This window comes from Anomaloglossus baeobatrachus, chromosome 5 (genome assembly GCF_048569485.1).
Source record: "Anomaloglossus baeobatrachus isolate aAnoBae1 chromosome 5, aAnoBae1.hap1, whole genome shotgun sequence".
Lineage (NCBI taxonomy): Eukaryota > Metazoa > Chordata > Amphibia > Anura > Aromobatidae > Anomaloglossus > Anomaloglossus baeobatrachus.
This window is the reverse complement of record NC_134357.1, coordinates 335,131,248-335,203,336: the sequence shown is the minus strand read 5'-3', so window position 1 is coordinate 335,203,336 and position 72,089 is coordinate 335,131,248. Positions and strand designations below refer to the sequence as shown.

The 72,089-nt window shown below is 48.0% G+C and overlaps 1 protein-coding gene across 1 annotated transcript; it reads right to left on the bottom strand.

Moving 5' to 3' along the window:
* Positions 1 to 16,912: 16,912 nt before the first annotated feature.
* Positions 16,913 to 44,190, bottom strand: SRSF6 (serine and arginine rich splicing factor 6). Its single transcript, XM_075349834.1, has 6 exons — positions 44,023 to 44,190; positions 32,930 to 33,078; positions 29,901 to 30,013; positions 27,090 to 27,292; positions 26,704 to 26,991; positions 16,913 to 18,129 (listed from the first exon to the last, which is right to left on the bottom strand). The coding sequence occupies exons 1-6, from the start codon at positions 44,127 to 44,129 to the stop codon at positions 17,406 to 17,408; spliced, it is 1,584 nt and encodes a 527-aa protein (XP_075205949.1). The 5' UTR covers positions 44,130 to 44,190; the 3' UTR covers positions 16,913 to 17,405.
* Positions 44,191 to 72,089: the final 27,899 nt, after the last annotated feature.

The following is a 72,089-nucleotide window of genomic DNA, read 5'->3' as shown; positions in this document are numbered from 1 at the left end:
GAAGTTAAGCCCTGTTGTTTTGTAGCTTCCTTCCAACTCTTGTGTTTCCTCCTGAATCTCTTATTGCCTTTACTTATGGGTGTGCGCATTGTGTGAGTTTTGAATTTTCCCTTTTCTGTCTAGATCTGTGATTTTCATTACACTCCTGTCCAATCCCTCCCTGGGGGGAGGGGGAAATCAGATCAGGAGTGGTCAGGAGCAGTGCCAGGAAGGAGAGTCCAGCATCCCCACCATTAGTGGTATACCTGAGAATAGGGATAACATAGGGACCCCTAACCTTGAGGGACAGCTTAAGGGACCCGCTTCCCCACTATCCCAGTCATCGTGACAACGTCCCTCCGAACAGCACCACAGTAACAATACCAAAGAAGGACCAAAGTCCCAGGCAAGAACTAAATTAGACATATTAATCAATCTGTAAGATCATAAAATATTGACAGTAGGATCAATTTACAAGCATTTGAAACCCTATGCAGTGCATCTCTAGATTCCCCATTGAGGAATAATATGCCTGGTTTTAGATCCATAACGCCCAGGAACAGCAAAGACCTGATGAAACATTAGAAGGACCAAATCTTTGATGAATATATATTGTCTACTATAAAACTGCAAACAAATGTAAAATAGTGAGTGTCTGATATATTATCTATACTGCTAAATACTCAGTATAAATGTAGTAGACAAATTATACAGCAGAAATCAGATATACTGAGATACCTAAAGGTCCAGTCACACTAAGCAACTTACCAGCGATCCCAACAACGATAGGGATCGCTGGTAAGTTGCTAGGAGGTTGCTGGTGAGATGTCACACTGCGACGCTCCAGCGATCCCACCAGCAACCTGACCTGGCAGGGATCGCTGGAGCGTCGCTACACGAGTTGCTGGTGAGCTCACCAGCAACCAGTGACCAGCCCCCAGGGCCGCGTGGAAGATGCTGTGCTTGGTAACTAAGGTAAATATCGGGTAACCAACCCGATATTTACCTTGGTTACCAGCGCACGGAGCTACACGTAAAGAGAGCAGGGAGCAGCGCACACTGAGCGCTGGCTCCCTGCTCTCCTAGTTACAGCACACATCAGGTTAATTACCCGATGTGTGCTGCAGCTAAATGTGCACAGAGCAGGGAGCAGCGCACAATGCTTAGCGCTGGCTCCCTGCTCTCCTAGCTATAGCACACATCGGGTTAATTAACCCGATGTGTCCTGCAGCTACATGTACACAGAGCAGGAGCCGGCACTGACAGTGAGAGCGGCGGAGGCTGGTAACAAAGGTAAATATCGGGTAACCAAGGACAGGGCTTCTTGGTTACCCGATGTTTACTGTGGTTACCAGCCTCCGCAGAAGTCGGCTCCTGCTGCCTGCACATTTAGTTGTTGCTGTCTCGCTGTCACACACAGCGATCTGTGCTTCACAGCGGGACAGCAACAACTAAACAATGGCCCAGGACATTCAGCAACAACCAACGACCTCACAGCAGGGGCCAGGTTGTTGCTGGATGTCACACACAGCAACATCGCTAGCAACATCGCTGCTACGTCACAAAAGTTGTTCGTTAGCAGCGATGTTGCTAGCGATGTTGCTTAGTGTGACGGGGCCTTTAGTGTTGTACGACACCCACAAGGAAAAGCAGAAACTGTGTTAGATTAAATATTCTAACCACCGTAGCCACAGAATAGATGTTAAACTTCTCTTATTGCCCATCAAAAAGATGAAGAAATCCAAGACCATGCGGTAATGACGACTGTTGTAGACCAATAATAAACTCATCTGTGCTTACAGGGAAGATGCTGTGATAGTAAATTTCTATTAATTACTGGCTATGGAATAAATTATTTCATAAAAACTACAAAATTAAATTTTGTATTTAATTCTATTTTTACTCAAACGCAGGGGGCTGCCATCTTGGATTTGCAGTGTGTAACAACAGCCCTCTGTGCATAGAGAATAGCCAGCATCCAACCCTATCTCCTGCACTGGCTGCTTCCTACCCCTTGGCTGTCCCATCACAGCTCTGGGAGATCAGCACCATCTCTGTGGAGCGCTCAGCATCTACTATGCGTTTCACGCTTCCAGAGCATGGTGGACGCGACGGCGGTGATCTACAGCCTGATCCCGGTATTGTACTAACAACATCAGACTGCGATCATCACACCCCATCACATGTACTCACCTTGGACCTGCACTCCCAGCAGCTCTTCCTGTCACCGCTCTGTGCTCTGACAGCAGGAGCTGCCGAGACAACAGGTTGACAGGAAAACTGCTCGGATAGGAGGTCTGAGGCGAGTACATGCAGCGGGGAGCGGTGATCTGCAGTCTACCATCATTAGTACAATATCAGGCTCCCCTTTAACCCCTTCAGCCCCGGGGCACTTTCCGTTTTTTGCTCCCCTTCTTCCGAGAGCTGTAACTTTTTTATTTTTCCGTCAATCTTGCCATATGAGGGCTTGTTTTTTGCGGGACAAGTTGTACTTTTAAATGAAACCATAAGATTTACCATATGGTGTACTGGAAAACAGCAAAAAAATTCCAAATGCGGAAAAATTGCAAAAAAAAGTGTGATGGCACAATAGTTTTTGGGATGTTTTATTCACGGTGTTCACTATATGGTAAAACTGATGTGTGGGTATGATGCCTGAGGTCGGTGCGAGTTTGTAGACACCAAACATGTATAGGTTTACTTGTATCTAAGGGGTTAAAAAAAAATCACAAGTTTGTCCAATAAAACTGGCGCACGTTTTGCGCCATTTTCCGAAACACGTAGTGTTCTTATTTTTTGGGATCTATGGCTCAGTGACGGCTTATTTTTTGCGTCTCGAGCTGACGTTTCTAATGGTACCATTATTGCGCAGATGCTACGTTTTGATCGCCTGTTTTTGCATTTTGCGTAAAACTTGCGGCGACCAAAAAACGTAATTTTGGCGTTTGGAATTTTTTTGCCACTACGCCGTTTACCAATCAGATTAATTGATTTTATATTTTGATAGATCGGGCATTTCTGAACGCGGCGATACCAAATATGTGTGTATTTATTTTTTAACCCTTTAATTTTCAATGGGGGGAAAGGGGGGTGATTTGAACTTTTAGGTTTTTTGTTTTTTTTATTTTTTAAAACTTTTTTATTTTACTAGTTCCCCTAGGGGGCTATAGTGATCAGCAACCGATCGCTCTTATCTGCTGATCACAGCTATACAGCTGTAAACAGCAGATTCAGTCACTTTCTGTTTCTCTCTGCTCGCAGCCGAGGGAAAACGAAAGTGAAACTTGATAGCTGCAGGCGTGATCACATGACCCTGTGCTACGATGGCAACCACCGATAGTCACGTGATCACGCACGTGACTTCCGGTGGGGGCGGCGGTAAGTAAAAAACATGGCCACGCGCATATAGATCTTGCTGCCAGACTTTGGCAGCAAGATTAAAGGGGTTAATAGCCGCGGGTGGAAGCGTTTCCACCCGCGGCTAGCAAGCACACTTCAGCTGTTGAAAACAGCTGATATGTGTGCCGACCACCGCCGCCTGCCCGCGGCAGGGGGTGGGGCTTAACAGGACACGCTCCATGACGGATATATCAGTCCATGGTCGTGAAGGGGTTAATAGAACAGTACTATTCTTTCATCAGCTTCCCTGGGCTTAAATAGGACTACACCCTGGTTACAGACCAGCTTACCGTACCACCAGAGGTCATATTCTGGCCCCAGGAGCCCAAAGACTTCTACACTAAATCCATAAATCCCCAAGCCTCGAGTAACGCATTGGACCCTCATTGAAAATTTAAGACACATACAATTGTAGTCTGGTAGGCACATCTGGCATTTCTAAGTCAGGTTTATCATCAGACCACCTGATAAAGAAGCAAGGTTCTTCATTCCTATGGTGCTGGTGCTCTGGATTTGATTAAAGTAGCCTGGATAAATTCAGGTGGCCATACATTATATACTTACAGACATACAGGAAGAAATTAACTGACTTGTTTTATCTGATGCTTCTCATACAGGACCTCAGTCCAACCCAAAGCTGGTGTAAACAACCACTTATCACCAGGGACAGCCTGCATAACAAGGGTTGGACTATACTCTTCAAGGTAACTGAAATTGCCTCTATACAAATCACTAGTGCGGACATGCCACCTAGTCTGCAATGGTGACAAAGGAACATTCTTTAGTGCACTGTTCTCCAACTCCAGTCTTCAAGAGTCACCAACAGCACATGTTTTCAGGATTTCCTTAGTATTGCACAGGTGATAATTGAATCACTTGCCCAATACTAAGGACATTCTGAAAACATGCACTGTTGGTGGCTCCTGACGACTGGAGTTTGGAAACACTGCTCTAGGGAAAGAGGGTCTCTTCCAGCAGAAATAATTCACCTGAGAGCAGGAAGACCATGGATTTCTTTTTTTTTTTACTGTGAGAGCAGTGAACCTATGGAACTCTCTGCCACAAGATGTTGCAGAATTTGATTAATGACAAAACCCCACAGGTTATCTACACTAGTCCATTAATGGGGCATTGGTCAGAACTAGTCTGATTGCCGTACATGGAATCAGAAAGGAACCTTTCAAAATAATATGAGGCTATTACTATTATCTACTTTATTTAGTTCTTCCCTTTCTGGATTGATAGTATATCATACTATAGATTGAACTCGATAGACTTACATCCCTCTTTAACCATAAGCTATAAATGAGAGACCGGAACTTAGCAAATAGGCACAATCTGAATACTCCCAACTAGGCAGAGGCATGGACCATAGCGGAATTCACTCATGTTCTGAAGCCGTAGTGAGAAGAATTACTAGGCCAGAGTATGGCTCCTTATTAGGCTAAGCCAAGTACAGAAGTACAAGGCCGTTCTAAATGCAGTTGAGCCTAAAGATAAGATGTAAGGAGTGCAGCCAGAGGAGCAAAGCCAGGAGGGCACAGGCCTGTGAGGCAGAGCCAGGGGCATATGAGTGGGAAAGATCAAAGCTGAGTAGCCATGGAGACTGTAGCCACAAAGCTGTGATGCACAAGGCTTAGAGCCATGTCCCAAGACACACAGCCCGAGGTGATGAGCGAGGCTGAAGCTGCAAATCTGAACTTCGTGATATATCTCAAAATGTCAGACTAGTCCCACCTGAACCAATTAATTCACTCTAAGGTTTAGCTGGAGGGCAGTTTCCATATACGAGGTACTGTGCTACATCCACATTTAACACCCTATTATAGATTGGTCTCTCCAGACCAGGTTCTGACTACTCATAGTGGAAACCTATGAGCCTTATTCAACCACAAAATGGAGGACCAACACTAGGACCACCCAGGTTCTGCATAAAGATGTGCAGCTTGTATCAGCTCAGTAGTCTAACACATTGTGACGGAGTGCACTTACCTGTACAGCCTCCACCGTGCCATAGCTTCATCCCTTCCTTCCACCTCATAACTCTTGCCTACGAATACATTAGAGGAACAGGGGGAGCTGGTAATGCCAAAAGCCCTCCATGGAGAGAAGCTGCATCACAGCCAGTAATACTGTATCATTGCAGATGGTACACTGATGGCTTAGGCTAGGTTCACATTTCCGTTATTTTGCATCAGTCACATGCGTTGCTTGACGCTTGTGACTGATGCGTTGTATAACGGATGACAATTGTAATTAGAAAGCGGATTCAGTTCTAAAACTAGAGCGAGAGAACGATCAGCTGATCGTTCACAATAGCCGACCGCCGGCTTTTGAGAGCGATCAGCTGATCTCCCGGCCGCCGGCTATTGTGAACGATCAGATGATCACTCATTAGCCGGCTGCTGGGAAATCAGCTGATCGCTCACAGAAGCCAGCTGCCGGGCAATCAGCTGATCGTTCGGCCGCCGAGAGCATGCGCAGCGAAATCCTAAGGATTCCGTTGCTCAAAAAACTTTACACTCTGCGTTCCTGCTGCCCGATGGTCAGTCGTTCCACGACTGATCAGCCGGGCAGAGGATGCAACGCAAGGGCATCAGTCACAATCCGCCGCTCATATAAGTCTATGGGAAACAACTGAATCCGCCAAATGGATTGCGTTATCAGAGCGGCGGCTTGTGACTGATGCAAAACAACGGAAATGTGAACCTAGCCTTACAGACCCCTCTTCAAGAGATGTTAGCCCTAGACCGCTTCACAGGGAGAAGGTAAGGCAGAGACACCCACTGAACATAGCCTCCATAATCTAGACACTTTTTTCTTATATTTCCTTAAGCAGTAATGCAAGACTATATTCTTACATTCATGATTTGCATTCTTTAGCATTTTAGAGTGCAACTGTCTTGTCATTGTATGTCATGTTGAGTTAAGCACCAGTTCACACTGCACCTCCCCCATTACCACAGGTGATTTTATTCTCTAAAGCAGGTTCCTACTCTCTGATACACATGAAGGTTTGTTGAATCCAGAGGCTTCAGTTCAGTGTAGGAACCCAGTAAAAATATGCCGCAATGTAGCTACTCGACAGTTATAGAAATGGCCATTTTTTTTATGCTAAATCTCTCAATTTTTTCTTCTATTTCCTTAAGCAGTAATGGATATCTATACTCTTACATACATGATGTGCATATTTTAGCATTTCAGAATGCAACTGCCTTTTTGTCATATGTCAAGTTCAGTTATCCACCTGTTCACACTGGATGTTAGTGAATGCAATCAATCCTTTTCTTATGTACTGGAAGGCATAAAAAAAATTCCAAGTGCAATTATGGAAAAAAAATGAAAGCAGTTTTGCTGCATTTTTTACAATCTTTATTTGGTAAAAATTACTTTACAATAGGATTCTCCAAGTCAGTACAATTACACTATTTGCAACCCACATTTGAGGATGAGGAAACAAGTGTCCATGACAACTTTTGGGACTGTAGTGCCATTATTTGTTTAAGTATTGCAGAGGGACGTTTTCCTGGTCAGTATACAATCTTAGCGTATTTTCAGAATATACCTAATTACTGTTATAGACTAATATTAAAATTTTTACTTTTATTAATATACATTAAAAAGATTTTTTTCAAAAAACAGACAAAAACACAACAATGATTCTCCACAAGGTAAAAATTACCAGGGTATCAGTTTCTTTATCACACTAATTGAGTCACTTAGGAGGTAAAGAGTAGGTGACTTAGTCAAAAAAAGTCTCAGTTTATACTGAAAGGGGAACGGAGAAAAATACCTTTCCTTATCCTCACCCTATCAGAGTATATTCCTGCCTACCAATGGAGCACATCCTTAGTTAACCGATGCCCCCATTCCTCGGCGGCTCTCCCTTTTTCTACCCCTAACTCTCCCTCTCAGACTATAGTTTAAAGGACTCTCCAGTGATAACAGTAACACCCTAACGTTTCTTGGCACAAAAATTAACATATAAGGGAATACAAAAGAAGGGAATTTTGTTACTTACCGTAAATTCCTTTTCTTCTAGCTCCTATTGGGAGACCCAGACGATTGGGTGTATAGCACTGCCTCCGGAGGCCACACAAAGCATTACACTAAAAAGTGTAAGGCCCCTCCCCTTCTGGCTATACACCCCCAGTGGGATCACTGGCTCACCAGTTTTAGTGCAAAAGCAAGAAGGAGGAAAGCCAAGAACTGGTTTAAACAAATTCACTCCGAAGTAACGTCGGAGAACTGAAAACCGTTCAACATGAACAACATGTGTACCCGAAAAACAACCAAAAATCCCGAAGGACAACAGGGCGGGTGCTGGGTCTCCCAATAGGAGCTAGAAGAAAAGGAATTTACGGTAAGTAACAAAATTCCCTTCTTCTTCGGCGCTCCATTGGGAGACCCAGACGATTGGGACGTCCAAAAGCTGTCCCTGGGTGGGTAAAGAATACCTCATGTTAGAGCTGCGAAGACAGCCCTCCCCTACGGGGAGGCAACTGCCGCCTGCAGGACTCTTCTACCTAGGCTGGCGTCCGCCGAAGCATAGGTATGCACCTGATAATGTTTGGTGAAAGTGTGCAGACTCGACCAGGTAGCTGCCTGGCACACCTGTTGAGCCGTAGCCTGGTGACGCAATGCCCAGGACGCACCCACGGCTCTGGTAGAATGGGCCTTCAGCCCTGATGGAACCGGAAGCCCAGCAGAACGGTAGGCCTCAAGAATTGGTTCTTTGATCCATCGAGCCAGGGTGGACTTAGAAGCCTGCGACCCCTTGCGCTTACCAGCGACAAGGACAAAGAGTGCATCCGAACGGCGCAGGGGCGCCGTGCGGGAAATGTAGATTCTGAGTGCTCGCACCAGATCTAACAAATGTAAATCCTTCTCATACCGATGAACTGCATGAGGACAAAAAGAAGGCAAAGAGATATCCTGATTAAGATGAAAAGAGGATACCACCTTCGGGAGAAACTCCTGAATGGGGCGCAGCACTACCTTGTCCTGGTGGAAGACCAGGAAGGGAGCCTTGGATGACAGCGCTGCTAGCTCAGACACTCTCCGAAGAGATGTGATCGCTACCAGAAAAGCCACTTTCTGTGACAGTCTAGAAAGTGAAACCTCCCTCAGAGGCTCGAAGGGCGGCTTCTGGAGGGCAACTAGCACCCTGTTCAAGTCCCATGGATCTAACGGTCGCTTGTACGGGGGTACGATATGACAAACCCCCTGCAGGAACGTGCGCACCTTAGAGAGTCGTGCTAGACGCTTCTGAAAAAAGACGGATAGTACCGAGACTTGCCCCTTAAGGGAGCCGAGCGACAAACCTTTTTCTAACCCAGATTGCAGGAAAGAAAGAAAGGTAGGCAAGGCAAATGGCCAGGGAGACACTCCCTGAGCAGAGCACCAGGATAAGAATATCCTCCACGTTCTGTGGTAGATCTTAGCGGACGTGGGCTTCCTAGCCTGTCTCATGGTGGCAACGACCCCTTGGGATAATCCTGAAGACGCTAGGATCCAGGACTCAATGGCCACACAGTCAGGTTCAGGGCCGCGGAATTCCGATGGAAAAACGGCCCTTGGGACAGTAAGTCTGGTCGGTCTGGTAGTGCCCACGGTTGGCCGACCGTGAGACGCCACAGATCCGGATACCACGCCCTCCTTGGCCAGTCTGGGGCGACGAGTATGACGCGGCTGCAGTCGGATCTGATCTTGCGTAGCACTCTGGGCAAGAGTGCCAGAGGTGGAAACACATAAGGGAGCCGGAACTGCGACCAATCTTGCACTAAGGCGTCTGCCGCCAGAGCTCTGTGATCGCAAGACCGTGCCATGAAGGTTGGGACCTTGTTGTTGTGCCGGGACGCCATTAGGTCGACGTCCGGCCTTCCCCAGCGGCGACAGATTTCCTGAAACACGTCCGGGTGAAGGGACCATTCCCCTGCGTCCATGCCCTGGCGACTGAGGAAGTCTGCTTCCCAGTTTTCTACGCCGGGGATGTGAACTGCGGATATGGTGGAGGCCGTGGCTTCCACCCACATCAGAATCCGCCGGACTTCCTGGAAGGCTTGTCGACTGCGTGTCCCCCCTTGGTGGTTGATGTATGCCACCGCTGTGGAGTTGTCCGACTGAATTCGGATCTGCTTTCCTTCCAGCCACTGCTGGAAGGCTAGTAGGGCAAGATACACTGCTCTGATCTCCAGAACATTGATCTGAAGGGTGGACTCCTGCTGAGTCCACGTACCCTGAGCCCTGTGGTGGAGAAAAACTGCTCCCCACCCTGACAGACTCGCGTCTGTCGTGACCACCGCCCAGGACGGTGGTAGGAAGGATCTTCCCTGTGATAATGAGGTGGGAAGAAGCCACCACTGCAGAGAGTCTTTGGCCGTCTGGGAAAGGGAGACTTTCCTGTCCAGGGATGTTGACTTCCCGTCCCATTGGCGGAGAATGTCCCATTGAAGTGGGCGCAGATGAAACTGCGCAAACGGAACCGCCTCCATTGCCGCCACCATCTTCCCGAGGAAGTGCATGAGGCGTCTTAAGGAGTGCGACTGACTTTGAAGGAGAGCCTGCACCCCAGTCTGTAGTGACCTCTGCTTGTCCAGCGGAAGCTTCACTATCGCTGAGAGAGTATGAAACTCCATGCCAAGATACGTTAGTGATTGGGTCGGTGACAGATTTGACTTTGAGAAGTTGATGATCCACCCGAACGTCTGGAGAGTCTCCAGTGCAACATTCAGGCTGAGTTGGCATGCCTCCTGAGAGGGTGCCTTGACAAGTAGATCGTCCAAGTAAGGGATCACAGAGTGTCCCTGAGAATGCAAGACTGCTACCACTGCCGCCATGACCTTGGTGAACACCCGTGGGGCTGTCGCCAGACCAAATGGCAGAGCTACGAACTGAAGATGGTCGTCTCCTATCACGAAGCGTAGAAAGCGTTGGTGCTCTGTAGCAATCGGCACGTGGAGATAAGCATCTTTGATGTCTATTGATGCTAGGAAATCTCCTTGAGACATTGAGGCAATGACTGAGCGGAGGGATTCCATCCGGAACCGCCTGGCGTTCACATGCTTGTTGAGCAGTTTTAGGTCCAGAACAGGACGGAATGAGCCGTCCTTTTTTGGCACCACAAAGAGATTGGAGTAAAAACCTTGTCCTTGTTCCTGAAGAGGAACAGGGACCACCACTCCTTCTGCTCTTAGAGAATTCACCGCCTGCAGAAGGGCATCTGCTCGGTCGGGATGTGGGGAAGTTCTGAAGAACCGAGGCGGAGGACGAGAACTGAACTCTATCCTGTACCCGTGAGACAAAATGTCTGTTACCCACCGGTCTTTGACCTGTGGCAGCCAAATGTCGCAAAAGCGGGAGAGCCTGCCACCGACCGAGGATGCGGAGGGAGGCGGCCGAAAGTCATGAGGCAGCCGCCTTGGAAGCGGTACCTCCAGTTGCTTTCTTGGGGCGTGAGTGAGCCCGCCAGGAATCAGAGCTCCTTTGCTCTTTCTGAGTCCCTTTGGACGAGGAGAATTGGGGCTTGCCCGAGCCTCGAAAGGACCGAAACTTTGACTGCCACTTCCTCTGTTGAGGTTTGCTTGATCTGGGCTGGGGTAAGGAAGAGTCCTTACCTTTGGACTGTTTAATGATTTCCGCCAATTGCTCACCAAACAGTCTGTCTCCAGATAATGGCAAGCTGGTTAAACATTTTTTAGAAGCAGAATCTGCTTTCCATTCTTTTAACCACAAGGCTCTGCGCAAAACTACAGAGTTGGCGGATGCCATTGCGGTACGGCTCGTAGAGTCCAGTACCGCATTAATAGCGTAGGTCGCAAACGCAGTCATTTGCGTAGTTAAGGACGCCACTTGCGGCACTGCTGGACGTATGAAAGAGTCCACCTGTGCCAAACCAGCTGAAATAGCTTGGAGCGCCCACACGGCCGCGAATGCTGGAGCAAACGACGCGCCAATAGCTTCATAGACAGATTTCAACCAAAGGTCCATCTGTCTGTCATTGGCATCTTTAAGTGAAGCCCCATCCTCCACTGCAACTATGGATCTAGCTGCAAGCCTGGATATTGGAGGGTCCACTTTTGGACACTGGGTCCAGCGTTTGACCACGTCAGGGGGAAAGGGATAACGTGTATCCTTAAGACGTTTGGAAAAACGCTTGTCCGGATAAGCATGGTGTTTCTGGATTGATGCTCTGAAGTCAGAGTGGTCCAGAAAAGTGCTCAATTTACGCTTGGGATACAGGAAATGGAATTTCTCCTGCTGGGCAGCTGCCTCCTCTGCTGAAGGGGCTGGGGGAGAAATATCCAACAGCCTATTGATGGCCGCTATAAGGTCATTTACCATGGCGTCACCATCTGGCGTATCCAAATTGAGTGCGGTGTCAGGACTAGACTCCTGATCACCCACCTCTGTCTCATCATATAGAGACCCTTCTCGCTGAGACCCTGACCCGCGTGATGACGTGGAGGGTCTCTCCCAGCGAGCTCGCTTAGGCGGCCTGGGACTGTCATCGGAGTCAGAGCCCTCAGCCTGTGATGCCTGGGACCCCCTTGAAGTACGGATTAGTTCCAACTGAGGGGGACCGGGGAACATAGGCACAGCAGTGTCCATGGTCTGAGCAACTGGCCTGGACTGCAAGGTCTCCAGGATTTTTGTCATAGTCACAGACATTTTATCAGCAAAGACTGCAAATTCTGTCCCCGTCACCGGGGCAGGGTTCACAGGCGTCTCTGCCTGGGCTACCACCACCATAGGCTCTGGCTGACGAAGTGCCACTGGGACTGAACATTGCACACAATGAGAGTCGTTGGAGCCTGCTGGTAGATTAGCCCCACATGCTGTACAAGCAGTGTATACAGCCCGTGCCTTGGCACCCTTGCGTTTTGTGGATGACATGTTGTTGTCTTCCCAGAGCAATATAGGGTATACAGCCAAGAAGCGACCGTACAGTGCAGTATATATATATATATATATCTGGTACAGGAAAAAGTACACCAATACACACTGTGGCACTAGTGGGGCCAGCACTAATGTGCTGCTTACCGCCCGCTAAACGCGGGTGTGTGGTCGCCAGAAATCCCTAGTCTGGGTCTCCCAGAGCCTGTGTCCGTCCTCCAGCCAGACTGCATGCAGGAATGGCTGCCGGCGTCCTGTGGAGGGGGGGGGGCGGGCCCTGGGCGTGCCAGACCAAAAGCGGGAAACCTGCGTCCCACTGTGCCAAGTGAGAGGGCTGGAGCATGTAAATAAGGCTCCAGCCCTCGGCGCTGAGTAATCGTACAGCGTCTCTCCCCTTCCCTGATTGACAGGGAGGGGGCGGGAACGAAGCGGAGCTAGGCCGCAAAAGCCGGGGACTAAATTTATAAGCGCCGCCGCCGTAAAAGTGCGGTCGGCGCTAAGTCCCCGGCGCACTACAAGTCCCAGCCGCGCCGCCGCTCCGAGAGTGGCCGGCGCGGTAGTTCCCAGCACATGAAGTCACACAGCTAAGCTGCTGTGACTCAAACCCCAGCGTACAGCGCTACTGTCCCCGGCGCACTAACACACCCAGCAAGTCTGGTGTGTGCGTGCCCGCCTGTACGGGGACACAGAGTACCTGAAAGTTGCAGGGCCTTGTCCCTGAACGGTACACAGCTCCGTATCCATCAGGTTCACTGGGTCTGTGGATGGAGCCCGGCCTCAGGGCTTGGGGGCCGGTAAGATCCCACTTCCACAGAGCCCCTCAGGGGGATGGGGAAGGAAAGCAGCATGTGGGCTCCAGCCTCCGTACCCGCAATGGGTACCTCAACCTTACAAACCACAAGTGGGGTAAGAAGGGAGCATGCTGGGGGCCGTATATGGGCCCTCTTTTCTTCCATCCGACATAGTCAGCAGCTACTGCTGACTAAACAGTGGAGCTATGCGTGGATGTCTGACCTCCTTCGCACAAAGCAGAAAACTGGTGAGCCAGTGATCCCACTGGGGGTGTATAGCCAGAAGGGGAGGGGCCTTACACTTTTTAGTGTAATGCTTTGTGTGGCCTCCGGAGGCAGTGCTATACACCCAATCGTCTGGGTCTCCCAATGGAGCGCCGAAGAAATATGTAGGATCATTCAGAATGTAATCATTTGTAATAACGTTCCACTAGACTATCCCTCAGTTCTCTTTCACCTACCTAGCAATGGAGTAGTGCCCCCATTCCTCGGCGGCTAGCCCTAAAAATGTCTTAATTCCCTATTGTTAGTCACAGGGCATTAGTCACAAATGACCTTTCAACATATATGATCAATAGGACTTTAACGTAATTTAGCACTTATCTGTCATTTCTTTAAAGCAGGGTGTCTAGAAACAACCAATATTTCAAATCAAAAGATCGACACGTTTCACTCCATCTAAATAGTGAACAGAGTTCATCAGGAGATTTTTTTCTTTATTCATTTTTCATAGTGGCATAATGGCCTCCTTAGATGTAGCCTCCAGAGATCAGAGCGGTATGATTTGAAATACTGGATGTTTCTAGGCACCCTGCTTTAAAGAAATGACAGATAAGTGCTAAATTACATTAACACTAGAACTACTGGACTCGTGACACCTATATAGAAATACATGGTGTAAAGTAGTCAAAATGACTACCTCAGTAGTTCTAGTGTTAAAGTCCTATTGATCATAAATATTGAAAGGTCATTTGTGACTAATGCCCTGTGACTAACAATAGACAATTAGGACTTTTTAGGGCTAGCCGCCGAGGAATGGGGGCAACGGAAAAATAAGGGTGTACTCCATTGCTAGGTAGGTCAAGGAGAACTGAGGGATAGTCAGTGTAGTCAGTGGATTACTACAAATTATTACATTCTGAATGAGCCTACATATTTTTGTATTCCCTTATATGTTAATTGGGTGCCAAGAAAGATTAGGGTGTTTCTGTTATCACTGGAGAGGCCTTTAAACTATAGTCTGAGAGGGAGAGTTAGGCTGGGGCCACACGGGGACTACTGCGATCCCCTTGCATGAGACTCGGCTCGTGCTGGCAGTACAGCAGAGCCGAGTCTCATGCTTGTGTCCTTGCAACTGAGGTCCGTTCGTGCGAGCAGACCTCAGCTGCGGGGGGCGGGCCGGCACTCAGGAGGGGAGGGAGGGATTTCTCTCCCTCTCGCCTGTGTAGCCGGCTATAGACATTCTCGCTCTGCACGCACGGTACACCGGTGTACCGCGAGTGCAGTGCGATTTTTCTCTCGCCCCATTCACTTGAATGGGTGCGAGAGAAAGTCTCGGATTACAATCGCAGCATGCTGCGATTGTTTTCTCGGTCCGATTAGGGCTGAGAAAATAATCGCTCATGTGTGCTGTCACACAGGCTAGAATTGGTCCGAGGGGAATGCGATGTTTTATCGCACTCCACTCGCACCGATTTTCTCGCCGTGTGGCTTAGGCCTTAGGTGTAGAAAAAGGGAGAGCCGCCAAGGAATGGGGGCATCGGTTAAGTAAGGATGTGCTCCATTGGTAGGCAGGAATACACCCTGATAGGGTGAAAATAAGGACTACACGGCGAGAAAATCGGTGCGAGTGGAGTGCGATAAAACATCGCATTCCACTCAGACCAAATCTAGCCTGTGTATCAGCACACATGAGCGATTATTTTCTCAGCCCTAATCTGACTGACAAAACAATCGCAGCATGCTGCGATTGTAATGCGAGACTCTTCTCTCGCACCCATTCAAGTGAATGGGGCGAGAGAAAAATCGCACTGCACTCACAGTACACAGGTGTACCGCGCGTGCAGAGCGAGAATCACAATAGCCGGCTACGGAGGAGGGAGATAAATCCTTCCCTACCCTCCTCCGTGTCAGCCCGCCCCTCCGCAGCGCTGGCCTGCCCCTTTTGAGAGCCAGGCCGCCCCCTGCAGCTGAGGTCCGCTCGCACAGTCGGACCGCAGTAGCAGGGATACAAGCATGATACTCTGCTCCTGCTGTGCTGCCAGCGCAAGCCGAGTGTCATGCGAGCATCGCACTAGTGCCCCGTGTGGCCCCAGCCTAAGGAAAGGTATTTTTCTCCCTGTTCCCCTTTCAGTATAAACTGAGACATTTTTTGACTTAAAAAAGTCACCTACTCTTTACCTCCTAAGTGCCTCAATTAGCGTGATAAAGAAACAGATACCCTGGTCATTTTTACCTTGTTGAGAATAATTGTTGTTTTTGCCTTTGTTTTTTGAAAAAATCTTTTTAATGTATTTTAATAAAAGTAACAGTAATTAGGTATATTCTGAAACATTATTTGTTTAAGTCACTTATCTAATATGGCTAATTTTGTAATCTTCGTGCTAAATGTTTATGTTGAGTCCCCTACATATTAACGATTATATATTTTATCAATATTTGGTCCTTAGTTGACCTATGTAGATCTTTTTAGTAATGAATTTTTGTGATACCAATGTGATATGACTGAAAGAATGTGTGATTAGATAGGCATGATCATAATCATAAAAGATAGGAGTGATCCCAGATATTATTTGACCTATCAATAATTCAGTATCAAAAAGATGTCCTTTGGATGGCCAATAATGATGACCAAGGAATACATGTCAACCAGGTTTTGACATTTTTTAGATAATAAGGAAGTAACATTTACAGTTCCACTTACCGGAAACTTGTGGTTAGCTTAAAGACAGGTTTAAGGAAGCTTGCATATGAAATTTACGGCTCATTGCAATATTTCACTAACACTATGGTCAAACTGTGGTCAGCCAGTTGTCAACTGGCAGGATGTGCAGGAAATGTGCAGGAAGCTGCCGGTGCCCACAACAGTTTGTGGTCAAGTTACATGAACATGACTCAGCTGTCACATGCTGGTGACCATGTAAACCCAACCTACAAAGTTTTCCTATAAAAAATACACCGAACTCGCTTAATGTTAGGGAAATACCTTCCAGGACATTGAAGTGTACGTACGCACTGTTCCTGTGATGCCATGCCAAGATGCCATGTTGATTCCTTATCATTAACTCGAGTTCCCTCCGATGTGAAAGGATTGCTACAACATAACGGTAATGTTGATGCATATTTCTGTTATTGTATAAGTTTCTATGACTATAGTTCTTATGCCTATGTACCATTGACTATATATATTCATGTGCTATTAAAATAAATAGTATCTTGCTATAAAGAATATTAGTATTCGTGCCTGATTAGGATATCAGTGAGCGCTTCGTAAGTACGGGCTTTCAGCCCCCTTCTTAGTAGAATTTAGCAAGACAATTTTGTATGTGTTTTTCCTCCAGAGTACATTAATTTAAGAGTAAAATGTTTTGTTTTTGTTTTTTTAAATTTCAACAAAAAAAATTTAAGAGATTCAAAACGTGCTCCTTTGATTGCATAAATACACTACATATGTATTGCAGTGTATCACGTTATCTCAGCCTATTATAAAGCTTTGCCCCTCCTGCATTTGCTGGGAGCTGCTGGCAAATTACTTGCCATCAGGACCCACATGTACATGGTTTTACAGTAAATGGCTAAATGCAACTCAAATATTTGTAGATAAACACCACATGAACTACAGAAACAGCTTGCACAGCAGAAGAAAACTTTATTTGCTCTGCAAAAGTGATCTTACAGAACTATTCTACAAAACTAAAATAAAAAAATAACGCCCCACGTACACAGTACAAACCTTTATTTACACGGTCAGTAACTAGACTGAAATGGGATGAACAATCAGCCCCCATCAAGCACTGTAGAGTTTAATACTTTATATTAAAGAAAAACTGCAATGCATTTCATATTGTGTGTATTCTGAACCCATCATGGTCATTTGAAAGCATTGTCTACTATCACTGTACTAAACTGAACAGGAAAAGATCTCTGTGCCAACACCTTAGCACTAAGAAAATTTCATGCACAAAAAAAAAAGTTAAGTCCTATTTACACAGCTGGAATCTTTTTGTTGCTTGGGTATCACAAAGTGAGGACATGCCTGCATTGAAACATTTAAGAGGGTGATTATGGGAATCAACTTGTGGGTCTCAGTCCTAATGCTAGGCGAATAAATCTACTTAAAAACTACTCTGGGGAACTAGAACGAGACCTAGAACTGGCAGCAGAGGCTGGGCGTGGAGGTGACTCTTCCATGCTAGCAGAAGGTGGGACAGGTGATTTAGACTGGGATCTGGCATCACTTTTACCATTTTCCCTGGGGGAAGGTGATCTGGAACGACTATGGGGAGATCTTTCCCGTTTAGGATTTGATCGACTCCTGGAACGATCCCTACTTCTTGATAGACTACGAGACCTGTCATGTTCTCCCTTGGACTGACTTCGGGACCGCTCTCTGGAAACGTCCCTATTTTCTTTTGAAGGACTGTGAGATCTCTCTCTAGATCTCTCCCTATTACCTTTAGACTGACTGCGTGATCTCTCACGAGATCTATCCCTCCTTCCCTTGGATTGGCTACGCGATCGCTCCCTAGACTCATCTCTTCTGCCTTTAGATTCTCGCTCATCTTTGGAATTACTGCGAGAACGCTCCCTTTTGCTCTTAGAACGGCTGCTAGATCTATCACGTTTTGATTTACTATGGCTGCGAGACCTCTCCCGTTTGGATCTGGGACGGCTGTTTGAACGATCACGTTTTCCTTTAGAATGACTACGAGACCTCTTGCGCTTTCCCTTTGATCGACTGCGGGATCGAGATCCATGTTCTGATTTGGGTTTACTTTTTGAACGGGATTTTCTCTGCTTTGATGGTGATCGAGAGGTTTCCTTACTTCTGGACCGAGATTTGGACCTAAAAACAAAAGATAGGCACATGAAACTCATTGTTATGTGCAGTGTGAAACTCTTAGTAAACAAAAACATGCTCTGAATTTTACAACATTTACAGCAGAAGTCAGTTTAGTTACAAGAGAGTCTTAGGGTATGTGCGCACTAGGCGTTTTTTTCACGCTGCGTTTTTATGTGCGTTTTTGTCTAAAAAACGCACCCGCGGCTAAAAAAACGCGGCAAAAACGCATGCGTTTTTGCCGCGATTTGGTGCGTTTTTTGCTGCGTTTTTGCTCACTGCGTTTTTAATCAGTGCACAATGCCATTAAAGATTGTTGATGAAAAAAAAAAAAAAAAGGTCTGATGTCATTTCCTTCTTCAAAATGTTCATTGTATGCAGGAGAGCAGACAGCTGCAGAACTACAAGTCTCAGCATCCTCCATTCACTAGTGTATGGAGGAGAGCAGACAGCAGCTGCAGAACTACAAGTCTCAGCATCCTCCATTCACTAGTGTATGCAGGAGAGCAGACAGCAGCTGCAGAACTACAAGTCTCAGCATCCTCCATTCACTAGTGTATGGAGGAGAGCAGACAGCAGCTGCAGAACTACAAGTCTCAGCATCCTCCATTCACTAGTGTATGCAGGAGAGCAGACAGCAGCTGCAGAACTACAAGTCTCAGCATCCTCCATTCACTAGTGTATGGAGGAGAGCAGACAGCAGCTGCAGAACTACAAGTCTCAGCATCCTCCATTCACTAGTGTATGCAGGAGAGCAGACAGCAGCTGCAGAACTACAAGTCTCAGCATCCTCCATTCACTAGTGTATGCAGGAGAGCAGACAGCAGCTGCAGAACTACAAGGCTCAGCATCCTCCATCCAGGACTGTATGCAGTTTTTTGCCCAAAAAGAAAAAAAAATGACGTAGGCTTCGCCATATTTTTGTATGCTAGCCGGGTACAGCAGGCAGGTACGGGCTGCCCCCAACCCCCAGCTGCCTATTTGTACCCGGCTGGGAACCAAAAATATAGAGAAGCCCTTTTTTTTTTAATTATTTCATGAAATAATTAAAAAAAAAAATGACGTGGGCTTCGCCTAATTTTTGAGTCCAGCCGGGTACAACTAGGCAGCTGGGGATTGGAATCCACAGTGCAGGGTGCCCATGCTTTCTGGGCACCCCCACTGCGAATTGCAGTCCGCAGCCACCCCAGAAAGAAGGGAATTTTGTTACTTACCGTAAATTCCTTTTCTTCTAGCTCCTATTGGGAGACCCAGACGATTGGTGTATAGCACTGCCTCCGGAGGCCACACAAAGCAATTACACTAAAAAGTGTAAGGCCCCTCCCCTTCTGGCTATACACCCCCAGTGGGATCACTGGCTCACCAGTTTTAGTGCAAAAGCAAGAAGGAGGAAAGCCAATAACTGGTTTAAACAAATTCACTCCGAAGTAACATCGGAGAACTGAAAACCATTCAACATGAACAACATGTGTACCCGAAAAACAACCAAAAATCCCGAAGGACAACAGGGCGGGTGCTGGGTCTCCCAATAGGAGCTAGAAGAAAAGGAATTTACGGTAAGTAACAAAATTCCCTTCTTCTTCGGCGCTCCATTGGGAGACCCAGACGATTGGGACGTCCAAAAGCTGTCCCTGGGTGGGTAAAGAAATACCTCATGTTAGAGCTGCAAAGACAGCCCTCCCCTACGGGGAGGCAACTGCCGCCTGCAGGACTCTTCTACCTAGGCTGGCGTCCGCCGAAGCATAGGTATGCACCTGATAATGTTTGGTGAAAGTGTGCAGACTCGACCAGGTAGCTGCCTGGCACACCTGTTGAGCCGTAGCCTGGTGTCGTAATGCCCAGGACGCACCCACGGCTCTGGTAGAATGGGCCTTCAGCCCTGATGGAACCGGAAGCCCAGCAGAACGGTAGGCTTCAAGAATTGGTTCTTTGATCCATCGAGCCAGGGTGGCTTTGGAAGCCTGCGACCCTTTGCGCTTACCAGCGACAAGGACAAAGAGTGCATCCGAGCGGCGCAGGGGCGCCGTGCGGGAAATGTAGATTCTGAGTGCTCTCACCAGATCCAACAAATGTAAATCCTTTTCATACCGATGAACTGCATGCGGATAAAAGGAAGGCAAGGAGATATCCTGATTAAGATGAAAAGAGGATACCACCTTAGGGAGAAACTCCTGAATGGGGCGCAGCACTACCTTGTCCTGGTGGAACACCAGGAAAGGAGCTTTGGATGACAGCGCTGCTAGTTCGGACACTCTCCGAAGAGACGTGACCGCTACCAGAAAGGCCACTTTCTGTGAGAGTCGAGAAAGTGACACATCCCTCAGAGGCTCGAAGGGCGGCTTCTGGAGAGCAACAAGGAACTTGTTTAGATCCCACGGATCTAACGGCCGCCTGTACGGAGGTACGATATGACAAACCCCCTGCAGGAACGTGCGCACCTGAGAAAGTCGTGCTAGACGCTTCTGAAAAAACACGGATAGTGCCGAGACTTGCCCTTTAAGGGAGCCGAGCGACAAGCCCTTTTCCAACCCAGATTGCAGGAAGGAAAGAAAGACAGGTAACGCGAATGGCCAGGGAGATACTCCTTGTGCAGAGCACCAGGATAAGAAAATCTTCCACGTCCTGTGGTAGATCTTAGCAGAAGTGGACTTCCTAGCCTGTCTCATGGTGGCCACGACCCCTTGGGATAATCCTGAAGACGCTAGGATCCAGGACTCAATGGCCACACAGTCAGGTTCAGGGCCGCAGAATTCCGATGGAAAAACGGCCCTTGGGACAGTAAGTCTGGACGGTCTGGTAGTGCCCACGGTTGGCCGACCGTGAGATGCCACAGATCCGGGTACCACGACCTCCTCGGCCAGTCTGGGGCGACGAGTATGACGCGGCCGCAATCGGATCTGATCTTGCGTAACACTCTGGGCAAGAGTGCCAGAGGTGGAAACACATAAGGGAGCCGGAACTGCGACCAATCTTGCACTAAGGCGTCTGCCGCCAGAGCTCTTTGATCGCGAGACCGCGCTATGAAGGTCGGGACCTTGTTGTTGTGCCGAGACGCCATTAGATCGACGTCCGGCACCCCCCAGCGGCGGCAGATTTCCTGAAACACGTCCGGGTGAAGGGACCATTCCCCTGCGTCCATGCCCTGGCGACTGAGGAAGTCTGCTTCCCAGTTTTCTACGCCCGGGATGTGAACTGCTGATATGGTGGATGCTCTTTCCTCTACCCACATCAGAATCCGCCTGACTTCCCGGAAGGCTTGCCGACTGCGTGTCCCTCCTTGGTGGTTGATGTATGCCACCGCTGTGGAGTTGTCCGACTGAATTCGGATCTGCTTTCCTTCCAGCCACTGCTGGAAGGCTAATAGGGCAAGATACACTGCCCTGATCTCCAGAACATTGATCTGAAGGGTGGACTCCTGCTGAGTCCACGTCCCTTGAGCCCTGTGGTGGAGAAAAACTGCTCCCCACCCTGACAGACTCGCGTCTGTCGTGACCACTGCCCAGGATGGGGGCAGGAATGATCTTCCCTGCGATAATGAGGTGGGAAGAAGCCACCATAGCAGAGAATCCTTGGCCGTCTGAGAAAGGGAGACTTTCCTGTCCAGGGAAGTTGTCTTCCCGTCCCATTGGCGGAGAATGTCCCATTGAAGTGGACGCAGATGAAACTGCGCGAACGGGACTGCCTCCATTGCTGCCACCATCTTCCCTAGGAAGTGCATGAGGCGCCTTAAGGGGTGCGACTGACCCTGAAGGAGAGACTGCACCCCTGTCTGTAGAGACCGCTGCTTGTCCAGCGGAAGCTTCACTATCGCTGAGAGAGTATGAAACTCCATGCCAAGATACGTTAGTGATTGAGTCGGTGCCAGGTTTGACTTTGAAAAGTTGATGATCCACCCGAAAGTCTGGAGAGTCTCCAGCGCAACATTCAGGCTGTGTTGGCATGCCTCTTGAGAGGGTGCTTTGACAAGAAGATCGTCCAAGTAAGGGATCACCGAGTGTCCCTGAGAATGCAAGACTGTTACCACTGCCGCCATGACCTTGGTGAAAACCCGTGGGGCTGTTGCCAGACCAAATGGCAGAGCTACGAACTGGAGATGGTCGTCTCCTATCACGAAACGTAGAAAACGTTGGTGCTCCGTAGCAATCGGCACGTGGAGATAAGCATCTTTGATGTCTATTGATGCAAGGAAATCTCCTTGAGACATTGAGGCAATGACGGAGCGGAGGGATTCCACCCGGAACCGCCTGGCGTTCACATGCTTGTTGAGCAGCTTTAGGTCCAGAACAGGACGGAACGAGCCGTCCTTTTTTGGAACCACGAAGAGATTGGAGTAAAAACCTTGCCCTTGTTCCTGCAGAGGAACAGGGATCACCACTCCTTCTGCTTTTAGTGAGCACACCGCCTGCAGAAGGGCATCTGCTCGGTCGGGATGTGGGGAGGTTCTGAAGAACCGATGCGGAGGACGAGAACTGAATTCTATCCTGTACCCGTGAGACAAAATGTCTGCTACCCACCGGTCTTTGACCTGTGGCAGCCAAATGTCGCAAAAGCGGGAGAGCCTGCCACCGACCGAGGATGCGGAGGGATGAGGCCGAAAGTCATGAGGCAGCCGCCTTGGAAGCGGTTCCTCCGGTTGCTTTCTTGGGGCGTGAATGAGCCCGCCAGGAATCTGAGCTCCTTTGCTCCTTCTGAGTCCCTTTGGACGAGGAGAATTGGGTCTTGCTGGAGCCTCGAAAGGACCGAAACCTCGACTGCCACTTCCTCTGTTGAGGTTTGCTTGATCTGGGCTGGGGTAAGGAGGAGTCCTTACCCTTGGACTGTTTAATGATTTCAGCCAATTGTTCACCAAATAGTCTGTCTACAGATAGTGGCAAGCTGGTTAAACATTTTTTGGAAGCAGAATCCGCTTTCCATTCCTTTAACCACAAGGCTCTGCGCAAGACAACAGAGTTGGCAGACGCAATTGAGGTACGGCTTGTAGAGTCCAGGACAGCGTTGATAGCGTAAGTCGCAAACGCAGACATTTGCGAGGTTAGGGACGCTACTCGCGGCACTGCAGGACATATGATAGAGTCCACCTGTGCCAGGCCAGCTGAAATAGCTTGGAGTGCCCACACGGCCGCGAATGCTGGAGCAAACGACGCGCCGATAGCTTCATAGACAGACTTTAACCAAAGGTCCATCTGTCTGTCATTGGCATCTTTAAGAGAAGCCCCATCTTCCACTGCAACTATGGATCTAGCTGCAAGCCTGGAGATTGGGGGGTCCACCTTTGGACACTGGGTCCAGCGTTTGACCACGTCAGGGGGAAAGGGATAACGTGTATCCTTAAGACGTTTGGAGAAACGCTTATCTGGGTAGGCATGGTGTTTCTGGACTGATTCCCTGAAGTCAGCGTGGTCCAGAAAAGTACTCAGTTTAGGCTTGGGATACCTGAAATGGAACTTCTCCTGCTGTGCAGCTGCCTCTTCTGCTGAAGGGGCTGGGGGAGAAATATCCAACAGTCTATTGATGGCCGCTATAAGGTCATTTACCATGGCGTCACCATCAGGAGTATCCAGATTAAGAGCGGTTTCAGGATTAGACTCCTGATCCCCCTCCTCTGTCTCATCATGTAGAGACCCTTCTCGCTGAGACCCTGAACCGCGTGATGACGTGGAGGGTCTCTCCCAGCGAGCACGCTTAGGCTGCCTGGGACTATCATCTGAATCAGAGCCGTCAGGCTGAGATGCCTGGGACCCCCTTGAAGCACGGATTAACTCCAACTGAGGGGGACCGGGGAACATTGCCGCAGCAGTGTCCATGGACTGAGTAACTGGCCTGGCCTGCAAGGTCTCTAGGATTTTTGTCATAGTGACAGACATCCTGTCAGCAAAAACTGCAAACTCTGTCCCCGTCACCGGGACAGGGTTCACCGGCGACTCTGCCTGGGCTACTACCACCATAGACTCCGGCTGACGAAGTGGCACAGGGACCGAACATTGCACACAATGGGGGTCATTGTAACCTGCCGGTAGATCAGCCCCACAAGCGGCACAAGCAGCGCTCACAGCCTGTGTCTTGGCACCCTTGCGTTTTGCAGATGACATGTTGTCGTCTCCTCAGAGCAATTGGGGTATACAGCCAAGAAGCGACCTTACAGTGCATATATATATATATATATATGGTACAGAGAAAAAAGTACACAAATATCACACTGTGGCACTAGTGGGGCCAGCACTAATGTGCTGCTTACCGCCCGCTTAACGCGGGTGTGTGGTCGCCAGAAATCTCTTGTCTGGGTCTCCCAGAGCCTGTGTCCGTTCTCCAGCCAGACTGTCTGTAGGAATGGCTGCCGGCGTCCTGTGGAGAGGGGCGGGCCCTGGGCGTGTGCAGACAAAGAGCGGGAAACCTGCGTGCCACTGTGCTCAGTGAGAGGGCTGGAGCATGTAAATAAGGCTCCAGCCCTCGGCGCTGATGAATCGTACAGCGTCTCTCCCTTGCCCTGATTGACAGGGCGGGGGCGGGAACGAAGCGGAGCTAGGCCGCAGAAGCCGGGGACTAAATTTATAAGCGACGCCGTCGTAAAAGCACGGTCGTCGCTAAGTCCCCGGCGCACTACAAGTCACAGCCGCGCCGCCGCGGCAGTCCCCAACACCTAAAGTCACTCAGAAAAACTGTAGTGACTGTAACCCCAGCGCTCAGCGCTACTGTCCCCGGCGCACTAGCACACCCAGCAAGTCTGGAGTGTGCGCAGCCTGTACATACGGGGACACAGAGTACCTTAATGTCGCAGGGCCTTGTCCCTGAACGGTACCCAGCTCCGTATCCAGCAGGTTCCATGGGTCTGTGGATGGAGCCCGGCCTCAGGGCTTGGGGGCCGGTAAGATCCCACTTCCTCAGAGCCCCTCAGGGGGATGGGGAAGGAAAACAGCATGTGGGCTCCAGCCTCCGTACCCGCAATGGGTACCTCAACCTTACAAACACCGCCGACATAAAGTGGGGTGAGAAGGGAGCATGCTGGGGGCCCTAGTATGGGCCCTCTTTTCTTCCATCCGACATAGTCAGCAGCTGCTGCTGACTAAACAGTGGAGCTATGCGTGGATGTCTGACCTCCTTCGCACAAAGCAGAAAACTGGTGAGCCAGTGATCCCACTGGGGGTGTATAGCCAGAAGGGGAGGGGCCTTACACTTTTTAGTGTAATTGCTTTGTGTGGCCTCCGGAGGCAGTGCTATACACCAATCGTCTGGGTCTCCCAATGGAGCGCCGAAGAAATGGCGCTTTCATAGAAGCGCCATCTTCTGGCGCTGTATCCAACTCTTCTAGCTGCCCTGATGCCGGGTGGCTAGCTAGGTAATAATGGAGTTAGAGCTAGCTGTATAGCTGGCCCTAAGCCCGAAATTCATGGTGTCACGCCAATATTAGACATGGCCACCATGAATTTCTAGTAATGATAAAAAAAAACACAACACACAGAAAAATATTTTTATTAGAAATAAAACACAACACAATTAGTGACTCCATCTTTATTGAAATAAACCCCCCTCCGCAGTAATCCTGGGTTAGGGTCCCGCGCCGTCCAATCCAGATCCAATATCATCTGATCGGTTTGCTGGAAGGCAAAGCGATCAGATGATGTGTCAGGATCAAGTGCCTGAATCACATCACACATCAGCTGATTGTATAAAAGCCGGTTATACAATCAGCTGATGCATCAGTGCAAAAAAAAAAAAAAAAAAAAAATAATACTCACTTATGTGCTGTGCTGATTACCGGCAGCTCCCGGAGCGATCGATTGGACAGCAGTCTGATCCTATACGATCGCTGCCGGTAATCAGCTGATGAAGTCCCCTGACGGCAGGATCAGCTGATAGCCGGCCGGGCACGAAAAAGCCGGCGAGACTACGATCAGCTGATGCGTCAGGTGACTGCATCAGGTGATCAGCGCCAGGTCCTGCAAGCAAGGTCCTGCCCCGGGGAGACTGCACACAGCCAGAGCGGCGGGACCGGGAGGAGATGGGAGCGGGCATGGCATCGGGTCCCTGCAGACAGGTGAGTATATGACATTTTTTTTTTCTACTGTTCACTTTGGTTTTCGCCGCTGCCTCCACCTCCCGCCCAGACATGACGCCGCACGGAGCTGACATGGCACCGGACGGGAGGTGGACGCAGCGGTGACGGTACCGGGAGGATTCATGCTTCTGTGTTTACCAACAGAAGGAATCCTCTTCCTGTACACGTCACTGTAGTGCCCACCCCTTGCGTTTATAGCTGCGTTTTTAGTCAGAAACGCGGCTATATGCGTTTTTCATTGCGTTTTTAACATCTCATTGAATTCAATGAGTGAAAAACGCAGTGGAAAACGCAGAAATAATTGACATGCTGCGTTTTTGTGGTCACCACAAAAACGCAGCTAAAAAAAAACGCTGTGTGAGGACAGCACTTCTGAAAACCCATTGACATTGCTGGGGAAGCAATGTCACTGCGTTTTCAGCACAAAAACGCGGTAAAAAACGCCGCTAAAAACGCGGCAAAAACGCCTAGTGCGCACAAGGCCTTAAAGTATTCATTGTTTTGTTAAAATGGAGAAAATCATTTACCTTGACTGACTCTTAGCAGGTGAATGTGAACGGCTTCGTTTTACTGGGGAACGTGAGCGGCTATTCTTAGCTGGAGACCGAGACTGACTTTTTTTGACAGGGGAATTAGAACCACTTTTAGCCGGGGAGCAAGAATGACTTTTCTTTGCTGGTGAATGAGACCTGCTCCGTTTAGCGGGAGAACGTGAACGAGTCTTTTTAACAGGAGAACGAGAGCGGCTTCTGGATCTACTATGACTGCTACGTCTGCTCCTGCTGCGAGAACGTCTCCTGCTCCTGGATCGTGACCTATCAAAAAAAAAACAGTTATAAGTGCACCGTAACGAAGCATAAACATCATATACTGTAGCACGATTTGCACAAAATGTATTAGTGATATCATTTACCTTGACCGACTGCCAGAATAAGACCTTCTGTGGCGTGTTTTACTTTCAACCAGGCGAATTTTTCTGCCATTTATCTCTGTGCCATCCAGTTTTTCTAGAGCTCTCTTCATGTCAGAATAAGATCGAAATTCTATCACACCCTCATTGCTGCGCTCTTTGTGTGCATCCGCGTAGGTAACCTCACCTGCTTGCCTCATAAAATCCTGCAGAAAAAGGGAAAAAGTTGGAAGATTAAACGGATTGATCCTTAACCTGTCAGTAACCAGGCCAAATTCACTATGTGGCAGCAATAACAAATGTTTCCACATATCCCAGTGATTGAGACTTTAGTGACATATTGTACTTTGTTAACCTCTTAACCCAGAGGTGATTTTCAGGTTTTTTTTTTCTTCCTCCATTCAAACTTTTGTTTTTCCGTCAGTCAACATAACTATATATATTGGCTTGTTTTTTAGTGGCACGAGTTGTACTTTTAAACAATACCATTCATTCTGCCCCATATTGCACTGGAAAACAGGAAAAATCCAAGTGCAGTGAACTTGCAAAAAAAAAAAAAAAGTGCAATTACATGATTGTTTTGGGGGATTTTATTTAGTGTTCACCATTTGGTAAAACTGACCTGATAATTTAATTCCCCAGATCAGTAAGAGTTCCGAAATGCCAAACATGAATAGTTTTACTTTTACATAAGTGGTGAAAAAAATTCAGAAGTTTGTATGGAGGAAAATATAATATAAAATATATATAATATAATATATATAGTATATAATATATAATATATTATAATATAATATATATATTTTACACTTTTGTCGTTATTTTTCGAGACCCATAGCGCTCATTTTTTTGGGGTCTGGGGCTGTGTGATGACTTGTTTTTACATCATGAGCTGACTTTTTAATTATACCATTTTTGGATAGGTGCGACATTTTGATTGCCCTTATTGCACTTTTATGCAGTGTTGCAGCAAACAAAAAAAAAAAAGTAACACGGGGCATTTCTGAACGCAGCATTACCAAATGTGTATTTTTATTGCCAATGGAGCAAAAAAAAGGGGGGGGGGGGTGATTTGAGGGAGGGTTGTTTTGGTTTTTTTTTTACATTTTTTAATGATTTTACCAATTCCCCTAGGGGACTTTACTGTCCAATCACGTCTCCTGATCAGAGAAATGCTTCAGGATAACCCTTATGAGTGCCGGTGCTCAAAAGTGATACCATTATAAATTCAGCATCCCTCAACATAATCAAAACTGCTAGTTTATTAACCCTTTAGGCGCTCTTCAGGAATTAATGCAAAGTGGCATGACCGGAATGAAAACTTTTTGCATTTAAATATTGCTAACCAAAAACGGAATTGCCAGAATTGCAGTTTTTTAGTCACCACACCTCCCTAAAAACCCAAAAGCGATTAAAACTTATGTTGCCCAAAATAGTATTAAAGTACGCTCAAGAAATCAAGCCTTCATACAGCTCCAACAATACGGCACAAGTTTTTTTTGTGTTTTTTCCCAAACTTCTACATTTTTGTTCCACTACTTAACCCTCATGACCTATGACATACTGCTATGTCATAGGTTGTGTCCCTCCCTTTGATGTGGGTTTGCACAACAAGCCCAAATGTTTCTCTGCACGTCTAATATACATTTGAAGTTGCCGTTTTCTGAGACCCATCTCATTTTTCCATCGATGGACATGTTTGAGGACTTTGTGCATCGAACTGGCATTTTAATTGAACTCCTTCTCGGCTATAAAGGTTTTGTTCACTTTAATTTGGGGGAGGGGAAGGAGGGTAATTGCAGCAACCAAAACAGACCAATTCTGGAGTTCAGATTGTTTCACTTAGGCATTCACCATATAGGAAAAATATTTTATTAGTTGAGATAATTACAAACAACGCATTATCAATTACCATTTACTTTTGGGGAAAAAAGAGGGGCAGTTTAAATTTTATTACAGGGTTGGTTTTTAGATGGTCTTTTTATATTTTACAGGACTTTAACATGTGATCGCTGTTAAAATACACTGCAGTACTACAGTATTGCAGTGTATAGTGATATCACTTTTTTGTGACGTGTATGCTCAGCACCTGAATCCACTCCATACATGTTCGTCGGACATCATTAATAGGTTAACGTGAACTTGTCAGGTGCACTATGCATCCAGGACCACAAGCAGTTCTGGGTGTATCTGCTAATCCCTGCCTAACCATCCCTGTATCTAAGAGCATAAAGAGATCTTTAGAAACAGTATTTATAAAGACTCTTTATAATATACTAACTAGGCCAGGGACTAGTCACACAATGGCATTCGTTCCCTTGACTAGTTGGCCTACATTGCATGTTAGCACGCCCCTGTGGGTGTACTAACATGCTAATGAATGCACAGCATCAGAGACATGGCTGCTCTCCGCTCTGTTGCCATCGCTGGTTTTTGGCTCAGTGTGCATGGTCATAACATCCCCAGACTTCCAGTCATGCACACTACACCAGTTTGAAGAGATGACACATACCCAGCTTCATAGTATGCATGATTGGAAGCCCAGGACTTCTGATCATGCACAATGAGCCAAAATCCAGTGTGGAGTCCGGTGGCCGCAGACAGCGGTGAGATCAACGCTGCGCATTCATTAGCATGTTCGCTATGTATGCTACTAGATACAGGGACGGTTATGCAGGCATTAGCAATATAAACCCAGAATTTATTGTGGTTCTGGGTGCATATTGCACCTGACAGGTACACTTTAAGCCCGGTAAATTAAGCGATATTCTTTGTATATTAATAGAAATCGGCAGACTAAATTACTAGACTCACCTTAAGATCCTGCCAACTGCACCGACTAGAGAGGTTTTCCACAATAAGCCTGAACTCTGTACGAACAGGTGGACCATATTTATCTCTGCCAGATCTTTGGCTCCTGTAGCCACCTTTACACATAGAAAAAAATGTCAGCGCTACATACCAATTGCACAAGGTATTATCTAATTGTTTGTGTATTTTGGGAGGGCTTTAAAACTAGAGAATAAGATTGTTTACATAAAACCTCCTTTGAAGCCGTGATTCTGGCGAGTGATTAGCAGCAGGGATGTTGAGTTACTCCAGTCTGCTGTGTTAAGAATGGGCATGTTTAAGGAGTGCACTCAGTCAACCTCAGCAACAAAATCTTACAAGAATTAATGACATTACAAGGTTTAACATATTACATGCATTTCTACAAAGTATTTACAAGAGATGCCAGTCACTTCATTATTTAAGGCAGGAGGTATAAGTGGCATTTGGAAGCACACGCAAGGAAGGGGGCACCTAGACCAGATTAAAGCCGGTTTTGTCTAACCCTTTTAATCCTCACCATCACCCTGCGTCTAATGGAAATAGGCTGCTGTCATCATGGCTTCCGGTAAGGTCAGCCAAAGGGTCATAGGGCAAGGGTCACACAATGTTTGGAAAGGCCAACCAGGAAAGGCAGTCATCTTAAGCCTCAATGGTCTCAGCCCCCACTGGTCTCTTTCAAATTGAAACATCAAGGACGGTTAAAAAGGATTTTGGAATTCAACATGCAAAAAGGTTAAGAATATACAAGTTAAACAAAATACATTCATAATACCATTTGCCTCCCACATAAGAACCAATGTCCTACCCACAAAATTACATCTTATGTTGCTATATTGCCATCTGTGATGCCCGTGGGTTTAAAGTTACCAGTGACACCACAGGAGGCAGAAAAATAACTTGGCCCACTTGTAAACTAACATGCCATGCTCTTCCACAATGGTTCAAAACTGAAGAGCAGACTAGAATCATCCCCCAAATAGATAAATATAGTGATAACCAGCGATTAAAGAGGTTTGTCCAGGAAAAGATGTATTAAAATCATAAATACCTGTCCTTACAAACTGAAAAACCCTCTCTAAAGTGAGACTAGAATGGGTTGCATGCTGCGGAGACTGTGCATTGCTTCTGTCAGGCTGACTAGTAGCAAACCTTCCACAAACGAGCATAAGACGCATTCAATCACTTCTTACTCTCGGCTATCCACAAGTCAGACCATCCTAGTTATCCGAATTCACAGTAAACATTAGTAGATGTCAGCATATTCCATCCAGCAATTAAAAAAGGCTGCTGAAATGTTGCTAAATAAAGACTAACGAAGGATGGATGGAATATGCTGACGTCTGTTGATGTTTATAACGGTAGCGGCAAGTCTGGGCATATTCATACTTCTTAAGCAGTCTCTAAGGATTTAGGAGGCAAAGACCATAGGTGCAGCATCTGCAGCTGATCGTGGAACTGGAGAGGTTCTTGTAACAGTGGTCTGTGCCTCTAAAAACCATCAGGAAGAACGTCCAGTACTATATCCCTGACTGTAGGTCTTTAGCAGTACACAACCCGCCCTAATAACATTCTAGCACAAGTTTGTCAAAATAGAAATTCTTCTTTACATTTTGCTGATAAAGTTGACATGTGCATCAGAGCTTCTAAAGCAAATTCTGGTATTCTTGAAAGAAAGTGCAGCATGCTGTGCCTAAGGCTATGTGCGCACGTGTGCGTATTGCATGCAGTTACGCTGCGTTCTGCACCGCAGTGTAAATGCATGCGTCCTGCGACCCCTGCACAGTCTATGGAGATTGTGCATGAGACGTGCGCACGTGGCGTATTAGAGCGCAGTGATTCGGCTGCTGCCCAAAGCGTGCATTTTTAGAAGTGACATGTCACTTCTTTTGTGCGCTCTGCATGCTGTCTAGAGGGAGAGGCAGCATGCAAAGCGCACGACTTCTGCAGGCACCAGGCACTTCAGAACAGAGCTTTTCAGCTGCGCCCTGAAGCGGACCTTGTGTGCGGTGCAGAGCGCACACGTGTGCACATAGCCTTATCCCATAAAAAAAAAAAACGACCTGGATCCTATTGTAATGAATAGGGTCTAACAGGTAAAATTAATAGCAGACTTCAGAAGGATATGTTTTTTTTGCTACAAGTAAAGCATCAGACCAGTGTGAACCTAGCCTCACCCCTAGACATGCCAAGCATCTGTTGCTAAAGGCATTTATGAAGTTATATTGCAGGCTTTTTTCACTTTTCTTGGACAAAGCCCTTTAACAGTAGTTTTATTCAAACAGCAAACATGAGTTTCCTGTATCATTAAGCAATAATATACAAGAAAAAAGGACTTGTGCAATCTTGTATGATTCTACGTCTATTCCAGCTATCAAACACATAGGAATCTGAAAGCAGCTGCCCCAACCTGATAGCCGCGGAGGAGCAGCTGCATACAGAGTAGCCTGGGACCAATCTACTGGAATAATTAAGTACAAAAAACAGAACTTATTCCATCACTTGTTAATTAGCATACTCTCCCCAGCCGCTAACAATTCTATTCTATTGTCTCGTCTATACATTTCAAAATGCAATACATTACATAGCACAGTTACAGGCAGGATCTCAGATTTGCCTAAACCCCGACTTCTCATCCCTCTTACATTACCAACATCCACACTACTGGTTGTTCCAAATCTGTCACTGCTTTCATTGCGGTAGGTTACAGGTTACTGTATGGCATCAGACTAAACACACTGTACAATAAGGATTAATATGATACAATAGCCTGCAGCATACAACACTGAGGACAAACAGATTTCTATACTGCAAATAGAGGTTGGTAAATAGAGAGGAAGAGGAGCATAGGTCCAGGATGTGCCTTACAGATCTATTACTTTAATTGCATATGTCCAGGGCAGAAAATCAGTTAATATTACACCTGGATTTATTGTACTACATTATACAGCACTGCCTGTAAACATTCCCCAAGACTCCCCCAAAGAGCTGCTACCAAAAAATGCAACGCTTACTGCGACTTGCAAAGCTGAATCCATCTCTGTCCCGGCGTGGACCTCGGGCATGCTCCACTATCACACGTTCTCCACAAAGGTCTTTCCCATTCAGTTCATACACCGCATCATCAGCATCACGAGAGTCTTCAAACTCTACAAAACCGTATCTGAAATGATAAAAAGTATTACAGCCTGCACAGTCAATGAGAACTCAATCGGTAAAGATCTAGATGCACGGACACATACCTACACTGACCCTGTGATACGTAGTTTGCAGAAACACTCATCTAATCCAATGATCTAAACTATTAAATCTACAAAACAAAAAAAAAGCTACGTACTCGTACTGTCATTGACCCACAATGGGTTTCACATCTGACCCTTTTTAAAGACCAGAATGTTTTGCTTTGTTTCCGTGGGAAACCTTGTCATTGCAGAAATTATGCACTGGATGTGTCGTCACCGACTGAGCCTATCAGCAGACGAGAAGTGCCAGAGGCAGCGATGGACCTGACGAGTAACACCATTATTTTATAGGTCTGCAAATCATAGAAAATATAATTTTACTAATGGGCAATCCCCAGCACTGCCAATACACTCACAAATTTCAAAAATGCAGTATAAGGCCCTGTGCGCACTGGAAAATTGAACTTTCTTAAGAAAATTCAGCAGGGTCTGAAAGATTACCGCACCCGCGGTAAAAACCCGCAGCAAACAGCACCCGAAAACCGCATGTGGTTTGCCGCGGTTTTATTCGTGGTATTGCCGCGTGCGGGTTATTACATGTCTTTTAATGCATTCAATGCAATAAAGCACATTAAAAAAAAAAAAAAAAAGTAATTTCCTTCTGAGATAGATAAATAGACAGATAGAAAATAGATAGGGGGATAAATAGAGTCCCTGTGAGCACACGCTGCATTTCTCCCGAGCGGTAGTGTTGTGCACATTACCGGCCGTGGGAAATAACCTGTTATTTAAAATAAAGGATTTTTCGGTGTCTGCTTATTCACTTTACTTACGGGTTGATTAGGAAAGCTGTCACAGACGCTGCCATGATCAAGCCTGGACTTCGTGGCGGCGATCCGCCGCCATGAACTCCTTATATTACCCTGATTGCCACCGCATCACGGCAACAGGAAGAGTCGGGACACTCCGGTACTGCCGCATAATGGATGCGACAGTCCCGGGGCAGCTGCTGGCTGATATTCTTGACTGCAGGAGGAGGGGGGGGCATTAACCCTGGCATTCGCCCTCCCCAGCCTGAGAATACTGGGCCGCTGCTGTGTGTTTACCTCGGCTGGAAGGTAAAAAATACGGTGGAGCCCACGTGTTTTGTTTTCTGTATGTCCGTTTGATTTGTATGTGTATTCTATATGTTTGTGTGTGAGTGCGATCTGTGTGTATTCTATGTCTGTGTGTGATCTGTGTATTCTATATGTCTGTGTGCGAGTGTGATGTGTGTGTTTACTCTGCTCCGCTTCCTCTTCCTATCATAATGACATCACTTCTCTGCAAACCGCAGGGCAGCAATGAACATTATGTCCCGAAACCGCGAAATATCGCAGGGAATAACGCAGCGATACGCAATGAACTGCACAAAATTTGCTGCCTGCGTTATTCCCTGCGGGATTTCACAATTACATTGCAGTCAATGGAGTGAAATCCCGCAGCGACGTGCGGAAAAGTAGTGACATGCAATTGTTTTTGTGCGGAAATCCCGCAGCAAAACATGCAGCTGTCAAATTCCGCATAGTGCGCACGAAGGGAATTTTGTTACTTACCGTAAATTCCTTTTCTTCTAGCTCTTATTGGGAGACCCAGACGATTGGGGTATAGCTACTGCCCTCTGGAGGCCACACAAAGCACTACATTAAAAGTGCAAGGCCCCTCCCCCTCTGGCTATACCCCCCCCGTGGTATCACGGGTTCTCCAGTTTTAGTGCCAAAGCAAGAAGGAGGAAGCCAATAACTGGTTTAAACAAATTAACTCCGAATAACATCGGAGAACTGAAAAACCGTTCAACATGAACAACATGTGTACCCGCAAACAACAAAAAAACATCCCGAAGGACAACAGGGCGGGTGCTGGGTCTCCCAATAAGAGCTAGAAGAAAAGGAATTTACGGTAAGTAACAAAATTCCCTTCTTCTTCAGCGCTCTATTGGGAGACCCAGACGATTGGGACGTCCAAAAGCTGTCCCTGGGTGGGTAAATAAATACCTCATGTTAGAGCTGCAAAACAGCCCTCCCCTATGGGGGTGTCACTGCCGCCTGCAGGACTCTTCTACCTAAGCTGGCATCCGCCGAAGCATAGGTATGCACCTGATAATGCTTGGTGAAAGTGTGCAGACTGGACCAGGTAGCTGCCTGGCACACCTGTTGAGCCGAAGCCTGGTGACGTAATGCCCAGGACGCACCCACGGCTCTGGTTGAGTGGGCTTTTAGCCCTGAAGGAACCGGAAGCCCCGCAGAACGGTAGGCCTCTAGAATTGGTTCTTTGATCCATCGAGCCAGGGTGGCTTTAGAAGCCTGCAACCCCTTGCGCGGACCAGCGACAAGGACGAAAAGTGCATCGGCACGGCGTATGGGCGCCGTGCGGGAAATGTAGATTCTGAGTGCTCTCACCAGATCTAGCAAACGTAAGTCCTTTTCATACCGGTGAACCGGATGAGGGCAAAAAGAAGGCAAGGAAATATCCTGATTAAGATGAAAAGAGGATACGACCTTAGGAAGAAACTCCGGAATGGGGCGCAGCACAACCTTGTCCTGGTGGAACACCAGGAAGGGAGCCTTGGATGACAGAGCTGCCAGCTCAGACACACGCCGAAGCGATGTGATCGCAACAAGAAACGCCACTTTCTGCGACAGCCGAGAAAAGGAAACTTCCTTCAGAGGCTCGAAGGGCGGCTTCTGGAGAGCAACTAGTACCCTGTTCAGATCCCATGGATCTAACGGTCGCTTGTACGGGGGCACAATATGACAGACCCCCTGCAGGAACGTGCGCACCTTAGGAAGACGTGCTAGACGCTTCTGAAAAAACACGGATAGTGCCGAAACTTGCCCTTTAAGGGAGCTGAGCGACAAGCCCTTTTCTAACCCCGATTGCAGGAAGGAAAGAAACTTGGGTAATGCAAATGGCCAGGGAGACACTCCCTGGGCCGAGCACCAGGATAAGAAAATCTTCCACGTTCTGTGGTAGATCTTAGCAGAATTCGACTTTCTAGCTTGTCTCATTGTGGCAACCACTCCTTGAGATAATCCTGCAGATGCTAGGATCCAGGACTCAATGGCCACACAGTCAGGTTCAGGGCCGCAGAATTCTGATGGAAAAACGGCCCTTGGGACAGTAAGTCTGGTCGGTCTGGCAGTGACCACGGTCGACCGATCGTGAGATGCCACAGATCCGGATACCACGACCTCCTCGGCCAGTTTGGAGCGACGAGTATGATGCGGCTGCACTCGGATCTGATCTTGCGTAGCACTCTGGGCAAGAGCGCCAGAGGCGGAAACACGTAAGGGAGCTGAAACTGCGACCAATCTTGAACCAAGGCGTCTGCCGCCAGAGCTCTTTGATCGCGCGACCTCGCCATGAATGCCGGGACCTTGTTGTTGTGCCGGGATGCCATTAGGTCGACGTCCGGCACTCCCCAGCGGCGACAGATTTCCTGAAACACGTCCGGGTGAAGGGACCATTCCCCTGCGTCCATGCCCTGGCGACTGAGGAAGTCTGCTTCCCAGTTTTCTACGCCTGGGATGTGAACCGCGGATATGGTGGATGCTCTGTCCTCCACCCACATTAGAATGCGCCGGACTTCTTGGAAGGCTTGCCGACTGCGCGTCCCTCCTTGGTGGTTGATGTATGCCACCGCTGTGGAGTTGTCCGATTGGATTCGGATCTGCTTTCCTTCCAGCCACTGCTGGAAGGCTAGTAGGGCAAGATACACTGCTCTGATTTCCAGAACATTGATCTGAAGGGTGGACTCCTGCGGAGTCCACGTCCCCTGAGCCCTGTGGTGGAGAAACACTGCTCCCCACCCCGACAGACTCGCATCTGTCGTAACTACTGCCCAGGATGGGGGCAGGAAGGATCTTCCCTGAGATAATGAGGTGGGAAGGAGCCACCATTGTAGAGAGTCCTTGGTCGTCTGGGAAAGCGAGACTTTCCTGTCCAGGGACGTTGACTTCCCGTCCCATTGGCGGAGAATGTCCCATTGAAGTGGGCGCAGATGAAACTGCGCAAAGGGAACTGCTTCCATGGCTGCCACCATCTTCCCTAGGAAATGCATGAGACGCCGCAAGGGATGCAACTGGCCCTGCAGGAGAGATTGCACCCCTGTCTGTAGTGACCGCTGCTTGTTCAGCGGCAGCTTCACTATCGCTGCTAGAGTATGAAACTCCATGCCAAGATACGTTAGTGACTGAGTCGGTGATAGGATCGACTTTGGAAAGTTGATGATCCATCCGAAAGACTGTAGAGTCTCCAGCGTAGCATTCAGGCTGTGCTGACATGCCTCCTGAGAGGGAGCTTTGACCAATAAGTCGTCTAGGTAAGGGATCACCGAGTGTCCCTGAGAGTGCAAGACTGCTACCACCGCCGCCATGACCTTGGTGAAGACCCGTGGGGCTGTCGCCAGACCAAATGGAAGAGCTACGAACTGAAAATGGTCGTCTCCTATCACAAAACGTAGAAAACGTTGATGTTCTGTAGCAATTGGCACGTGGAGATAAGCATCTTTGATGTCTATTGAGGCAAGGAAGTCTCCTCTGGACATTGAGGCAATGACAGAGCGGAGGGTTTCCATCCGGAACCTCCTGGCGTGCACATGTTTGTTGAGCCGTTTTAGGTCCAGAACAGGACGGAACGAGCCGTCCTTTTTTGGAACCACAAAGAGATTGGAGTAAAACCCTTGCCCTTGTTCCTGAGGAGGGACTGGGATCACCACTCCTTCCGCTTTTAGGGAATCCACCGCCTGCAGCAGAGCATCTGCTCGGTCTGGATGTGGGGAGGTTCTGAAGAACCGAGCTGGAGGACGAGAATTGAACTCGATTCTGTACCCGCGAGACAAAATGTCCGTCACCCACCGGTCTTTGACCTGTGACATCCAAATGCCGGAAAAGCGGGAGAGCCTGCCCCCGACCGGCGATGCGGAGGGGGGGGGGCTGGAAGTCATGAGGTAGCCGCTTTGGAAGCGGTACCTCCATTTGCTTTCTTGGGGCGTGTGTGAGTCCGCCACGAATCTGAGTTTCTTTGCGTCCTCTGAGTCCCTTTGGACGAGGTAAATGGTGTCTTGCCCGAACCTCGAAAGGACTGAAACCTCTGCTGCCACTTTTTCTGCTGAGGTTTGGATGTTCTGGGTTGTGGTAAAGAGGAGTCTTTACCCTTGGACTGCTTAATGATGTCAGCCAATGGCTCGCCAAACAGTCTATCTCTAGACAAAGGCAAACTGGTTAAACATTTTTTGGAACCAGCATCTGCTTTCCAGTCCTTTAACCACAAGGCTCTGCGCAAAACTACCGAATTGGCGGACGCCATTGAGGTGCGACTGGTAGATTCTAGGACCGCATTGATAGCGTAAGACGCAAACGCCGACATCTGCGTGGTAAGGTGCGCCACTTGCGGCACTGCTGGATGCATGATAGCATCCACTTTTGCTAAGCCAGCTGAAATAGCCTGGAGTGCCCATACGGCTGCGAATGCCGGAGCAAACGACGCGCCGATAGCTTCATAGACAGATTTTAACCAAAGGTCCATCTGTCTGTCATTGGCATCTTTAAGTGAAGCGCCATCCTCCACTGCAACTATGGATCTAGCTGCAAGTTTGGAAATCGGGGGGTCTACCTTTGGACACTGTGTCCAGCGCTTGACCACCTCAGGGGGGAAAGGGAAACGCGTATCTTTAGATCGTTTAGAGAAACGCCTTTCTGGGTGAGCGTCGTGCTTCTGGATTGATTCTCTGAAGTCAGAGTGATCTAACAAAGCACTCAATTTACGCTTGGGATAAAGGAAACGAAACTTCTCCTGCTCCGCCGCCGCCTCTTCTGCTGAAGGGGCTGGGGGAGAAATATCCAACAGCCTATTGATGGCTGAGATAAGGTCGTTTACCATGGCATCCCCATCCGGGGTATCCAGGTTGAGAGGGGTTCCAGGAGTGGATTCCTGATCACTCTCATCAGACACATCACAGGGAGACTGATTGCGCTGAGACCCTGAGCAGTGTGATGACGTCGAGGGTCTTTCCCAGCGAGCTCGCTTAGGGTGGCTGGGGCCATCATCTGAGTCATAATCCTCGGCCTGTGAAGCCGGGGACCCCCCTGTGGGCTGGATACATTCCAAGTAAGGGGGACCTGAGGACAGAGGCCTCGCCGTGCCCAGAGACTGAGCCCCATGCATAGATTGCAAGGTTTCAAGGATTTTTGCCATAGACACAGACATATTATCTGCAAAAACTGCAAAGTCTGTCCCTGTCACCGGGGCAGAACTTACAAGCGTCTCAGCCTGGGTCGCTACCTCTCCTGACTCCGGCTGGCGAAGCAGCACCGGGTCGGAGCATTGCACACAATGGGGGTCATCGGAGCCTGCTGGTAGATTAGCCCCACATGCAGCACACGCAGTATACACAGCTTTTTTTGCCTTGGCCGCCTTGCGTTTTGAGGATGACATGTTGCTGCTTCCACAGAGCGATCTGGGATATGCAGCCAGAAGCGCACCTCACAGTGCAAGAAATACAATATCTATATATCTGTACCCAGTACACTGATACACAGTGAGGCACTAGAGGGACCAGCACAGAAAAATCGCTTACCGCCCGCTTAAAAAGCGGGTGTGTGGTCGCCAGATAGCCCCTAGTCCAGGTCTCCCAGAGCCTTGCGTCCTTCCTCCAGCCAGGCATGCATGTAATGGCTGCCGGCGTCTCGAGAGAGGAAGGGGGGCGGGCCCTGGGCGTTCCTGGCCAAGAGCGGGAAGCCTGCTTCCCTCTGTGCCAAGTGAGAGGGCTGGAGCATGTAAATCAGGCTCCAGCCCTCGTCGCTGCTAGCGAACAGCGTCTCTCCCCTACCCTGAATGACAGGGTGGGGGCGGGAACGAATCGGAGCTGCCGGCGTCCTAGGCCCAAAAAGCCGGGGACTAAATTTATAACCGCCGCCGCCGTAAAAGCGCGGACGGCGGATCCCCGGCGCACCACAAGTCACAGCAGCGCCGCCCGGTCCAGAGGGGGTCGGCGCTGCGTTCCCATACACAAAAAAGTCCCCCAGTAATCTGTAGGGACACCAACTCCACGTTGCGGTCCCCGGCGCACTACAACACCCAGCCAGCCCGGAGTGTGTCTGTGCCTGCCGGGGACACAGAGTACCTGTATGATGCAGGGCCTGTCCCTGATCGTACTCCTGCTCCGTCTCCATCAGGTTCTAATGGGTCTGTGGATGGAGCCCGGCGTCAGAGCTGAGAGGCCGGCAGGATCCCACTTCCACAGAGCCCTACCAGGGGATGTGGAAGGAAAACAGCATGTCAGGCTCCAGCCCTGTACCAGCAATAGGTACCTCAACCTTACAACACCATCCAGGGGTGAGAAGGGAGCATGCTGGGGACACTATATGTGTCCTCTTTTCTTCCATCCGAAATAGTCAGCAGCTACTGCTGACTAAAATCTGTGGAGCTATGCATGGAATGTCTGACCTCCTTCGCACACAAAGCTAAAACTGGAGAACCCGTGATACCACGGGGGGGGTATAGCCAGAGGGGGAGGGGCCTTGCACTTTTAATGTAGTGCTTTGTGTGGCCTCCAGAGGGCAGTAGCTATACCCCAATCGTCTGGGTCTCCCAATAGAGCGCTGAAGAAAGGATTTTTTTTCCCCATAGGTTTTGCTGGTGAATCACTGCAGAGATGTTATGAACATTTTCTGCAGCGAAACAGGCAGCAAAACCGCAGGAAATCCGCGGCAAAATCCGGCAAGTGCGCACAGGGCCTAAGAAAGGCAAGACAATCTAGTGGCTTCTGCTAAACTCCCCCTCTAAGGCCCTGTGAGCACTGGGTAGATTTGTCTCGTCAGCAAAATACGCACCCTCTAGCAGAATTCTGCACTTGCGGCAAAAAAATGCACCCAAAATCAGGTTTCACCGTGGCTTGGTCCCTGTGGTTTTTAACTTATCAATGGTAAAAACACAGGGGAAAACCGCAGGTACCTGCGGAAAAGAAGTGACATGATGCTTCTTTTAGGGGAAAAAAAACAAAGTGTATAACATCTGATTAGAAGTAGTCTTCCAATGAGACTCAGGGGTACTTCACACACAGCGAGATCGCTGCTGAGTCACGTTTTTTGTGACCTCATTAGCGATCTCGCTGTGTGTGACACTGAGCAGCAATCTGGCCCCTGCTGTGAGATCGCTGCTCGTTACACACAGCCCTGGTTCGTTTTTTTATTGTTGCTCTCCCGCTGATAAGCACACATCGCTGTGTATGACAGCGAGAGAGCAACAATCCTGAATGTGCAGGGAGCAGGAGCCGGCGTCTGACAGCCTGCGGTAAGCTGTAACCAAGGTAAACATCGGGTAACCAAGGTGGTTACCCGATATTTACCTTCGTTACCAGCCTCCGCAGCTCTCACGCTGCCAGTGCCGGCTCCTGCTCCCTGCACACGCTAAGCTAAGCGGTGTGCACTGGTAACTAAGGTAAACATCGGGTAACCATACCCGATGTTTACCTTAATTACCAGTGTCCGCAGCTTCTAGACGCCGGCTCTGTGCAAGCGCAGCGTCGCTTGCACGTCGCTGCTGGCTGGGGGCTTGTCACTGGTGAGATCTGCCTGTTTGACAGCTCACCAGCGACCATGTAGCGATGCAGCAGCGATCCTGACCAGGTCAGATCGCTGGTGGGATCGCTGCTGCGTCGCTAAAGTGTGACGGTACCCTCAGGGTGGGGGCGCCTCTGGCTGCAACCAATCACAGACACCGGTGAAAGCAGCGCATATGCAATAAAGGTAATGAGCGGCCAGGAAGCAGTTACAGCTGCGCCACACTAAGTGTGAAGCGCTCGCTGCTTTCCCCCATCCCTTCTACCACCATTTTTAATTGCCGGATTCTGGTCCCCATAGACACGGGAACCCGACAGAAAACCGGGATCAATTCCGGGCCAGAACTGGGCTTTTTTAATTTAACCTGTGTAGACCCGCCGGTCCCAGTTACCTGCGAGTACGCCCATCACTAACGGTAAGCGAGCACTCCTGTAACGAGCAGTGGATTCTCAGGACGGGAGCAACTCTAGTACCTGTGTATAATCAAATTCAATGGGGGCTCTACTGCTGGTTGCTAACGCGCAGCCCGGCCCCGGCCTCCCCACCACACAGACGCGCAGCCCCGGCCTCCCCCCCTGCACACAGACGCGCAGCCTCGGCCCCGGCCTCCCCCCTGCACACAGACGCGCAGCCTCGGCCCCGGCCTCCCCCCTGCACACAGACGCGCAGCCTCGGCCCCGGCCTCCCCCCTGCACACAGACGCGCAGCCTCGGCCCCGGCCTCCCCCCTGCACACAGACGCGCAGCCTCGGCCCCCCCCCCCTGCACACCGACGCGCAGCCTCGGCCCCGGCCTCCCCCCTGCACACCGACGCGCAGCCTCGGCCTCCCCCCTGCACACAGACGCGCAGCCTCGGCCTCCCCCCTGCACACAGACGCGCAGCCTCGGCCTCCCCCCTGCACACAGACGCGCAGCCTCGGCCTCCCCCCTGCACACAGACGCGCAGCCTCGGCCTCCCCCCTGCACACAGACGCGCAGCCTCGGCCTCCCCCCTGCACACAGACGCGCAGCCTCGGCCTCCCCCCTGCACACAGACGCGCAGCCTCGGCCTCCCCCCTGCACACAGACGCGCAGCCTCGGCCTCCCCCCTGCACACAGACGCGCAGCCTCGGCCTCCCCCCTGCACACAGACGCGCAGCCTCGGCCTCCCCCCTGCACACAGACGCGCAGCCTCGGCCTCCCCCCTGCACACAGACGCGCAGCCTCGGCCTCCCCCCTGCACACAGACGCGCAGCCTCGGCCTCCCCCCTGCACACAGACGCGCAGCCTCGGCCTCCCCCCTGCACACAGACGCGCAGCCTCGGCCTCCCCCCTGCACACAGACGCGCAGCCTCGGCCTCCCCCCTGCACACAGACGCGCAGCCTCGGCCTCCCCCCTGCACACAGACGCGCAGCCTCGGCCTCCCCCCTGCACAGACGCGCAGCCTCGGCCTCCCCCCTGCACACAGACGCGCAGCCTCGGCCTCCCCCCTGCACACAGACGCGCAGCCTCGGCCTCCCCCCTGCACACAGACGCGCAGCCTCGGCCCCGGCCTCCCCCCTGCACACAGACGCGCAGCCCCGGCCTCCCCCCTGCACACAGACGCGCAGCCCCGGCCTCCCCCCTGCACACAGACGCGCAGCCCCGGCCTCCCCCCTGCACACAGACGCGCAGCCCCGGCCTCCCCCCTGCACACAGACGCGCAGCCCGGCCTCCCCCCTGCACACAGACGCGCAGCCCGGCCTCCCCCCTGCACACAGACGCGCAGCCCGGCCTCCCCCCTGCACACAGACGCGCAGCCCGGCCTCCCCCCTGCACACAGACGCGCAGCCTCGGCCCCGGCCTCCCCCCTGCACACAGACGCGCAGCCTCGGCCCCGGCCTCCCCCCTGCACACAGACGCGCAGCCTCGGCCCCGGCCTCCCCCCTGCACACAGACGCGCAGCCTCGGCCCCGGCCTCCCCCCTACACAGACGCGCAGCCTCGGCCCCGGCCTCCCCCCTGCACACAGACGCGCAGCCTCGGCCCCGGCCTCCCCCCTGCACACAGACGCGCAGCCTCGGCCCCGGCCTCCCCCCTACACAGACGCGCAGCCTCGGCCCCGGCCTCCCCCCTACACAGACGCGCAGCCTCGGCCCCGGCCTCCCCCCTACACAGACGCGCAGCCCCGGCCCCGGACTCCTAGCACACATCGCGCCTCTACCTACCTCACTGCTACAAAATGGCGCCGTGGACATTGTTCGCCTGTGAATGAACCCCCGCAGCGGGCAGCAGGATCACATTTCATCACACAGGCCCGAGGCCCGCTGTAAACACGGCGCCAGCACAGCAGCTCATCTGACCTTACCCGTTCTTCAAATCCACCTCCAGGAGCTTTCCGTAGCCTCCGAAAAACCTCTGAATGTCTTTCTCCCGGACGTGATAACTCAGTCTTCCGACGTAAATACGCGGCATGGCTCTGCAATAGAAGATGGCGGCCTCAGCTCCGCAGCAGAGTGATACGACAAAGCCGAGGGGGAACCTTTATAAACTGTGGGCGTGGCTAGCGAAAGCGGCGGGAGAGCGCATGCGTAATTTAGCAGTAGCCTGAGGCGGAGTGATTCTCCCTTTGGAGAGCGCGTGTGAGTGAGGCGGCTCCTGCACTGTGAGGCTGTGCCGTGCAGCGCCTTGTCAGAGTGTAGGAAAGAGGGCAGGGAATCTACCTCACTTCTAGACGTTTCTGTAGCTGCATACTTTCTGCAGAATTCCCATATTGCTGCAGAATTATCACAAATTCCATTACACTCTGAAATCCCCACAGAGGTGACATTTTTTTTAAATCCAGGACTATTTCTGTGCAGGAATGCTGAGCAATGTATAAAAAAATACAGAAAACTGGACGAGGCACGGCACTGCCATTGTCGTCTACGGGAGCGTACGAACAGAAACCCAGCCGCAGTTATGTGCAGGATATTGTGTCATAAACTGCTGGCAAAACAAAGCAGATATCTCCCATAAGCAGGGGTAGGATTCAAAGTATTAAAGGGAACCTGTCGCTATTAAACTAAAAGATTCCCCCTCTGCAGCTCCTGGGCTGCATTCTAGACAGGTTCCTTTTATTATTGTGCCCCCTGTGAGACCTAAATAAATACTTTATAATTTCTTACCTTTTTGTATGCAAATGTTTTTTTTCTGTACACGGGAGCGGGCTGTCTTGCGTCCGTTATTCTCTCTCCTGCCGCTGTACGCCGTCCCCCATTGCTCATTTACATACACGAGGACGCCCTCCTCATGTAACTGTCCTCCCGAGGTCTCGCGCATGCCCAGTGCCACTCTCGCGGGACTGAGCACTGTGCAAAGTGTGAACGCTGATGAGGTGATTGCGCAGGCGCGAGATTATGGGCGGCTCTGTGATTGTCATCAGCAGCGTCATCCAAGTACCCGGCCATAATCTCGTACTCGCGTTGCTGCATGCCAGGTCAGGGAGCAGACAGTCTCCACTGAACCCGGAAGTGCTTAAAGTCTTAAAGACGCTAACACAAGTGAATACAGGGAACCGGACTGAACCGGCTGAATCCACCCCTGCCTGTAAGCACCGATCACCCCACATTGCATCCCTCTCCCGCCCCGCATCGTGTCAGTCACCACTCCGCATCTCGTCTGTCTGCCACCCCACATTGTGTCCATCTGCCGCCCCGTGTCTGTCTGCCGCATTGCACTCGTCTGCCACCCCGCGTCGCGTTCGTCTGCCGTCTCGCATCTTGTCCATCTGCCGCCTTGCACCTCGTCCGTCTGCCGCCTCGCATCACGTCTATTTGCCAAATCACGTCTATCTGCCGCCCCGCATCTCGTCCGTCTGCCGCCCTGCATCGCGCCCATCTGCAGCCCCGCATCGCGTCCATCTGCAGCCCCGCATCGCGTCTGCCGCCCCACATCATGTCCCTCTGTTGTTTCCCTACATTGCGTCAGTCTACCGACCTACATCTCGTCCGTCTGCCATCCTACATCGCGTACATCTGCTACCTTACATCTCGTCAGTCTAACACCCTACATCTCGTCAGTCTACCACCCTACATCTCGTTAGTCTATCACCCTACATCTTGTGCGTCTGCCACCCTACATCGCATACGTCTGCCACCCTACATCTCATCAGTCTACTACCCTACATTTCATCAGTCTGCTGCCCTACCGTGCCCGCCACACTCTGATCTAAATGTAATAGACTCCTTAGCCTCAACCTTTTACCCTGATCTCCAAAAATGTTCTCCCCACTTACTGATTTTTTTTATGATCCTTTCACTGCTCTGAGAATTTGTTACTTTTCTCAAACACAAATACAAAATAAATTACATTAAAAAAAAAGAATTTATTTCCACCCAGCACTTAACACTCGTAGGCACCTTCTTGCGATTTTGCATCAAAACAGAAACCAATGCCGTACCATAGATGCATGTGAGCTCTCAGTGAAAACACAGTACTCGCCGCAGGTTGTCTTTGGTCAGATGTGAATCTGCCCAGTTGCCAAGTAAGTCTATATTCACATAATGTTTTAGGGTATGTGCGCACGTTGCTTTTTACCTGCTTTTTACCTGCTTTTTTGCTGCTTTTTCTTCTGCGCTGTTTAATGCCAAAATGGATGTGTTCTTCTATTCAAGCAAAGTCTATGGGAATTTGGGTTTCTTGTTCACACTATGTTGTTCAAAATGCTGCCTTTTTGTGGCAGAACTTTGGTCAAAAACTCAGCTTTTCAAAGAAGCAACATGTCAATTGTTTTTGCCATTTGGGTTTTGCACTGCAAAGCTGAGTTTTTGACCAAAGTTCTGCCACAAAAAGGCAGCATTTTGAACAACATAGTGTGAACAAGAAACCCAAATTCCCATAGACTTTGCTTGAATAGAAGAACACATCCATTTTGGCATTAAACAGCGCAGAAGAAAAAGCAGCAAAAAAGCAGGTAAAAAGCAGGTAAAAAGCAACATGCGCACATACCCTCACCCTTATGTCAGGGCACTGGTGGACACAGACAAAAGAGGCATCCTATGCAAGAACTACATATGGGTCCTTAGCTCATCATATTGCAATTCCACTTGCTTTGCAGATAGAAATGAACCTCTGTGTGGATGCACAGGTTGCACCAATGATATGTCTGTCCCTGGGTCAGTGGCTCCGACATAACTTATGTCTGAAGTCAAGAAAAATGGGTTTTGGACGTTTGCACTGCCAGTGCCCTTGACTGTAATGATGCAGACGGAAACACTGTTATATCGGACATCAATTTCAGAAGCTTCAAAATGCATTTGACCACTTCAAGCAAGTGCTGCCCTTCAAATACTGCTCACTAATAAGCCAGGGCATTATTCAATTTTTTAACCAAAAGTTCCCCATTTGTGCTAAGAAACCATGCCCATTTAAAAAGTCACACCATTTGAATGCCACTCCCATTTTTTCCCACACACTTTCCTCAACCCCAAAATACAAGTAACAGTAAGGCTGCTTTCACACTTGCGTTGTTTTGCATCAGTTGCAATCCATCGCCTCGAGGAAATACGATATCCTGCAAAATATTTTGCAGGATTCCGTTTTTTCGCCATAAACTTGTATGGACGATGGATTGCGACTGATGGCCTTGCGTTGCATCCGCCGCGTGATGGATCAGTCGTGGAACGACTGACCTTCGGGCGGCAGGAACGCAGCATATAGTGTTTTTTGAGCGTCAGAATCCTTTTTTTTCACTGCGCATGCTCAGCTCGGGTTTAATCATTGAAATCAATGTCTCTCTCACTCTCTTGGCGGCCGAACGATCAGCTGATCGGCTGGCGTCGGCTTTTGTGAATGATTAGATGATCGCCCGGCGGCCAGCTTTTGTGAACGATCAGCTGATCGCCCGGTGGCTGGCTACTGTGAACAATCAGCTGATTGCTCAGCGGCCGGCTACTGTGAACAATCAGCTGATCGCTCAGCGGCCGTCTACTGTGAATGATCAGCTGGTCGCCCGGCGGCTTGCTACTGTGAACAATCAGCTGATTGCTCGGCGGCCAGCTACTGTGAACGATCAGCTGATCGCCTAGAGGCCGGCTACTGTGAACGATCAGCTGATTGCCCGGCCGCTGGCTTTTGTGAACGATGTAAGCAAGCATTTAAAGGGGTTCTATGGTGAAGACAAGTTATCACTTATCCTACAATCCAATAGTTCTGTCTGTGTCAGAAGCCGCTTGCTGCTTTGGAGGTGGTAGTGGGCCCCCTTAACTCTTCGATCCCTGTGAGGCTGAATAGGAGGCACTAATAATACAGTCACATGAAAAAGTTTGGGCACCCCTATTAATGTTAACCTTTTTTTTATTACAATTTGGGTTTTTGCAACAGCTATTTCAGTTTCATATATCTAATAACTGATGGACTGAGTAATATTTCTGGATTGAAATGAGGTTTATTGTACTAACAGAAAATGTGCAATCCGCATTTACACAAAATTTGACCGGTGCAAAAGTATGGGCACCTCAACATAAAAGGGACATTAATATTTTGTAGATCCTCCTTTTGCAAAAATAACAGCCTCTAGTCGCTTCCTGTAGCTTTTAATGAGTTCCTGGATCCTGGATGAAGATATATTTGACCATTCCTGTTTACAAAACAATTCCAGTTCAGTTAAGTTTGATGGTCGCCGAGCATGGACAGCACGCTTCAAATCATCCCACAGATGTTCAATGATATTCAGGTCTGGGGACTGGGATGGCCATTCCAGAACATTGTAATTGTTCCTCTGCATGAATGCCTGAGTAGATTTGGAGCGGTGTTTTGGATCATTGTCTTGCTGAAATATTCATCCCCTGCGTAACTTCAACTTCGTCACTGATTCTTGCACATTATTGTCAAGAATCTGCTGATACTGAGTTGAATCCATGCGACCCTCAACTTTAACAAAATTCCCGCTGCCGGCATTGGCCACACAGCCACAAAGCATGATGGAACCTCCACCAAATTCTACTGTGGGTAGCAAGTGCTTTTCTTGGAATGCCGTGTTTTTTTGCCTCCATGCATAACGCCTTTTTGTATGACTAAACAACTCAATCTTTGTTTCATCAGTCCACAGGACCTTCTTCCAAAATGTAACTTGCTTGTCCAAATGTGCTTTTGCATACCTCAGGCGACTCTGTTTGTGACGTGGTTGCAGAAACGGCTTCTTTCGCATCACTCTCCCATACAGCTTCTCCTTGTGCAACGTGCGCTGTATTGTTGACCGATGCACATTGACACCATCTGCAGCAAGATGATGCTGCAGGTCTTTGGAGGTGGTCTGTGGATTGTCCTTGACTGTTCTCACCATTCTTCTTCTCTGCCTTTTTGACATTTTTCTTGGCCTGCCACTTCTGGGCTTAACAAGAACTGTACCTGTGTTCTTCCATTTCCTTACTATGTTCCTCACAGTGGAAACTGACAGTTTAAATCTCTGAGACAACTTTTTGTATCCTTCCCCTGAACAACTATGTTGAATAATCTTTGTTTTCAGATCATTTGAGAGTTGTTTTGGAGGAGCCCATGATGCCACACTTCATACGAGATTCAAATAGGAGAACAACTTCCAAGTGGCCACCTTAAATACCCTTTCTCATGATTGGATACACCTGCCTATGAAGTTCAATGCTGAATGAGGTTACAAAACCAATTTAGTGCTTTAGTAAGTCAGTAAAAAGTAGTTAGGAGTGTTCAAATCAAGAAATTGATAAGGGTGCCCGTACTTTTGCACCGGTTAAATTTTGTTTAAATGCGGATTGCAAATTTTCTGTTAGAACAATAAACCTCATTTCAATCCAGAAATATTACTCAGTCCATCAGTTATTAGATATATGAAACTGAAATAGCTGTTGCAAAAACCCAAATTGTTATAAAGAAAAAAGGTTAACATTAATAGGGGTGCCCAAACGTTTTCATATGACCGTATGTCCATGCATGAAATTATTTAGGTAACAAAAAAAATATTGTTCAAAATTTGAAAATTGTGTATTGTGAATGGTGATTGTTCACTCTTTCAGCAATCAGAACTGCGAAAAGGAGGATTGGAAATTCAAGCCCTAAATAAGGTTGTTTGTGTTCCGGAGCAATAAATAGTTCAGTAGCAGTTGGAGTAATTGGAAAGATTACATAGTCGCAGATGGAAGAAGCACATATTCGGGATTGTCAAAAAATTTACATTTTCTTTGTACAGCATCAACGCATGTTTGTATAATACGTTATGAATTAGTGTATTCGCTATAAATTCTATCACTCATGGGATTTGAACGTTCAATTCATCTACTATACACTTCAGATTATCTGTCTGTGTAAATACAATGCACAATATTCAAACTTCTGATGTATCAAGCACTATTCACCATACTCATTCTGTGTAAACACTTGTCTGACATTGTTTGCTCCTTGTGAGTTACCATCACTTCAAGCATTGTTTACATCACTATCGGCTCTTGTAAATGAACCTAGGGGTTTTCCCACAAATAACGGTGTGCTTCTGAAAAGATAACTTGGGACAAATCCTTTGACAAACACATGTTGAAATATACATTTGCATTAAAATTAATTTAAAATTCTCCAATGATGTACATTAGGGTCCCAGTAGATACATATTCCATTGACAATGTCATAAAAAACACATTCATGGGAACATATAGTGCAGACTAAAATTAATACTGGTGCATTATATATAGTAAACCACTTAGCACTTTTGACCTTTGACTTTTAATAGATTGGAGGCTTTATATCTTGGCTCTTGCACTTTGAAAACTTTGAATAAAAGTTTAGAAATGTCTTAATTTTTTTCCAGTTGAGGAAAAAAAAATACCATGTCTCAAATATTTAGTCCTGAACTCCAGGGAGCTTCTATCAACAGTAAAACTAAAGTGGAGATAAAACTGAACAAAAAAAGTTCAGGAATTTATGTTCTGAGTCATAAAATAAACATAAAATCTTCATAGCTTGTCTTGGGAAAGGGGTTCATGTCAGGACGTTCCTTGTAAGGTTCTGTTATCCACAGAAGAATTATAAAATTAGACCCTGATAACAGGAGGCATAAAATAAAGCTTAAGTGAAACTTTGCTTATGGTTCACAATTTGGAAGTACATCTATATACAGCCATGGTTGAAAGTGGTGGCACCCCTGAAATTGTTCCAGAAAATGAAGTATTTCTACCAGAAAACTAAAGCAATTACACATTTTGTTATACACCTGGTTATTTTCTTAATGTATATTGGAACAACACACACAAAAAAAAGAGAAAAAAAAAAGTAAATTGGACATAATTTCAAACAAAACTCCAAAAAAGGACTAGACAAAATTGTTGGCAACCTCTTCCTAATACTTGGTTGCACAACCTATGTAATTAAAAGGTTGGTTCACCCATATTTTTTATTGTCTAGATTGATATTATATTGAGAAACAATGTTTCCCTCAAATACCTTATGTTGGCAATAGTGCCTGTGAGAGGCGCCATTGCAGACCGCTGTTCCCCTCTCCGTGACTCCCTGGCTCCGTGATCTCTGGGATCCGGTAACGTCAAGTTCCGGACACGTCACATCCTTGCGGCTGGCCCCAGTCTTCCTGACTCACTGAGCTGTGGGAGGTGTTTCACCGCTTGTCACAGCTCAGCGTATCTCCTGCTTGCCGCGCTTTGCTGTGAAGGAGGAGGGAACTGATGGGTCGTGACGAGCGGTGAAACACCGCCCACAGCTCAGTGAGACAGGAAGACTGGGGCCAGCCGCAGGGATGTGATGAGTGGGGAAACACCGCCCACAGCTCATCAGACTATGCTAGGGAAATGTGTGCTCCACTAGTTAAATAGCACTTCTTCCCTTCCGAGCCCTGCCGTGCATCCCAACAGTAGCTTTCCGCCACATATGGTGCATCTTTGTACTCAGAAGAAGTTGCACAACAAATTGTATGGTTAATTTTCTCTAGTCACCCTTGTAAACATTAAAAATTTGAGGCTAAAGTTACATTTTTGTAGGAAAATTTCATTTTTTTAGTTTTCACAGATCAACGTTATAAAATTCTGTAAGGCACCTGTGGGTTCAAGGTGCTCACCACACATCTAAATAAAGTTCTTCAGGAGTAAAGGTTTGAAAATGGGGGGGGTTTCCACTGTTTTGGCTCATCAGGGGCTCTTCAAATGCAACATGGCGTCTGCTATTTATTCCAAGCAATTTTGCATTCCAAAAGTAAAATGGCCCTCCTCCCTTTCTGAGTCCTGTCGTGGGCCCAATTAGTAGTTTCCCACCACATATGGGGTATCGGAGTACTCAGGAGAAATTGCACATCAAATTGTATGGTCCATTTTCTCCTGCTACCCTTGTGAAAATAAAATATTTGGAGCTAAAGTAACATTTTTATGGGGAGAACAGTTTTTTTTATTTTCACAGCTCAATGTTATAAAATTCTGTGAAACACCTGGGAGTTCAATATGGTCGCAACACACATCTAGATAAATTTCCTGAGGGGTGTAGCTTCCAAAATGGGTGACTTTTGGGGGGATTCCTACTGTTTAGGCACATCAGGGGTCTTCAAATGTGACATGGCATCTGCTATCTATTTCAGGCAATTTTCCACTCCAAAAGTCAAGTGGTGCTCCTTTTCTTTCAATCCCTGCCGTGCACCCAAACAGTAGTATTCTACTACATATGGGGTATCGCTGTACTCAGGAGACATTACACAACAAATTGTATGGTCCATTTTCTCCTGTTACCAGTGTGAAAATGCAAAATTTGGGGCAAAAATAATGGAAAAAGTATGATTTAAATTTTTTCCTTCCACATCGCTTTTGTTCTTGAAAAGCACCTGAAGGGTCACTAAACTTCTTGGATGTGGTTTTGAGCAGTTTGAAGGGTGCAGTATTTAGAATGGGGTCACTTTTAGGTATTTTCTGTCACATGGGCCTCTCAAAGTCAATTCAAATGTGATGTGGTCCCTAAAAACAATTGTGTTGTAAATTGTTTTGGAAAAATTAGAAATTGCTGATGAACTTTTAACCCTTCTAATTCACTAACAAAGAAAAGTGTTTAAAAAATGGTGCTGATGTAAAGTAGACATGTGGAAAATGTTATTTAACAGTTGTGTGGCATAACTTTATTCTGGTAATGTTATTAATTAACATTATTAACACATTGTGTGAAATTGTCTGGTTTAACTGCATAAACATATGAAGTTAGAAAAATGCTAAATTTTCAAGATTTCCAATTTTTTCCCAAATCGCAAAAAATATTGTCTTAAGTTTACCACTATCATGAAGTACAAGGTGTTCCGAAAATGTAGTTTCAGAATTACAGGGATCTGTTGAAAAAATTGGCCCTGTCAGGAAGGTGAAAAATGACTGTGTTGCAAAAGGGTTAACAAGCAATTGAAGGGTGTTTTTCACAACATCCAGTGCCTTTTGCCGACTTCCCCTTCTTCCTTTTTGGGTGTTAACTTGACCATAGAGATGAGAAGTGAACATATAAATATACATTATTCACACACAATAAAAGTTTATTTAGATGGTAGGATAAACTGTAGGTAGCTATCGTTAGAACCAAAAGAAAAGTTTGAATTGAGCCTTCTTGACTAAGTTTGCACACACTGCAGCAGATTTTGGCCCACTCCTCCATACAGATCGTCTCTCAGCTTTCTTTCAGGTTTCGTCGCTGGGAAATATGGAGTTTCAGCTCCCTCCAAAAATGTTCTATTGGGTTCAGGTCTGGATACTGGCTAGGCTACTCCAGGATCTTGAAATGCTTCTCATGGATCCACTCCGTAGTTGCCCTGGCTGTGTGCTTTGGGTCATTTTCATGCTGGAAGACTCAACTATGACCCATCTTTCATGCTGTTACTGAGGGAAGATAGCTGTTGGCCAAAATCTTGAGATACATGACCAAATTCATCCTCTTTTCAATAAGGTACAGTCGTTCTGTCCTCTTTGTAGAAAAGTATCCCCAAAGTATGTTTACACCCCCATGCTCCACAGTCGAGATGGTGTTCTTGGGGTTGTATTCATCCTTCTTCTTCCTCAAAACACAGCGAGTGGAGTTGATCCCGAAAAGCTCTCTCTTGGTCTCATCCAACTACATGACCTTCTATAATGTCTCCTCTAGATCATCCAGATGGTCATTGGTGAACTTCAAGCAGACCTGGATATGTGCTGGCATGTGCAGGGGACCTTGCGTTCCCAGCAGGATTTTAATCCATGACAGCGTAGTTTGTTACTAACTGTAATCTTTGAGACTGTTGTCCCAGCTCTCTACAGTATCTCTCGTGTAGTTCTGGGCTGATTCCTGACATTTCTCAGAATAATTCTTACCCATGAGGTGAGATCTTGCATGAAGCCCCAGACTGAGTAAGATTGACAGTCATCTTGTGTTTCTTCCATTTACTAATAATTGTGCCTACGGTTGTTGCCTTCTCACCAAACCACTTGCCTATTATCCTGTGTTCGATCCCAACCTTGTACTGGTCTACAATTTTGCCCCTGATGTCCTTAGACAGCTCTTTGGTCTTGGCCATGTTGGAGAGGTTGGAGTGTGATTGATTGAGTGTGTGGACAGGTGTCTTTTATACGGGTAGCAAGTTCAAACAGGTGCAATTAATACAGGTAATGAGTGCAGAGTAGGAGGGATTCTTAAAGAAAAAAATAACAGATCTGTGAGAGCCAGAATTCTTACTGCTTGGTAGGTGATCAAATACGTATATCATGCAATAAAACGCAAATTAATTATTTAAAAATCATACAATGTGATTTTTTTTCTGGATTTTTTTAAATTCTGTCTGCCACAGTTGAAGTGTACCTGCTATAAAAATTACAGACCTCCCCTTTCCCCCTTTCTTTGTTGGTGGGAAAACTTGTAAAATCGGCAGTGTATCAAATACTTATTTTCCCCCACTATATATGTTTGCATTTGGATGCTATATTTCTGCCTAGCTATAGTTCCGGTTTCCCATCATCTTTTTAGATGGTATATAATAGATTATAGTACATATTGATATACATTTCTCATTCAGTCTGTCAGTGTGTTTTTTGTGTCCCATGTATTTTTTTTTAACACATTTTATTGAAGATTATACAACATAAGTTTGCATAGAACAAAAGAACAAACAGAATTTCTCATTGCTCAAGGCTAGGAGATTGAGGAGGCTCCCTCTAAAGGGTACTTTACATGCTGCGACATCGCTAGCGATCTCATTAGCGATGTGAAATTCCAAATTACAAGTGCGATCTTTTGAGATCGCACATGCGTAAAATGACCTATGTGCGATCTTTCACATCGCTAACGAGATCGCTAGCGATGTCGCAGTGTGAAAGTACCCTTAACCCCCATTCGGCACCCCTGAGTGCTGAATGGGGGAAATCTGAGCACATGGAATGGGTGAGCTGAAAGTTTTTCATATTGAGAGTTAATTGTGGACTGCTCATGGGTGTCGCAACCCGAGGTCTAATAATGACTTCTAGGTATGCCAGCTACAATGGCCTGTTAGACCATGCCAGGAGCATATTCTAAAAGGCTTTCTGGCAGTATACACTGACAGGTCTAATGCATGGCACGACATGTGTTTTGCAATGCATTAAACTACTGATCAGACTACCAAAAATAAAAATGTTATAAAAAAGGAAGAGAAAACAAAATTATTAATAAAGAATAAAACAATTACTGCAGAAAATACGTATATTTATGTAGAAACAAAAAAGTACACACATTTGGCATCGACACATCTGCAACGACCTAATCTATAATACTCTCACATTATTTAATCCTATCATTGAACAATGTAAATAAAAAAAAACAGCTGAAAAAAGTGCAATAAAACATGGTCAAAAGGCTATATATAGATTGAAATGGTATAGTAGAAAACATCTTGTCCCTCAAAAAAACGACACTATACAGCTCAGTCAACGAAAAATTAAAAAGCTATAGCTGTCAGAATAAGACCATGAAAGAAAACTTTTTTTTCTATAAAACTATTTGTGTGAAGGTAGCAAAATATGTATAAAAAAAATATATATCTATAAATGTGATATTGCTATATTTGTACTGACACGAGGTAAAAAGCTGCCCTATCACTTTTTAGAATGGTGTCACTTTTGGGTATTTTCTGTCTCGAAGGCCCCTCAAAATTACTTCAAATGTGATGTGGTCCCTAAAAAAATTGGTTTTGTAAATTTTGTTTGAAAAATGAGAAATTGCTGATAAACTTTTAACCCTTCTAACTTCCTACCAAAAAATCCTGTTTCAAAAATGGTGATGATGTAAAGTAGACATGTGGGAAATTTTGTACAGTGGAACCTCGGATTACGAGTAACTTGGTGTGCGAGTATTTCGGTATACGAGCAAAGCTTGCTGCAAATTTGTAACTCTGTTTGCGAGCAATGCTTTGCTGTACGAGCAAATACTCACCGCACAAACTTCCGGTTCCGTACTTACTTTCACCGCGCTCCGACTCGCTCTGGCTGCCTCTTGTCGATTGCAGGCACATGGATCCGGTAACAATCGCAGCCAATGGAAGGGCTGCTGCCATTTTGCTTCATGTCGGCTGGCGCTGAGCTATCTCTGCACACCTCCCACAGTCAGCGCACTGGCCAATCAGAGGCAGGCGGCTCATGCCTATGATATCAGCACGCTGGCCAATCAGAGGCAAGCGGCTCATGTGTATGACGTCAGCTGCTGAAGCGCTGACAGCGGCAGCCCCTGCATCGGCACGATCATTACCGGGTCCACATGCCTGCTGACTGCAAGAACCAGGGAAGAGGCCGATGAGGGAACGAAGGATAGGTGAGAAAAATGTGTGTGTGTGTGTGTGTGTGTTGGCACAATAGGGGACCAGGATGGGACATTGTTACAAGTTGTGGAACGAATTGTCTGAGTTCGAATGATTTCCTATGGGAGAATGTGCTTTGTTCTATTAGTAACTTGGTTTACGAGCAAACTCAGAGAACGAATTAATCTCGTAAGCCAAGGTGTCACTGTATTTTCATAAATAACCACAAATCATGTAGTCCAAAATCAACCACTGACATGAAGTACAATGTGTCATGAAAAAACATCTCAGAATCACTGGGAAATATTAAAGCATTCCAGAGTTATTACCACATAAAGTGACATCAGAATTGTAAAATTTGACCTAGTCAGGAAGGTGAAAAGAGGCTGGGGGATGAAAGGGTTAATATGTTTACATTAGTGAATATACTGAATAACATGACTTTATACATGTATCACATATCTTTCTCATTTTTTTTCTCTTACATTCAATCTATCACATCTAATATTGTGTCTCTTATTTATGTTTCTGAATTAATGGGTGAAGAAGCAGCCACCAAGCAGCGCTGACTCCATTATACTGCTTCTGGGAATGAAGCTGACATCTCAAGGAGTCCATCCTTAGCTGATGATGTCACATTGACTGTGTCCAGCTGCCAGATTTTCTATAAGGCTGTCAGTTCCTTTGTACAAAAAATCATCTCACATGAGTTTCACCATTCCTTGTTGTCATTTTTTGTGTGTCTTACTCCATTTTTCTTAATTTCATCATTCAGCCCCATCTGTGTATACAGAATTGTTATGTCTCTTGATCATCAGCCTCTTACTTTCTATGTATTGTACTTGCTCTGCTCAGTACTTTTCTTATGTTTTTATCTAAAGCATTTTATGGTCTGTCCATTAATCTGCATTGTATAAAGGCCATAGCTATTGGTATCTGCAATATGGTGTCTAGTGTAGATATTTGCATTATTTGGGTCACACTATATGAATATTGTCCATTTCTTACAGCTTTCTCTCATTTTTTCCACTAAATCCAAGTAACATTGTGATAAATACAGTACAACAGTATATAACTTTTTCTGTATGTTTTTGGAAAGTGTGAAAAATCCTCAATGCGGGACGCTCAAGCAGAGCCTGTAATACATGTAACAGACAGTTCGATAGTTTGTGGCACCTTGTATTCCCTCCTTGTTGCTGGAGTAGGGTGTGGTGCTGATCATGGATCCAAAAGGAGGTCGATACCGGTTTCATCATCCACAACCACATACACACATGGGTTGCCCCTTCCCCACTTGGGATTGGGCTAGGGTCTGGTATAAAAGGGGTTTCCAACAGTGTGGCATTTACAGGATGCCATCACAACAGGGGCCCCAATCCACTAGCTTAGGACCTGGGTAGGGGGGGGAGCAGCCACCAGGTGGAGTTAGGAGTCACACACACAGTTTACAATTTTCAGAAAGTTCATCAGCATGAGTGACAGTGAGCAGACGTCTTTCCCGGTAGCTCCTGTGGGATATAGGAGTTTAATGGTCACTGAACATGATACCGTGTCAGTTCCCCTGGGACCAGTGCTGTTCAGGGTGCAGCACCCTAGGGTGGTGTAATTTCCCATTGCATCACCAGATTCTGCCAGACGGAGTGGTTCCATGCTTCTCTGACCACACAAGTTTCCAGAGCCAAGTGGCACCTAGGATTCCGGGACCCCGATCACGGTCAGACTCAAGGGAATCCACGCTACTGGCATAGGGAAGAGTACTCTACCTAGAACGAAAAAGACTCTAAGTGCTTCAAGCCACAGGGACCCGCAATACAAAGCGCAGTGAGGAAGGGCCCACAGACTACCGCATCGATTCTGACCTCCCACGGATCCAAGATCGACCTGAGCCCATCATGACAGTGACCAGTACTACTGGGCTGGTGACTGAAGCTGTGAGTAAACTACATCTTGAACCTGCAGAGACTGTGTTGGCTTGTACTTACTGGCGTCGCCGCCCAGCGATGAGGCGCCAACCGCCATTACCTCCATTCTTCATCCACCTGGGGAGCGATACAATCCCGGCTGCCTTAACACCTGCCCTGGTGAGGAATCCTGCAGTGGCGGCTACTCCTGGCCGCATACCACAGGTGGCATCATGACAAACTCTCCCAAATACCCCACTTTCTCCACCATTTACTATACACCTCGGAGCAACGGAACCAGGCAAAGACACCCGTGACGTCGCCTGACCCGACCCAAAACGGCCAAGAAACAAGTAGGTTAACCCCCTGCCCCATGGGGCGCTACATATTGACCACCCACAGACGGACCAAATTTATTAGGTGTCATCTACCTCTTAATATATTTGGCACATCTTGCTCCAGCGGGTTTATTCTTCATGGTGGGATTATAAAATTCCAATCATGATAAATTCCCTCCAGATTACCTAGTAAATATTGTCTGTCCCCAAACTGTATCTGAAAGCAGCTTGATCACAAGATAAAGGTCTGTTAGGAGCTCAGTGGATTGGATCTGAAAGCACTTTGCCATTTGTTGGCTGAATTGGTGTAAATTATACTATATGTTAATATGAAATAATTTTCTTCTGATCCTATGACCTTTATTCACCATCTTGTAGGATGATTAAAGGCATACCTCCCAACCGTCCCGGATACAGCGGGACAGTCCCTCTTCTGAGCCTTTGATCCCGGGTCCCGCCCGTGAGGCTGTTTGTCCCGGGCTCCACCCACCCACTGTAGCCCCGCCTCGCTGTTTCTCCCTTCTATTCATTACAGAGCCGAGCGCGCACCTACTCCTGTGACTGCTGCTGAGGTATGAATCACCCCCTGCAGCAGAGCGACCCCCCTGCAGCAGAGCGACCCCCCTGCAGCAGAGCGACCCCCCCCCCCCCTGCAGCAGAGCGACCCCCCCTGCAGCAGAGCCGCCCCCCCTGCACCAGAGCCGACCCCCCCCAGTCCCGAAGCCTGCGTTTCCCTGCAGCTGTTCTCTGACTCCCCGTGTGCAGCTTCTCACTGCTGCAGACACAGGGGAATCAGGAAGCTGAGGAGACCGTGCAATCAGCACTTCTCTCTCCTGCAGATAGCACTGGCCAGTAATAACCTATGCAGAGTGACATCTGCAGGCTTCTATTAGCTTACCGATCAGTGGTCTCCTGCCTGTGGAGCTGCTGGGTCCTAGCTTCCCAACAACTTCAGCTCTGCTTTATCCTGGCTCCCCTACCAGTTAAAGGGAACCTGTCAGCAGAAATTTCACAATGAAAGTAATAGATTCCCCTTCTGCAGCTCCTGGGCTGCTTCTAGAAAGGTTCCTGTTGTTATTGTGCCCCCTTTGAGACCTACAAAAATACTTTATGAAGTCTTACCTTTTTGTATGCAAATGTGTTTTTATGGTCACGGGGGCGGGCTGTCTGGCGTCCGTTATTCCCCCTCCTGCCGCTTTACGCAGTCCCCCATTGCTCATTTACATACACAAGGACGCCTTCCTCATGTAACTGTCCTCCCGAAGTTTTGCGCATGTGAACGCTTTTTCAGGTGATTGCGCAGGCACGAGATTATGGGCGGCGCTGTGATTGTCATCAGCAGCGTTAACCAAGTACCCGCCCATAATCTCGTGCCCACACTTTTCCCTCTGACTCCACCGTTATGCGCAAGTGCTGGCCATATGAACCATGTTACCTATTACTGCTTGCACGAGATTATGGGCGGGTACTTGGATGACTTTGCTGATGACAATCACAGCGCCGCCCATAATCTCGCGCCCACGGTAATAGGTAACGTGGTTCATATGGCCAGTGCTTGCGCATAACAGTGGAGGCAGAGTGAGAAGCGTGGGCACGAGATTATGGGCGGGTACTTGGATGACGCTGCTGATGACAATCACAGCGCCGCCCATAATCTCGCGCCCACGGTAATAGGTAACGTGGTTCATATGGCCAGTGCTTGCGCATAACGGTGGAGGCAGAGTGAGAAGCGCGGGCACGAGATTATGGGCGGGTACTTGGATGACGCTGCTGATGACAATCACAGCGCCGCCCATAATCTCGCGCCCACGGTAATAGGTAACGTGGTTCATATGGCCAGTGCTTGCGCATAACGGTGGAGGCAGAGTGAGAAGCGCGGGCACGAGATTATGGGTGGGTACTTGGATGACGCTGCTGATGACAATCACTGCGCCGCCCATAATCTCGCGCCTGCGCAATCACCTCAAGAGCGTTCACACTTTGCACAGTGCTCAGTCCGGCGAGAGTGGCACTGGGCATGCACAAAACTTCAGGAGGACAGTTACATGAGGAAGGCGTCCTCATGTATGGAAATGAGCAATGGGGGACGGCGTACAGCGGCAGGAGGGGGAATAACGGACGCCAGGCAGCCCGCCCCCGTGACCATAAAAACAGATTTGCATACAAAAAGGTAAGACTTCATAAAGTATTTTTTTAGGTCTCAAAGGGGGCACAATAACAAGAGGAACCTTTCCAGAATGCAGCCCAGGAGCTGTAGAGGGGAATCTTTTATTTTTTTTGCTAAATTTCTGGTGACAGTTTCCCTTTAAAGGGAACCTATCAGGTGCAATCTGCACTCAGAGCCAGGAGCAGTTCTGGGTGTATATTGCTAATCCCTCCCTAACCGTCCCTGTATACACTAGCATAGATAAAGGCATCTATAGAAAAAGTATTTTTAAAGAGCTTATATCTTATGCTAATTAGCGCGGGGACTAGTCCCAAGGGCGTTACTTCACTTGGCAGGTCGGCTCACATAGCGTGTTAGTACTCACACAGGGGCGTAATAACATGCTAACATGCTATGCGAGCCGACTAGCCAAGTGAAGTAACGCCCTTCGGACTAGTCCCTGCGCTCATTAGCATAAGATATAAGATCTTTAAAAATATTTGTTCTTGATCTCTTTATCTATGCTAGTGTATACAGGGACGGTTAGGCAGGGATTAGCAATATGTACCCAGAACGGCTCCTGGCTCTGAGTGCATATTGCACCTGACAGGTTCACTTTAAAGGGAACCTGTCACCAGATTTGGGGCCTATAAGCTGCGGCCACCACCAGCGGGATCTTATGTACACATTCTAACATGCTGCATACCTCCCAACCGTCCCGGATACAGCGGGACTTTCACGCTTTACGTTGTTTGTCCCGTTGCCACGGGCGGGACGGCCGGCTCCCGGGCTCCGCACACCCACTCTCTCTCCGCCTCCCTGCTTTTCCCTCCTACCATCCTAGTAGACGTGGCATAGAGAGGAGCGCTGCCTGTGCTGCTGCTGGTACAACTAATCTCCCCAGCGCTGATTTCCCTCCCTCCCCCCTCACCCCCGGCCGGAGCCTGTCTGTGCGGTCGGCCGGCCGCCTGTCTGTGCGGTCGGCCCGCCACCTGTCTGTGCGGGCGCCCCCCTGCCGCCTGTCTGTGCGGGCGCCACCCGCCGCCTGTCTGTGCGGGCGCCCCCCGCCGCCTGTCTGTGCGGGCGCCCCCCTGCCGCCTGTCTGTGCGGGCGCCCCCCTGCCGCCTGTCTGTGCGGGCGCCCCCCTGCCGCCTGTCTGTGCGGGCGCCCCCCTGCCGCCTGTCTGTGCGGGCGCCCCCCTGCCGCCTGTCTGTGCGGGCGCCCCCCTGCCGCCTGTCTGTGCGGGCGCCCCCCTGCCGCCTGTCTGTGCGGGCGCCCCCCTGCCGCCTGTCTGTGCGGGCGCCCCCCTGCCGCCTGTCTGTGCGGGCGCCCCCCTGCCGCCTGTCTGTGCGGGCGGCCCGCCGCCTCATTGTGCAGGCGGCCGGCCGCCTCTCTGTGTGGGCGGCTGGCCGCCTCTCTGTGCGGGCGGCCTGCCGCCTGTCTGTGAAGGCGGCCGGCCGCCTGTCTGTGAAGGCGACCGGCCGCCTCACTGTGCGGGCGACCGGCCGCCTCACTGTGGCTGCCTGCGTGTCCGTGCTGGAGGCCCGCCGGCTGCCTGCGTGTCCGTGCTGGAGGCCCGCCGGCTGCCTGCGTGTCCGTGCTGGAGGCCCGCCGGCTGCCTGCGTGTCCGTGCTGGAGGCCCGCCGGCTGCCTGCGTGTCCGTGCTGTAGGCCCGCCGGCTGCCTGCGTGTTTGTGCTGAATGGGTGTGGATGGGGAGTGGATATGGGCGTGACTGTGAAATGGGTGTGGTTAGGGGGCGTGGCCTAAAAAATTGCCACGGCGCGCTACGCGCGGCGCAAACTTTGTCCCTCTTTTCCTTCTTTAAAAGTTGGGAGGTATGTTAAAGGAGTTGTCCGACATTAGCTTAACAAAAATTTTTGAGTTTATCTGTGCTGTATTGTCATATAAATCACACCTACATTGTTATTTTCTGTTTTCTAACTTTTGTTCCTCTTGAATTATACCTTTATTCTCTGCAGCTTCTTGTTTACATTCAGATCCAGCAAACATGACCACTTCCTGTGCAAAACCTCAGTCAGAGCTGTCACCGCCCAGCCTCAGTGTCCAGCCCCACCCCAGTGTCCAGCCGCACCCTCTGCCCACCCCCTGCACACACAGTCCCTGTCAGTATATTCTTCCCCAGCACCTGACCTGGTATCACTACAGCATTGCAAATAACAGCCTCACATCGGGGTCTGCACCGCACACATATGTCTCTGCACACGCATACACATGGCTCTGCACCGTACACATGGCTCTGCACACGCATGGCTCTGCACCGTACACATGGCTCTGCACCGTACACATGGCTCTGCACACGCATGGCTCTGCACCGTACACATGGCTCTGCACCGTACACATGGCTCTGCACCGTACACATGGCTCTGCACACGCATGGCTCTGCACCGTACACATGGCTCTGCACCGTACACATGGCTCTGCACCGTACACACATGGCTCTGCACCGTACACACATGGCTCTGCACACGCATGGCTCTGCACTGTACACGCACACACATGGCTCTGCACACGCACACACATGGCTTTGCACCGTACACATGGCTCTGCACACGCATGGCTCTGCACCGTACACATGGCTCTGCACCGTACACATGGCTCTGCACCGTACACACATGGCTCTGCACACGCATGGCTCTGCACTGTACACGCACACACATGGCTCTGCACACGCACACACATGGCTTTGCACCGTACACATGGCTCTGCACACGCATGGCTCTGCACTGTACACGCACACACATGGCTCTGCACCGTACACACATGGCTCTGCACCATACACATGGCTCTGCACACGCATGGCTCTGCACCGTACACATGGCTCTGCACCGTACACATGGCTCTGCACCGTACACATGGCTCTGCACACGCATGGCTCTGCACCGTACACATGGCTCTGCACCGTACACATGGCTCTGCACCGTACACATGGCTCTGCACCGTACACACATGGCTCTGCACACGCATGGCTCTGCACTGTACACGCACACACATGGCTCTGCACACACACACATGGCTTTGCACCGTACACATGGCTCTGCACACGCATGGCTCTGCACTGTACACGCACACACATGGCTCTGCACCGTACACACATGGCTCTGCACCGTACACATGGCTCTGCACACGCATGGCTCTGCACTGTACACGCACACACATGGCTCTGCACCGTACACACATGGCTCTGCACCGTACACATGGCTCTGCACACGCATGGCTCTGCAGCGTACACATGGCTCTGCACCGTACACATGGCTCTGCACTGTACACACATGGCTCTGCACCGTACACATGGCTCTGCACACGCATGGCTCTGCACTGTACACGCACACACATGGCTCTGCACACGCACACACATGGCTTTGCACCGTACACATGGCTCTGCACACGCATGGCTCTGCACTGTACACGCACACACATGGCTCTGCACCGTACACACATGGCTCTGCACCGTACACATGGCTCTGCACACGCATGGCTCTGCACCGTACACATGGCTCTGCACCGTACACATGGCTTTGCACCGTACACATGGCTCTGCACACGCATGGCTCTGCACTGTACACGCACACACATGGCTCTGCACCGTACACACATGGCTCTGCACCGTACACATGGCTCTGCACCGTACACATGGCTCTGCACACACATGGCTCTGCACCGTACACATGGCTCTGCACCGTACACATGGCTCTGCACCGTACACATGGCTCTGCACCGTACACATGGCTCTGCACACGCATGGCTCTGCACCGTACACATGGCTCTGCACCGTACACATGGCTCTGCACCGTACACATGGCTCTGCACACGCATGGCTCTGCACCGTACACATGGCTCTGCACCGTACACATGGCTCTGCACCGTACACACATGGCTCTGCACCGTACACATGGCTCTGCACACGCATGGCTCTGCACTGTACACGCACACACATGGCTCTGCACACGCACACACATGGCTTTGCACCGTACACATGGCTCTGCACACGCATGGCTCTGCACTGTACACGCACACACATGGCTCTGCACACGCACACACATGGCTCTGCAACCCCCCCATCCCCATCGGGAACACATGTGGAGTACATACTCACCCGTCCTCGGTCCCCGCCGCTCCTGCACGTTCGTCCGCTGTCTGTGCTCTCTTCAGCACAGTAGTGACGTCACTGCTGTGCTGCAGAGCGCACAGACAGCGGGAGGGACAGTGACTTCTCATCAGCACATTCAAATGTACCGGCATCGGTGATCTGTGATGCCGGTACATTTGAATGTGCGATCCTGGGCAGGGGGCCCGGTGCTGGAGCTGACACTACGGCAGCTGCCGCCAGGCCCCGCCCCCAAATCACGGACCCCACAGCAGTGCAGGGGGAGGTTACTGGAGGTGCAGGGGAATGTGTGGGAGGGTGCAGGGAAGGGGGGCGGTGACTCCTCGCACTGTAGTCGCCCAGCAGGGAGGTGACATGCTGCTCCACATTTGCATGTCAACATGGCCCTGCCCATGTAGACGTGCAAAGACCGGAAGCAGCAAAATCGCGGCAGGAGCGGTCACATGACCGCTCTGAGCCGGGGGAGAGGGGCTGACAGCGGGGCAGGTAAGTGGTCTCTATCTACTTACCTGCCCCAATGTAGCCCAATAGGGAAATAAAAAAAAAAAAGTCAAAGAAGCCGCATAACCCCTTTAATGCAAGAAACCCAAATGTAAAGTGTAGGGGTGGGCAGTTCATTTTCCCAAGGGGCCACATGAGAGACCGTGACTGGTGTAGAGAGCCAAACCAATGGGCTGAAATTTATTCTGCTCAATATTAATAATAACATATTAATTATAAATATTATTCTATATTAATATTATTGTATCACTTGATATTGAGCAAAATTAAGTGTGCTGACATCCCCCACATATCCTCCTATAAACAATATGAACCCCCACAGTCTCCTAAATAGTATGAGCCCACACATGGCCTCCTAAGTAGAGCATGAGCCTTCATATTTCTTCCTAAATGCATTATGAGCCCCCACATAGCCTCCTATATATATTATGAGCCCCACATAGCCTGCTAATTATATTATAAGCTACATATCGCCTCCAAAATACTTTGAACACCACATAGCCTCTTTTATTCCTTATGAGCCTCACTTAGCTACCTATATACATTCTGATCCCCACTTAGTCTTATGTAAAAAGTATGAAGCACACATAGTCTGTTATATACCTTTCTGAGCCTCATATAGCCTCCTATGTACAGCATTAGCCTCCAATATATATTATGAACCCCACATAGCTTCCTATATTCAGCATGAGCCCCCACGTAACCTCCTATATACAGTATGAGCCCCTACATGGGCACGAAAATACAGCATGATCCCTCACATAGCCTCCTATATACATTATGATCCACCACATAAGCTCCTATATACTTTATAAGCCACCTACATACCTGCAAACATCGCATACACATGAAAACAACACATCACATACTCACCTTTCTCCCGTTGTCCCAATGCTCTGCTCCGACCTCCATTGTACTGACACTCCACAGAGCACAAGCGATGTGATGTCATCGCATCTTCTATGCCTCACGCTGATTGGTAGAAGACAGAGCCAGCGGCACCGTCTTCCACCACTGTCTGCATGCTTAGTATGCAAATAGTGGTGACATCAGGTGGCTGGTGGCTGGTAGAAGCGGCGTTGGACAGGTGGCAGGGGAGGGCATGGTGCCCCGTGGTCCACTGTTTTGAGCCCAGAGAACGGATGTTACCCATGGGCAGCACTCCACCTAGTCCTGGTTTAGTGTATACTGGACTAATGGTGTGGGGCAATTCTACACTGCCTGTTTATGAACAAGTGAAGGAAAAAAGACCACTGCATACAATGACATAGCAGCAGGCTGTTCCCGGTTTCTGTCATGAGTAATAAGGGGTTTACCAGGTACTGAGGCTCCTAAGCTGGCCCTTATCCCAGAGGTACTTATGATGGTGAAGAGGTCTGGGCCACCAACCAAGCCCTGCTTCTGGCCCACCAACCAAGCCCTGCTTCTGGCCAGCCATGCTTTAATACCCCCTTCTCCCCCACCCCAGAGGTCCAGAATAGGAGTGATTAAAGCCACACAAATTAAATACACACAAACAGGAATCCAAAACTCTAACTCACAGCAATCACACACAGAGCTATTAGACAATACGTAATCAGAAGGAAATAAAAAGCAGGGAGGGGGAAAAAAAGACGACAAGAGCAGGGCTGTGGAGTCTGTAATCCAAACCTCCGACACCATAACCTTGGGAGAATGGGGACGAGTAAATAGTAAAAATTCAGACCGGACTAGATAACTTGTTCACCTTTAACCCTGAGGAACGAGTAATCTGTTTGTCGATTATGTTTTCCCCAGAGCCACTATCTCGAAAAACCTTAGTGGCAACGTCCTGCATATATACCAGGATGGTAGACATACTGTATTTACCAGGACGGGCCAAGTTTGGTGGACATTACCAGGTGTCACTCTGGGTATTGGGAAGTATCACGTGCATGACGACAGGTAAGGGAAACCCTATGTCTAGGGAAGGGGGAGATAGTGACCCTTGACCAAACCTTCCGCTGGCCCCTGGCTACCTTGACCACCCTAGATAAATTCTGCACAAATGCGCTGAGCGAGATACCTGGCCCTGGCTGACCCTGAACGGATGGGATGAGGGCATAGTCACCCCCACTAAACTCTAAAGAACACACAGGGAGCACAAACAGGGGGAAGTGAATAAATAACTTATCTCCAAGAAGACTCGGAGAGGAACAGCAACAAAAAACAACGTTTCTTCAACTGAATACAAGCTGACTGCTTGCATTCAAGGTCTAGATAGGAATATAAACTTTTTCACCAGCAAACACCAAGGGGAAATGTGGGTATAGAAGGACAAAGGGGGAAGTGGTGATGATTAACAGCTGAAAAAAGAGGATATCCACAGGGTCCTAAAAGAAAAGAGATTAACTCCAAGCAGAGAAAATACATAGTATACCATTTACACTACTACAGAATTAATAGACTGTCAGGCAGCAGTTTGTGTAGCCAAACACTGTGACCTTTACAACCTGACACCACAAGGCTGTCTGTCAACCGTGACACACCTGTAACAGTACCCCCCCTTCTACGAGTGATTACGAAAATTATTTATATTTACCAAATGCCAGAATAATGAGAGAGAGAGAGAGAATATTTTGAGGCATTTTTATTACTTACTGCAAAGTCAAAAGTTTACATACTTTTCATTAGTATTTGGAACCATTGCCCTTAAACTGTATGACTTGGGTCTAACGTTTTGGATATCCGTCCACAAGCTTCTCACAATAGTTGGTAGTAATTTGGGCCCATTCCTCCTGACAGAACTGGTGTAACTGAGCCATGTTTGTAGGTTGCCGTGCTCGTACCTGCCTTTTCAGCTTTGCCAATAAATTTTCAATAGAATTGAGATGAGGGTTTTGTGATGGCCACTCCAAAACATTGACTTTTGTTATCCTTAAGCTACTTTGTTACAAGTTTGGTAGTATGCTTTGCGTCATTGTCAATTCAGAACACCCATGTCCGCCCAAGCTTTAAGGTCCTGGCTGATGTCTTGAGATGTTGCTTTAGTATTTCCACATAACCTTCTTTCCTCATGATGCCATCTATTTTGTGAAGTGCACCAGTCCCTCCTGCAGCAAAACAACCCAAAAACATGATGCTGACACCCCCATGTTTCACAGTTGGGATGGTATTCTTAGGTTTCAAAGCTACTCTCTTTTTTCTCAAAAAGTATTGATGGTCATTATGGCCAAGCAGTTCAATTTTAGTTTTGTCAGACCAGAGGATAGGTCTCCGTAAATGTACGTCTTTGTTCCTGTGTGTATTTGCAAACATTAATTTGGCTTTTTTTAAAAGTTTCTTTTGGAGTAATGGCTTCTTCCTGACAGAGTGGCCTTTCAGCCCATGTTGATACAGTAATCGTTTTACTGTGGATAATGACACAATCTTAGTAGCTTCTGCCAGCATCTTCACAAGGTCTTTTGCTTTTGTCCTTGAGTTGATATGCACATGTCTGACCAAAGAATGTTCATCTCTGGTACACAGATCCTGTCTCCTTCCTGAGCGGTATGATGGCTGGACAATCCCATCTTCTTTGTACTTTGATATAACTGTTTGTGCAGATGAACGAGCCACCTTCATGTATTTGGAAATTGCACCCAAGGATGCAAGACATCATCATATAGGCTGTTCCATCGTACTCTTGGTGTATGTAAACCTTTGACTTTCCAGAAAGTGATAAAAATGTCTTAAAAATTCTCTCTCTCTCCCATTATTCTGGCATTTGGCAAATATAAATAATTTTTGTTCCTAATAGACCTAAAACAGGAAAGGTTTATTCTGATTTCATGTCAGATAGTGAGAAAAACATGCATATATGTCTATTTAGATAGTGTTTGTAAACTTCTGGTTTCAACTGTATATACACAATACATACAGTTAGGTCCAGAAATATTTGGACAGTGACACAATTTTCACGAGTTGGGCTCTGCATGCAACCACATTGGATTTGAAATGAAACCTCTACAACAGAATTCAAATGCAGATTGTAACGTTTAATTTGAAGGTTTGAACAAAAATATCTGATAGAAATTGTAGGAATTGTACACATTTCTTTACAAACACTCCACATTTTAGGAGGTCAAAAGTAATTGGACAAATAAAACAAACCCAAACAAATTATTTTTATTTTCAATATTTTGTTGCGAATCCTTTGGAGGCAATCACTGCCTTAAGTCTGGAACCCATGGACATCACCAAACGCTGGGTTTCCTCCTTAATGCTTTGCCAGGCCTTTACAGCCGCAGCCTTCAGGTCTTGCTTGTTTGTGGGTCTTTCCATCTTAAGTCTGGATTTGAGCAAGTGAAATGCATGCTCAATTGGGTTAAGATCTGGTGATTGACTTGACCATTGCAGAATGTTCCACTTTTTTGCACTCATGAACTCCTGGGTAGCTTTGGCTGTATGCTTGGGGTCATTGTCCATCTGTACTATGAAGCGCCGTCCGATCAACTTTGCGGCATTTGGCTGAATCTGGGCTGAAAGTATATCCCGGTACACTTCAGAATTCATCCGGCTACTCTTGTCTGCTGTTATGTCATCAATAAACACAAGTGACCCAGTGCCATTGAAAGCCATGCATGCCCATGCCATCACGTTGCCTTCACCATGTTTAACAGAGGATGTGGTGTGCCTTGGATCATGTGCCGTTCCCTTTCTTCTCCAAACTTTTTTCTTCCCATCATTCTGGTACAGGTTGATCTTTGTCTCATCTGTCCATAGAATACTTTTCCAGAACTGAGCTGGCTTCATGAGGTGTTTTTCAGCAAATTTAACTCTGGCCTGTCTATTTTTGGAATTGATGAATGGTTTGCATCTAGATGTGAACCCTTTGTATTTACTTTCATGGAGTCTTCCCTTTACAGTTGACTTAGAGACAGATACACCTACTTCACTGAGAGTGTTCTGGACTTCAGTTGATGTTGTGAACGGGTTCTTCTTCACCAAAGAAAGTATGCGGCGATCATCCACCACTGTTGTCATCCGTGGACGCCCAGGCCTTTTTGAGTTCCCAAGCTCACCAGTCAATTCCTTTTTTCTCAGAATGTACCCGACTGTTGATTTTGCTACTCAAGCACGTCTGCTATCTTTCTGATGGATTTTTTTCTTTTTTTTCAGCCTCAGGATGTTCTGCTTCACCTCAATTGAGAGTTCCTTAGACCGCATGTTGTCTGGTCACAGCAACAGCTTCCAAATGCAAAGCCACACACCTGTAAATCAACCCCAGACCTTTTAACTACTTAATTGATTACAGGTTAACGAGGGAGACGCCTTCAGAGTTAATTGCAGCCCTTAGAGTCCCTTGTCCAATTACTTTTGGTCCCTTGAAAAAGAGGAGGCTATGCATTACAGAGCTATGATTCCTAAACCCTTTCTCCGATTTGGATGTGAAAACTCTCATATTGCAGCTGGGAGTGTGCACTTTCAGCCCATATTATATATATAATTGTATTTCTGAACATGTTTTTGTAAACAGCTAAAATAACAAAACTTGTGTCACTGTCCAAATATTTCTGGCCCTGACTGTAGTAACCTAGAATGGATACCCAGATATTAGAGAAAATGTAATACAACAGAATGCAAAGTAAAATGTATCATAAATAAGCACCTATGCCACACATCCACCGCAAATGTAAATATCATTGTGAGATATCCGTGAAATTCTTGTGAAGAGATTTTCAATATGGACCAAAGCCATGACTTTTATCCACTGCAACAAGAAAATATATCTTATATAATATATATATATATACAGTGCTGGCCAAAAGTATTGGCACCCCTGCAATTCTGTCAGAGAATACTCAGTTTCTTCTTGAAAATGATTGCAATCACAAATCCTTTGGTATTATTATGTTTATTTAATTAGTCTTCAATGAAAAAAAATAAAAAAAAATGTAAAAGCCAAATTGGATATAATTCCACACCAAACATAAAAAGGGGATGGACAAAAGTATTGGCACTGTTTGAAAAATCATGTGATGCTTCTCTAATTTGTGTAATTAACAGCACCTGTAACTTACCTGTGGCACCTAACAGGTGTTGGCAATAACTAAATCACACTTGCAGCCAGTTGAAATGGATTAAAGTTGACTCAACCTCTGTCCTGTGTCCTTGTGTGTACCACATTGAGCATGGAGAAAAGAAAGAAGACCAAAGAACTGTCTGTGGATTTGATTATCCAAATTGTGAGGAAGCATGAGCAATCTCAAAGCTACAAGTCCATCTCCAAAAACCTGAAAGTTCCTGTGTCTATGGTGCGCAGTGTCATCAAGAAGTTTAAAGCCCATGGCACTGTGGCTAACCTCCCTAGATGTGGAAGGAAAAGAAAAATTGCCGAGAGATTTCAACGCAAGATTGTGTGGATGGTGGATAAAGAACCTCGACTAACATCCAGACAAGTTCATGCTGCCCTGCAGTCCGAGGGTGCAACAGTGTCTACCTGTACTATCCGTCGGCGTCTGAATGAAAAGGGACTGTATGGTAGGATACCCAGGAAGACCCCACTTTTTACCCCGAGACATAAAAAAGCCAGGCTGGAGTTTGCCAAAACTTACCTGAGAAAGCCTAAAACGTTTTGGAAGAATGTTCTCTAGTCAGATGAGACAAAAGTAGAGCTTTTTGGGAAAAGCCATCAACATAGAGTTTACAGGAAAAA

Coding starts and splice junctions, on each gene's coding strand:
- SRSF6 (XM_075349834.1), bottom strand. CDS start 44,129: ATGCCGCGTATTTACGTCGGAAGACTGAGTTATCACGTCCGGGAGAAA. Junction 30,014..32,929: donor ATTCAGCTTTGCAAGTCGCA/GTAAGCGTTGCA, acceptor CTATGTGTAAAG/GTGGCTACAGGAGCCAAAGA. Junction 27,293..29,900: donor GCAGTTGGCAGGATCTTAAG/GTGAGTCTAGTA, acceptor CTTTTTCTGCAG/GATTTTATGAGGCAAGCAGG.